The following is a 60,948-nucleotide window of genomic DNA, read 5'->3' as shown; positions in this document are numbered from 1 at the left end:
TTTGTTTGCTAGTTAGTTAGATTAATATTAGATAGTTAGATACAACAACAGCAATACTAACAATAACAACAATAGTAATGCATAATAATACCTTTGTTAGTCAAGTCAATTTGAATCTATATCTTTAATATTTGTTTTGTACATTTATGTGCTTGTTTATGTTTTAACATCAGCTCGTGCTCCGGAAGTGATCACCATCCCGGAAGTAATCCCCTCGCCCGACCACGGACAGCAAGAAGGCGATGGCGGCAGACACAACAACGGAGCTTCTTTTCTTAGATACGTTTAAGCACCAGAGTGCAGAGGTAACATTTCTGACGCCTGGACACTCTCTGGCATATTTACTTCTGAACCGCCTACATTTTATACTCACACCGGTTATTTTCGGGAGTTTTAGAAGATGATGGTCAACTTCCAAGCTAACGATGTCAACTTGGCTAACATTAGCACTTCTATCATGGGTGTTATGATACCGTTGCAATTCAATGCTTTTATTCTAATGTACACTTGTTTAAGTGTAACCCTAATTATACTAAATATATCTCGATGAATGTGATTTGCTTCCGTAATCATATACCCCCACCCAGCTGTTTCATTTTGCATCCCTGCGCAGTTTGTTTGCTAGTTAGCCAAGTGGCTAATGCTAACTCTAAAGTCTCATTCTGGACGTGTTTACCTCTGAGCGGGCATTAAAAGTGACTCTTACGATTTGCTCTGTACGTGGTGGATGTCGTGTTTAGTTAAACATTGTAATAGCCAAATGTTTAAATTAATTATAATGTTCAATGCACTTCAGTTAACCAACGTGGATGTGGTGCGGTTTCCTTGCGGGGTGCTAGTCACAGAGGTGCGGGTCATTCCTCCAGGGATCAAAGCACACAGCAACTTACCTGACAGCAGAGCATTCGGGTAAGAGCCCTATAACACTTTCAAACACTCATCCATGCAATAATTAGCTGTTTTTTAAGTTCCACCAAAGATGATGCAACCCAACAAAACATCCCTTCATTAAATCCGATGACATGAATGATATAACATCATGTTAACTTTTGGTGCTGTTGAATTATATTATAGTTTGGCCATCCAACTGATATTAACAATGGTAAAGAAATATCAGGTCGGTCAAGGCTTACCCAGCAAACTGGCAACTGAATGTAGTTGCAGGTTGGGATGCACCAGTCCATAATGCTGTTGAAGGCTACATAATATGGGAAATGACTGGCATTGAGAGAGTTTTCTTTCTGCGCAAAATATTGCAATATGAAGAAGTAAAGAAGAAATCACCAGGTGACTTGAAAAGCTCTATTTTGACTTTATATATTATTTTGTTTTATTCCCATAATAAGCAGCTTCTAATGCAGGTGCCAGTTAAATATTTGTTTTATAAGGTAATGTAAACATTGAGGGCTGTCATAAACCTCTGTTTCTCATTTGATTTTAACTTAATTACTTTTTTGGCTTCTGCCAGAGAAAAAACAAGGACTTTATTCATCTCAGCTTGAATCATGTATAACTTGTGGATTTGAACACATAAGGAATGGAGGACTCTCTACTTCAAGATGAGACCGTACCTTTACAGTTGATGGATGTCTTGACTTGCCCAAATGTGGCCAGCAACACACACAACGCCATGTTTTAATCCTAGCAACTTGTCTCAATGCCTGTACTTTATCGCAGCACATATGATAACATGGTCAAGACTGCCTTGCTTGACATCGTTCTTACTTGGATGTGACTCTTGCACATGTGGACTTTGCAATGTCGAGGCTGAAATAATATATTGTGCAGCCATATTCCAGATGTCATTAGGAGACTGTGTAATTATCATTATGTAATGAGTCACAATAATGCGGGTGTCTCTGTCAGTGTCTTCATAAGATTCTGTATTTCCAATAATGTTTAGATATATTCATTCATGCATTTACAGTGGGCTGCCATATCAGTCTTTAGCACCACTGCTTTCACTGGCCTAAGGTTACCGTAGTTAGACTGGTGCATCGCTAGTTGCGGGAAATCCTTAACCTTATTCTTAATGATGATATATCCCCTCTGGAAACACTCCTTTGATACAGATACCTGAGATGTGTATGTGTGCCTGGAGGAAAGTATTTTGACACCTGAGCTCCATTGTTGTGGGGGTCCTGATTCCCACTGAGCCTGTTTGGTGTGATGAATTTAACTGAATGAATGGTCGCAGTCCTCAACAATGCACAAACCTGAGCAGAACAGGCTTCTATATTGTGTAGAGGTGGGCGATTTGGATAGAGGTCCTTTTGTATTGCCATACTTTTATCATGAACATTTTCTGAAAAATCAGTCGAGAAACTGATCTTCGATAACATCTCCTTTGGCAAAATCAGCCACTTAAATACGTGACACATCAAAGTGATCCCAGTTTCTGTTCATTGGTTTGAAACATTGCCTATAATGTCCTAATACACCCAGATATAATATTATGTACCTCTATAAGCTTCTTGATATAATGTAGTTCAGTACAACAACACTGTTAACTGTGACCTCAGTAATAAATATGCAATTTGATGAACACATTTCCAACTATGTCACTAAAAACTGAACATTATAAACTTGATAAAAATATGATTATTGTTAAATTGTTGTATTATGGATCCAAGACGATCGAGCCCTGACTGTTTCATTAATGCGTGTGTGTTTTTGTTTCCAGGGAGACGTCTCCTCATGCCTTCCAGTTGGAGCTGTTCTTCAATAATGTCACCAAACCTAACAGCCCCTCGTTCCACAGACTGGGCAGGTCGGAATGATTTTCACTCTCCCTCTCCTTGTTTTTTTTCAGCTCTTACCCATCTCTTTGATTCCTGGCAAAATCTTTAAAGTGCTTAAGCTACAGGTGTCTGTCTCACCTGTTGAACCAGTCTTGGTAGCCTCTCAGCCCTGTTCTCAGAGGCCAGAGAGGTGTGTGTGCGCACCCACCCATATTCAGCACTCTTTGTTCTCATGTTGGCTAACTGGTCTCTCCAGAAACTCAACCCCACTAACACAGTAGTTGAAAGAGGCTCAAAAACGTAGAGGTCCCAGTGATATAGATGAGCAGAGGAATGTTTGAGTCAAATGTTTTTTTTTTTAGTCTAACCGCATAATAACAGAGGTATGTACAGTAGCACTAGAGCGTAAACTTCTATTTAGAGGTGTGCATTGTGTGAGAGTGGCTGAAAGCTTTAAATACGACACACCCCAGTTATTATCTCTGCAAGGAAACTTGGGAGTAGATTTTTTTGGAACCTGTCGGATTGCTTTTGAAATGTCTTCCAATTTTTAAAAACAAATTTGACTGAAATGTTTTTAGACAAATTACTCTTGGCATAAGAAACTTTAATGGAATAAAAGCAGAGGATTTTGTTTTATTATTAAGGCTTGTAATGTAATTTAAAGATATATAATGTCCTGACAGAAACTTGTTATAAACCTGAAATACTGATATAGTAGATTTAAATGATGTATATAAGCAAATGTGCAAGTATGATAATAGTCAACTTTAATCACGGCAAACTACGTTGTAAACTACGTCGAAAACTACCTATTGTTGCAATTCTAATTGTGACCCCTTAAACCGTTGTCCTGTTTACTTGAAACCACTTGCATACATCAGTGGATTGTGTGAATACTTCAACCAAAGACTTAATCTCCCTTGTTCTATCTGAAAGTTATGTACAGGTCTGAGGAGTTGAGAATTGATATTCACAAGTAAAGTCAAAATCAGTGCATAAAACTATTCTGCGTAGCATAGCAAGTAAGATTTTTCGGCACATTACAAGGTGTCTGCAGGTCCTGGAAAAAGTCTTAGGAGGTGTTTAAAAGTCTTATTCAAATATCTGAGATATAAAATGTTTTTGAATTGATCACGGACTGTCTGAGGACATGAAAAGACATAAAGTGAGGTGATGCCCTTTATAAGACAATGACAGGAAATGAGGGGAGAAGGAGTGAGAGATGGAGCATGAACAGTGAGACATACTGTAATTACACAGTATAGTTTTTCTGGTTGGAAAGAGCTTTAAATAGGACTTAACAGTTTGCTGCCAAACTTGCAGTCAAATTCTATTTTCTATTTTCTTTATCTAAAGATAAACAGACAAACAAAGTTTTAAGATTGTTTCAGCCTTGGTGTATAGTTGCACTGGTGGTTTAATCTGCCTTGTTTGCTGTCTTCCCTCAGTCTGGAATATGATGAGAACAAGTCCATCGTGTTCAGACCCAGTGGAAAGGTAAAAGTTCCCCAACAACAGGATAATTTAAATTTTATCTTTAATGGCACTTTGTGAACAACTAAATGTGTTGGTATGTGCAGGTGAACACAGACGGTCTGGTGTTGCGTGGCTGGTACACCAGTCTGACTGTAGCAGTGTATGGAACAGCAGAGCGCTCACATGGACATGACCAAGGCTCACCCCCTCCACCTCCACCTCCACCCCCTCAACAACCCAGTGGACCCAAGAGGATCATTAAAGGTGGGCGAGATGAAACTAACCGATGATCTCGCCAAAACAGGAACATCTGATGGCCAGGTCTCTTATTGTCTTTGAATTGCTTGCTAAACCTCCAATCTATTAATGATTTTTCAGAGTGGGAAAAAGATGACCAGTACAATGGCAGCCCACCCAGACCAGCACCCAGAGGGCCTCGTACTCCACCTGGGCCTCCACCCCCAGATGATGATGATGAAGAGCAGGTCCAAGTGACAGGTCAGAACTTTAAACATGTTTTTGTTTATATTATATCAGCCATTCTTAGATTCTGAGTTAACAACAATGACAGAAATGGTGCTGTAGTTTAAACATCTTCCCATCTACCTCTCATGATCGAATATTGCATCAGTAGTTCTTCTTATATCATGTCCATAGGACCCATTGTTTCTGTGCTTTCTATTTATTGTCTACGTAAGATGGTGGCGATTCATTGTCTATTCAATGCAATGCAGAATCATGACTTTTTAAAAACTTTTTTGACGCTTAAAAATGTCTACAGAAACACATTTCCTTATTATTTTGCTGATATAAACGCACCTCCTCAGATCTTGGCTGATTAGCTTGGATTGCTGTTACATCATGATGCATCTTATAATCGAGAAATTTCCACACCTATAATACTGAACCATGAATTTCGTTCACTGTTGCCCATCGAGTGTCCAACTTTGGTTAGTTTATAACCACCATATTTTAAAAAATGAAGTCTAAGTGGTTGCTCAGTGTTTCAGTTAATGTCAGTACAATGAGGAAATGAACGTAGACCATGGAGTTGAAAGTTAGCTTCCTGCAACATATATTATCATTGCTACTGTAATGAAAGCGTGTTTTTGTACAGTTAAAGGGCAAATTATGTTCACTATGATGGGTAAGATATGCTAAGCAAGTCTCTACATGCTGATTGACACAGTGTACAGAAATGAATAACCACCGCCTGCCTGCTGGGTGGCAATTATATTTAAAAGGTCAACTTATAATTGTGTCAGAAACAGGCTATAATGATCCGTAAGCTGTTTTGTGTAAGCAGGCCAACTAATTGCTTAGATGAATGTGTAGTTTGCATGTTTATATGTGCGTTGTGGGTTTGTTGGCTGTACTGTGTGCCCTCTTGTCTACAGTGGGCGTGGTCAAAGATGAACCCTGCCAGGGCCGTGACGACTACCTGGAGGCTGTATCACCTGAAAGGTCACTGCCTGCTGATGAGCCATACTCAGATGCTGAACAAGAGGAAGAAGGCGACGAGGAGGAAGAAGAGGAGCAGGAGGAGGAAGAAGATGCGCGGACTGAGGGCAGTGCTCCGGAAGAAGAAGAGGAAGAAGAGGAGGAGGATGAGGGTGAGGACGAGGAAGAGGAGATGGAGGAAGGTAGGGGAGTTATTTTGTGAGAGTAGGATAGTCTATGATCCCAAATGGATGCCCGACCCTGAACCTTTTTGGTACCACAAACTCATCAGACCTCCCAGGGTGCCACGGGGTCCATTTGGGACTGAGTGACAGTTTGAGAGAGTGTGTGTGTGCTCTGGCATGCTGCCTCCACCTTCAATTGCTGGATGCTCCAAACTCTTAGCTAGCCCATCCCCCAGGCTGCTCTGAAGGCTTAGGATCGACATTCATAAGCTGTCATGTTGAGGTCGACCTCACACATCCCTACAGCCATGGCTGACACTTGTACTGCCATCATATCTTGCATGTCAAACTAACCCTGCGTGTCTGGAGTGATACAACCGTGTGTAAAAAAGCGTGTCTGTATATGCATTTGTGAATGAGCAAGGGTAGAAGTTGCTGGCCTCCTCATTTCCATTCATCTTTACACATCTTTTTTTTTACAAAGGATATTAAGACTCTTGTTCATGATTTATTGTCTTTTGTCAAATTTCCCCTCTTTGTCTTCAGGTGATGATGGCTATGAGCAGATTTCCAGCGATGAAGACGATCTGGATAATGGTAGCTTTAAGTTGCCCACCTTTGACATGGACTACACTCCTGAGGACCTGGCATCTGTCCCGCCTGTCCAGTATGACCCGTATGAGCGAGAACTCAGACCCCTGCTCTACTTCACCCCTCCATATAAGACCCGTTTTGATACCCAATTTGAGAAGGCCAGGGTGGAGGAACCTAGGGACCCTGGTGGAACAGAAGCGGGTTCAGAGGAGGCTGAAGCTGTGACACAGCTGAAAGATCTGCTAACAAGTATTGGAGATGAGAGAGATGCCCGCTGGGTCACTGCTCTAGAAGAGGCACCTGGACTTCTAGCCAAAGGGTTGGCTTATTTAATTAAACAAGGAGAGCGAGAGATGGAGGGCCCTGTTGGAGTTTTAACTAAATGGGTACTCCAAGCTCTGAGTATGGAGGTTGCACTCACACAACCCATTGCTCTTAACCTCAGACAATTGAAAGCTGGTGCCAAGCTAGCATCATGCCTAGCAGAGTGCCCACAGGGCCTCACAGCAATGCTGCGTGCAGGGGCTCTGAATGTTCTACTGGAGCTGCTGAACGCAAACCACGTCTCTTCCACACTGAAGCTGAGTATCCTGAGAGCTCTGGGTGCTTTAATCAGTACTCCTGCTGGTGTGGAGGCTTTCTTACACGCAGGAGAGACGGAGAAGAGTGGTTATCAGGTTAGCAACACAAAATCACTTTCTACTATGTTTCTTTACCATTTATCCCAGGTTAGGAATTCCTTTACCCTTTTCCCTTCCTTTCCAGCTAGACAATAAGAATAAAATAAAACTTTTAAACTAAAAATAGGATTAGAAATAAACTAATAAACTACCATTTGTCATGTAATTGACCCAGGATCTAATCTGCTTCAAACACTCACCACCTCCACTTCACATTTAAAGAAAACATTCAGAAAGCACTTACTAGTTGAATGACCTGATATGTTTTTGCCTCATCCATCTGACCCTAAGTTTTATGTCCTTCATAGCGTTTGGTGCAACTGTTCCTCCGTGAAGAAACGGTGAGGGTCATAACAGCTGGCAATGCCATATTTCAGAAGAGCCACATGTATGAGGTACTGGTGGACCTGCAGCGTGCAGCAGCAGCGTTGATTGAACCACAGCAGGTAGAGAAACACACCCGTTCATACAATAATACCCACTTCAAAGTGTATGTATATTTTTAATAATAACCATGGCTGACTGTAATTCTCAGGAGGACATGGAGGATGCCGACAGCCCCATGGAAGAAGAACCATCACTAAGCTCCTCCCCTGTGAGCGAGGCAGAACTTGATAGGCTGGCAGGGGTTTTGGAAGAGTTACATCACCTGCTGGAGACGGCCCCTAACTGCATGGTACAGCCACCAGGGAAAGCGTTCCCCACTTCTGCTAGAATAACAGGGCCACAGGAGCGGGACGATCCATACCCAGCACTGTACAGGTACACATTTCAAACATATATGCAGAAGCGCTGACATAAAGTTGAATGTTACTATGACCTGATTTGTTATAATTCACTTTGTCCTCTATCAGGTATATGCATGCATGCCATTTCCTGGAGAGCATGGCAGCGGTGCTGTCAGCAGCTGCGGCGGCTGGCCACCTAGGTGTCACACAAGCTGTCAGAGAGCTCCTACGCTTCCTGTCGCTCACCCAGTCCGGTCTACTCTTCCTTCTCGCCCAGCCCTCTCCTACTAACCTGCTGCTGCGTCTCCTGGCTTCGATGGCAGAAGCCGAGGGTGAGGACACCACCTTCACAGGGGGAGAGAGCGGTCTCACAGGGCCAGGGTTTGGAGAAGAAGGCTTCGGTGTATGGCTGATGCAGGCGCTGCATGCTCTGCAGGGGGTTTCAGAGCTCATGAGCCATGTGGCCGCAGGGGGAGATGGAGGAGCTGGGCTTGAGGAAGGTGACAATGCGGAGGTACTCGGCATGCTCCATGCACTCTACCTGATGACTTTCACACAGACTGGACGCAGTGCTGTGGCTCATGTTTTCAGCATGGAGAACAACCTGTCGTGTCTGGTCACACTGCTTCAGCACCACAGCAAGGACGGACAGGGGTACAGCTCTCTCCTCCTTCTTTCTCTATGATTTTATTTTAGGTACCTGTGCAGTTATTTCTGAATATTTTTTTATGTCACTGTCTGGTCTTTCTTGTAGTGAGGCTAAAGCTCGCAAAGCAGTGACCTATAACTACGCCTGTATGCTGGTTTTGCTGGTAACGCAGACCTCTAATGAATTGCGGATGATGGAACAATATGCAACCCCGCTCCTCGCCATAGCCAAGGCCGATGACACCAATGCAAAACTTCAGGGTAAAATATTGCCACTGTCACATTCAAGTATCTTGTCATTAGGGATGAGTGTGTACACCATCGTCTGTATCTGCCTGAAAATGGTATGGGTTGCTCAGAAGAACCATTTACAGAACAGCCTCAGCATTGAGCTTCAGATCTTTTTAAGAGCATTCTAAAGACTTGAATGAATTCATGTATCAGTAAAAACTTAAGGAATGCAGTCCAAAATATACTGAAGTATCAGATCAAGACAACCAATCTATTCAGTTAGGGTTTGTTTCGAGGCCATGTGTGTCTTCAGGGTCAGACTTGAAGACATGTTTGTTGTCTTAATCCGTGTTCTTAAGTAAACTCTGGACTGCGTTCCTACACTTTTTCCTGATACTAGCACTGAGAGCCCTGGACATGCTTTCAGCTCCACGTGAAACAGCTGAAGTGTGTTTAACTCTTTCCTTCATCCTTGAATGACTTAACTTCAGTTAGCTACCTGATGAGGATTTTCCTATGTCACAGATAGAGATGGTGACACATTTTACTCAGATGATACACGTTTACTCATACCGCAGAGTATTCGCTCAACCCTACTTGTCCTCAGTGATCATTTTTATTGTTTATGTATGTTATTTTCCTTATTAAAATGTGGGTCTTCCTTTGTACTTCAGAGCTGAACAAATGGCTGGAGCCTTTGGAAAAACTCCGCTTTGAGATTGGAAGCATTCCCACCCTAATAGACTACATCAAACAGGTACATTTCTCTCACTGCTAACAGTTCACTATGTTCTCAGTTTCATCTTCAGTGCTAATAATGCCCAAGTCCTATTAATGCCTTGAGTGATAAATCTCTTCAGTTGGAAGCGTTTGGGTGGCAGCCAAAGAGTTGTCTATAACATTTAATTTAGGGTGTCCATCAGCGACTCTCTCTTCTGACTGTACAGTGACTCACAGGGGCTGGTCTCTTAGAGTACAGTATACTACAGTTTATTAATTGAGAGTTATATTGCATACATTAATGTTATTATCAGAGGGAAATGGTAGTATGCTATCAAATATTATAACCAGGCCAGCTGACAAGGATGCAAACTTTAACAATAAAACTACTTAACTACAAGTTTTCATTTTATTCTATACCTTAGAGCCACCGGATATAGAGTATGTCCTCTTGGAATGCAAAGCGTCACCTACAAGTCTGAACTGCTCAACCGTCTACCTGCTCTGTCATTTGAGTTAAAACCATATGCAGATAAGAGAGCTATATGTCATTTTAAATGTGTGTCTTTTCTTGACTTCAGAATGTGGAAAATGTGTTGACGGCTGAGGGAACAGGCCTGGTCACTGCTCTCAGGGTCCTTAATCACATTGCCTGCCCCCCACCCGCTGTAGAAGGTAAAGACATTTAACATGATTTTTGTAACAGGTCAGCTGGTAAAAAGTTGTATTTTAGTTTTAAGTTTAGATTTCTTGAATATTAAAGGTGCTCTGTGGAGTTGTCCTGTAAGGAAACAAAAGCTATGTTTACATTTAGTTACCACAGAAACCATACACACACTCAGACCGGAGGTCCACTCAGCAGGTTTGTCCACATGGAAATACGCAATAGGCTTTTATTGTATGTATCCTTGAGGCCTAACAAACCAGTTTCATCGATTTCCATTCTCATTAAACCTTTTATTAAGATAATTTTTTATGTTATATCTTTTCCGGTTAATTTCTATGGATTGCATAAGTAACAATATGTCATTGTACAGTATTTTTTACAATGTCGTTCTCCTTCTTCAGGTCAGCAGAGGGATCTTAAGTGGAGTCTTGCAGGAGTTCAGCTCTTCTCTGGCGAGGGTCTGGATACGTGTGTACGTGTCCTACAGAAACTGTGCAGCGTGTTGCTGCAGCCTTGGCGTGTGCATGGACACATGGGCCCCACACCGCAGCGCTGCATGATCCTCAGTATATGTATCAACACGCTGCGACTGCTGCGCACCATGCTGATGGAGCTGCTGCGTGGGGGAGCTTTCCAATTCAGGGACACTCGCGTCGCCAGCGTGTTGGTGTCGCTCCACATGATCGTGTGCTCCATCCCAGCATCTGGACGTCTAGACGGAGAGGAGACCAGAGTGCAGGCGCTCATTGTTGATGTACTGCTCACCTTCACGCAGGGTGTTAATGAATCGGTGTGTGAAGGATGAACTGTGGAGGCATGTTTGTTTAGCCAAGAAATTTTGTGCAAAAAGTAAAAATAGTAGTTAACGTGTGTGTGTTTGGTACAGGTGACTCACACAGAAGAGACTCTGGCCAGTAACACATGGTCTCTGATGCTGAAGGAGGTTTTGGGCTCACTGCTGAAAGCTCCTGAAGGTCTGTTCTCCGGTCTCACGTTGCTCTCTGAGCTCCTGCCTCTTCCACTGCCAATGCAGAGCACTCAGGTAACTCGCTCTATCCTACTAGTCACACATGTCTCGTGCACCTCATTTCGCCTCCTGAGGATTCTTGTCTTGGCACTGGCATTAAAAGATCTTTGGCTTTGTAGGTGATATCAGTCCAAGATGTGGCTGTGGCCTTAAACACCAGGAAGCTGTGGAGCATGCACATACGGGCACAGTGGAAAGTGTTTGCGGAGGCATTTAGGTGTGTGTGTGCCACCAGCTGCCCTCCTCTTTTGGCCATGCTGAGGAGAATGTGCGTTCAGCTGGCCGACTTGTCTTCACCCACCGCAACGCTCATCATGAAGACGCTGCTGGAGCTGCTGTTGGAGGAGCTACAGCCGTGAGTGAAGGAAACACACTCATAGTTTGTGTTTATGCTGTGAACCGTATTCTAAGTGTATGAATTGTGACTGCAGGGCGGAAGGAAAAACCGTGTGCTGGGGCCAGGTCCTGCGGCTGCTTTCGTTGACGGATGCTCTGGTGTCACAGAAAGCATGTAAGAGCGCAACGCTGCATCTGCTGTCCGGGGCGGTGTCTGGAGATGAACAGCTGGCTGAACTGTTCCCCACGCTGCTGTCTCTGTTAGTTCCTCCAAATGATCACTCCCTACAGCAACAGCAATGCAGCGAACTAGTGGGGACAGTATTACAGTCACTGTGTGACCAGGTAAGCAGTATAGTGCAAATAAAGGCAAACATGTGAACCATTCCTGAAAAAGGATTAAAAAATATCCATCTCCATCTTCATCAGGACATATCTCTGGTGGTATCTCCACCTGGTGACAGCTGCGTGTCAGAGGTTGAGCAGCTGGCCAATTCACTTCCGGGACGAGACATGCTATCATCTGTGTGCAGCACCTTGTTGGATGTTTTGGGGAACTCAGAGAGCAGCGTCCCACTCCTTCTTACCTGTATCAGGACTTTGACATTCCTCACTGAGCACGACTATGGTCTCTACCACCTCAAAGTGTAAGTGGCAATGCTCTCTCGCTACTGTCTCCTTTAATAATCTCTTCTTTCTCTTATTTTACTTCACTGAAATTCACTTTGCACCCTTAAGCCATTCAAGACGTATACACAAGGGTTAAACATAAAGTTACACATAAGATGCTATGCATAGTTGTACAAAGCACATCAAACAGTCATGACAGTTATCATATCACATTATATCCTCAGGGTTCAGATCTCAGTTAGCAGCACACTGATTTTGGTTTTCGTTAGGACAGATAGATGCATGAAAGAATTGTTCAACCTCTGTTTCAGTGCTCTGAAGAAACATGGTGCAGGTCCGTGCTCACTGTTGAAGAGATTGGTGTTTCCCTTCAACAAGGACTCAGCAGATCTGCTCTCAGCTCTGCTCGACTTCCTCAGACAGATTGCCAACACAGAAGCAATGGTCAGTATCTGGTTGTTTAGCTCCTGCATGTTTCTTATGGAAGCACATGTGAACTACAACTGTACATGCTCTCAAAGTAACTGTAAAATTACTGTAAAGGGCTGCAACTAGCTATTCATTTCATTTTTACAAAAAGTGACACTAATCATTAAAACTGCTTTAAATGAATTCCTAGACGTGCGAGAGCTGAATTTAAATCTATTAATTTTGCTGTTGGAGACTTTATTTCTTGCACAGTTGCATATAGTATGTGATGGTCAGATTAATTTGTTGAATCTGTTTGTGTCTAATCCAGTGCGTTGACGAGGGCCAGGGCTCGGGCGAGGAGCCTGCCTTCACTGCTCCACGGTTGCTGTCGGGCTCTGAGATGAAAGCTCTGCTGCAGTGGGAAGCGTCAGACTCTCATCCACTCCCGACTTTGGAGAAACAGATAACGGTACAAATTGTGTACACTTGCAACAATTTTGCAGTAAAGATTGATGTTTCCTTGGTGTTGAGCTAACTGTAAGGCTGTGTGTTGGTCTGTAGAAACTGTGTAAGGAAGATGATTCACTGGACACCATGTTGGAGAATGTGATTGTGCTGAGGCAGTTGCTGGAGACGGCCATAGACACTCCTCCTGTAGCTGAGACTGAGCCCACTCTGCCAGCACCCGAGACACTCGGAGCCCAGTTTAATAACAGGTACAAAATGACATACTAATACTAATTCAGTCATCAATCACAGGGAGGCAGATATCATCACAGTCAAAGAAATATATGACTTTTAAAATGATTTAGTACATTTATTTTATTTTAACATGACATAATGTATTTGCACCACTAAAGCCAGATGATGTACTGAAATGAGCCTCGTGTGTCAATTTTGTGGAAAACCCTGGATTTAATTAGTATAATTTCCCTCTCTTTTGTTTTCCTTCTGCAGGACGGTGTTCATTCTGTCTGAAGCTCTGGATGAGCAGCTGAAGACTCTGTGGTTCTCTCCCTTCCAAACTGATGACATAGAGGCCGACCTGGATATGGTGAGTGTGTGCGTTTGTTTAAAGAAACTGTGGCAAGAAATTTAAGCAAGATTGGATCTATCATTGTTATTCGACTGTAGATATTCACAAAAGTTTTCATATCATATATCATATGCACGATATTAATATATCTGTGATACACTCTAATCTAGTTATTATTTGCTAAGTTATCTTATTTACTTGTAAATTTATTGAGATTATATAGAACTTATATAGACTTATAACTTATATAGAACTATAAAAACTGTGTATGTGATAACATCGGGGCCTGATAGAATAACAATAAAATCAGATAAATGTGGTAAGTTAATCAAGTAGATTTTAGAGATGGTACCATAAAAGACATTATTGTGAAATGTGATAAAGACACAGGATAGGCAGATCTTAGTTAATTTCCATTATCAGCATAATCGTGAATATCCATGTGTAGTTTTTACTAAGTTCAAACAATAATTACTGCATAATTACTAAAGTGCTTCAGTGACAACTAGAAGAGAAACACATTTCTCTCCAAACTTGGCTGCAATCTAAACTTCCTGAGTCACATGGGACTATGAAATGTAATAAACAATTCAGTATGTATTAAATACACACCCATGAATTGCTTTAACATTGTTATTAAACTAAATTACACTTGATCACACACAGTTATTGAGCCGTTTGTCTGTCTGTATGTGGTTGGACATTATGTCGATCATTTTGTGTGTGTGGCAGGTGAAGGTGGATCTGGTGGGTCTTGCTCAGGAGTGTTGTCCAGAACTGGATCTGAAGGCAGAGCTGGAGCGCTCCTTCCTGTCAGAGCCGTCCTCTCCAGGTCACACGAAGGCTACAAAAGGCTTCCGACTTGGCAAACACAAACATGAGACATTCATCACATCAAGGTACAGGTCCGATACTGTTTTACATTTTAAAATCATTGCTATCTTCATTTAACATCTTATTTTATTCTACTGACCGAGCATCATCTTGTGTTTGCCTCTTCAGCGGTAAATCTGACTACGTGGAGCCTGCTAAGAGAGCCCACATTATGGCTGCTCCTCGCGGCCGTGGAGGTCGAGGAGGGTTTGGACAGAATCTCTGCCGACCCCACGATATCTTCCGCCAGCGCAAACAGAACACCTCCCGTCCTCCAAGTATGCACGTGGATGACTTTGTGGCAGCAGAGTTTAAAGACATTGCAACCCCTCTTGGACTTTTGCCACCTAAACGGCCCCCAAAGAGCTCCCCCAAACCCCCCACCAGAGGACTGTTCACTGGCAACCGAGGCAGAGCCACCTTTCACAGCCAGACTCGCTTTTTCACTCCACCACAGCCTAAAGGTGTTCTTCTATCTGGTATGTACACACACACACACACACAATTATATTGGAAAGATGATGTGTGTTCATTATTATTTTCATTGTTGGTTAATCCGTTGATTATTTCCTCAATTAATGGATTAGTTGTTTGATCTATAAAATGCCATAGAGCTGGAGAGAAACCAGAAAATACACTGTTAAGAAGCTACAATCAGAGAATTGCAGCTGTAGATGTGTGCTTACATCTTCCAAGTTATTGTGGATAAAGAACTCATAGCCTCCGCAAATGTTGATACATTGCAACCAAGCTTACACTTGTGTGTTTTAAGCAAACACCAGAACCACTTGTCAGCCAGTAGAGGGAGATAAATCCTCTTATTGGTTCTGTAGGTAACTACACTCGCAGAGAAGGAGGCCGTGGTTCCTCATGGAGCGGACAGGTTCCAGCTGTCACCCACAGAGGAACCTACAGCGAACCCCGTGGAGGCCAGAGCAACTTCACGCGTGGACCGCTGCCCTCCAGACAACCCCCAGCAAGTACGGACTGAACACCCACATACTCTTTTGCGATCCATCCGTCGTGTATTGTCAAGCAAAAAGACTGAACTTAAACAAATTTGTCTTCTCTTTCTGCTAGGTGCGTACCGGCTGGCTCCAAGGGACCGAGCCCCGAGGGGACGAGGAGGCGCTGGGCTGTCGTGGCTTAGTGGGGGAGGAGGCGGCGGCAGCGCTGGAGGGGGTGGTGGAGGAGGAGGAGGAGGGAGAGGATCTCAGGGGAGCAAGTTCAGTGGTGGGGGAGGGAGTGGAGGGGGGAGAGGCAGACATGTTCGCTCCTTCACCAGGTAAACCCACCTGGGCATTGACTGAAGCCTTTCATGGCAACATATGGACCAATCAGGATATTAAATATACTGTCTCCATGGAAACATGGTGGGATGATGTTGTCACAATGACGTACAGACTCTGTGTTGATGTTTTATGTTTTGTTATCATGAGTTGTATTCAGAGAATAAAGTTCCGAGTAACCAATCTTACAGGTTTTTGTTTTTTAACAGACACCAGCTGAAATAATAAACTGATGTAGACGACGATTACCAACAAGTGTCATGTTTTTAAAAAGTTAAACCAAGGATTTAGTGTAAAAATCCTGAACTACACACAACCTTTTCTACCCTCAGCACCAGAACATCCAGGTAATCATACTAATGTCAAAAACTAGATTGTAAGCGACACATGCAGTTTGAGGCTGTTGCGATATCACATTATTACTACATAATTAACGTGCACAGATTAATTCACAATAATGATATTGCGATATCTGTAGAAACTTTTGGGAAAAAATGCTAGCAATCAAATCTATCTTTAACTCTGTTTACTGTGTCTTTTGTCTCTTTTTCACCAAATATATGACCCTCAAAAATAAGTTTAGGGAGGTGGAGAGAGTCTGAAACTGTAACTAACAAAAAACCCCCAATTCAACTGATTCAACAACATACTTATTGGTGAAAAGGCAATCAGACGAATGCATTAACAAAACCTGCACAAGGACTAACATTTTCACTGGATTATTAAATCTCATTTTTGCAAAATCCCTAATGCTGTTCTGTAGTCTTCATTGAGATGATCACAACCAAAACGCATCAGGTGTTCACCACAAATTGTACTATACAGTATAGCTTGAAAGATATAGCCAGAGTTGCTCTGCATGCCTTGCTTTCATACCTTAGACCCGACCGTGGCCAAGTTCCCCTTGGAGGGCCAAAACTGAAACTTAAGTGTCGGTAACTGTTCAAGAGCAAACACCTGTTGTATTGTTAAATCGCAAAGAAGGATCCCAAGTTCTCTTATTTCGCTGCCTTTTCGGTGAACCTTCGCCCACTGTGCTCAGATGCACTTTGGCCACCCCTGCTTTAGACTGACGCCTATGGAAGATTACTAATTCTGAGTCAACAAACACTTTTGAACGTTTAAGGTCAGTTAAAAATGAAAAGTTGTGAATTAGGTTTTGCAAGACACCTATTAAGCAAATGATGAATGAACTAGCAATAATTTGGTCCTAAGAAACAAGAAAAATACTTGAGGTAACTGTTTTTATTTCAAACCTGATGGACACAAAATAATTGATATTACAGAATGATCAGTTTGCATAAGTGATCAGGGTGAATCTACAAAGTGAATACATTTCTACGCAGTATCTCATTAGCCTATGATCAAGACACCACTTCAGTTTGTAGAATTACACAAACAAGCCTGGCTTTCAAACAACATACATAGACTATTATTTTTTCTTCTTTTTTCAGTTATTTTTCAAAAATCCAAAAAATCTATGACTGAAATGCGAGAAACTACAGAACCTACTGTGCAGACATTACATTTTCAGAGGTAAATCTTGTTTGAAACAGCCAAATATATATATATAAAAAGTCATCTTTTCTGGTTTGGCCAATCCTCCCACCAGTCCCATCTTCTCAGATGACCGTCACCTCCCGGCTCTTCCTCTTGATGCAGTCCAGAGTCAGGCTCCTGGTTCCTCCCTTGCGCGATCCCTCTCCCAGCTGAGGTGATGGAGGTGGACCCGACACGTTTAAGCCCTTAGCTGAATGTAGTGATAGACTGGAGGCATGTAAAGATGTCTCTCTCTGCTGGTGTCTCGTCAGCTCGGCGTGCAGTTCCCATCCAGACGTCTGTTGGTCCTCCTGATGCTGCTCCCTGGCTGCCTGTTCGAGGGGATGCTGACTCCTGGTTGGCTGCAGGTCTCTGAGGAGCTCCAGCAGTTCCCTATTCTCCAGCTCTGCTTCTGCCAGCTCCTGTCTCCTCAGACGCTCTGCTCCTAACAGGGCCCGCATGTCGCACATCACCCGTGACAGCTGACCCTGGATGAAGAGGATACAAGACAACATGCATCAACGTGCTTTCACAGCACAAACTTATCCTACTAGTTGATAAGTAACCTGTTCAGTGTTTAAGTTGTATCATTTTAATCTTGTGAAGTTCTAAATTAAACTAAACTCAAGTGAAATTAACTTGTCCTCAAGTGGGAACTCAAGTAATGTGCCATCATCTTAAATCTTCACTTCAAGCCTGTTGGGTTAAATACATGAGAAGGATTGAGATGTCACCTTGAGCTCCTCCACCTCGTTCTTCAGCTGCGACTCTTTCTGCACCATGTGTCTCCTCTGTGAGTCCAGCCTTGACTCCATCTCTCGTCTCACCTCCTCCACCTTGCACAGCATCTCCGCCCTGTTGTGAATATTTAATGAGACAAATATGAAATTGGAAAAAAACAACAACTTTGCTCTGTGTTCAGGACTTAGGGGAGAGGGTAAGGACAGATACATACCTGAGCATCTCCACTTCGGTGCGCAGCTCTGCCACACAGTTATGATGCGATTGGTCAATGGAGAGAAGGGTGTGGCCGCAGCCGTTCGGACACTCCCTGCTGCGGAAGTTACATTCCGACAGGTGAGCCTCCAAGCCCCGCCTCTCTACCTGCACAGGACAACCTGAGTGGACAGAGATGGCCCGGCCTCATATGAAGCAACCATGTACCTTGTTCACATGTCTTAAGTTGTAAGACTCCAGACAGGAGTGGAAATGTAGTTAAATATTTCCCAAGTAGGTCTGTATCTACTTACTTTACGACTGAAAGGTGTGATATTGTATATACTATCTCCATGGAAACGTGATGGGATGATGCTGTCACAATCACACACAGGCTCTGTGTTGATATTTCATGTTTTTTAATCATCCGTTGTATTGAGAGCGTAAAGCTGGTAACCAAGCTTGTGCTTTTGAGCTTTAACATCAGACAAAAAGACTCAAAATGCTATAGGACAGCATTAAAGGGGCACCAAATAGTCCCCCAAATATAAACAAAGTGAATGGCATTGTCCTTTAAGGTCAATGGGTTTATTGAGTTTGTTCAGTCATCAAAGAGAGTTTGTTTGTTTAGTTTCTTTAGGCATAAAATAAATCAGATAATGAAGATCTTTCTCTTCTGATATGTATTCCCCAAAACTACAGTCATCTTTAGAAAGTGTGGTTTGTGTGAGATGAATGACATGTATCTTATTCTCTGTTTTATGCCTTGGGTATGTGATTTATTCATGTTTCATGTTATGACAGCATCTGGGATAGTTTAAACTATTTTATACATATGTCTGATTATATTTATTCTTTGGTCAGAGATTTTAAGCTGATGGAGGAAAGCAAGACACCAAACAGGGATAATTATAAAAACAAAAAGCTTCATACAGATCATAGTAGACTGGAAGACCACTACTGCTAGTTACAAAAAGAAATAGTGAAAATTTAGCCTTGATAAAAGAAAATATGCCCATGGTAAGGCATAATGATGAAGTCAAATTATGAGATAAAGTTCTCTATTATATGATGAAAAGTCACAAGTTTGACATAAAAAAGGATAAATTATGAGGTAATCGTTGATATGAGATAAATGCTCATCATTTTGAAATGTATCCCATAAATAAGAGTTTTGATCTCATAGTAATGATGTTAAATCTCATGATTTCAACTTTGTTTTCATCATTTTGACATCCAATCTCATGTGTGTCACTTTAAAATCTAATAATCATAGCTTACCATGGGATTTTCTTTTCATTAAGGTTAGTTTTCCTCCAAACTTGTTTCTGTAGCTGGTGGAAGAGGGCTTCCAGACAGCAACAGATATATTTGTGTAAAACTGTATGCTGCTGTTTTAAAGCCACACTGCATGCACACACTGTGTAACTGTACCTACCACAGTGGTAACATATGTACTCTCCACCTGCCAATGACAGGTCACAGACGCGTTGTGAGCACAAGAGCACATGCTTGTATGTACATATACACTTTAAACTCGCTCATGAAAGAGTGATGGAAAGTTGACCCTGAATGCACTCTGTGTGAGGTCTGCGGGGGCTTTCAGGTCCCATAGGTGCGCTAGTTTGGGATGTAGCCATGGCAACAAAAGAGCCATCTGCTGCTCCCACACACACAGGTGTCACGTTACCTTCATGTGCCACACATCCACATGGACAACCATTTAACAAACACAACGCATAATCATTGTAAAAGACCAGTGATAGAAAGCACCAAAGAACCATGAAGGTCATACTCAAGTAAAAGTAAAGATATCGTGTTAAAATATTACTTTGGTAAAAGTGAAAGACGCCCATACAAACTCTACTAGAGTAAGAGTCTCACACTGTCTGAAATATAAATGTACTTAAATATCAAAAGTGCAAGTAAAAGTAAAATTGTATATACTTACATTTTTACATGCATGTGTATTCTGTATATGATAGTTTGACAAACTATCTGATCAGATATTCAGCATTTTTCTAAATATCAGGTTAAGCGTTTAAAAAATTATCAAATTATCAACAGGATAGATTAATTTGAAATACTTTGACTCTGACTCATCATACAATCTGTAAAGTAACTTGTACCTAAAGCTATTAAATCAATGTAGGTGAGTAAAAAGTACAATATTTGCTTTGAAGTTGAACAATAAAGTAAAAGAAAATGGAATTACTCAGGGGAAGTACATAAAATTTGTACTTAATCACAGTACTGGAGTAAATGCACTGAATATCCTTCCATCACTGCAAAGAACATTAACTAAAGTACTGTACTTGTACTTGTACTGAGGTAAATCCAATTTATGCCACTTCTATTTAGAGGGAAATACTGTTTCTTTTACTAGACTACATTTATTTATTAAGTGCTATAGTTAATAGTTACTTTGATTTTTCCATACAAAATACATGATTTATTATTTCAGATTAAAGGCCCCACAGACCTGACAGTTCTCATCCTCATGATCGAGTTATGAGAAGCTCTGCTGGGATTTACATGAAGTCATCATTATAACAGCAGATAAGTTGTAAACTGACTCAAGACAAAAGTAAAAAAGTGAAAAAATAAAAAAAGTAACCCCTTTGGTTGGAGGCTTCTTACCTGTGTTAGAGCAGGATACGAAGGCGAACTCACACTCATCCTCATGTGTGTGCAGGCTCTCCAGCGAGCAGACCGCCTCACAACCCTGCCCAGCATTCACACAACGGATCTGCAAACGGGTCAGGTCATTACGCATGTACCTGTCAACAAACACAAACAGAGTATCAGGCAAATAAGAACCAGAGAGCATGTACATGTGTGACCCCAATGTATAGTAGAAAGAAACAGTGATAGAATGTAACTAAGTACATGTACTCAACTCTGCTACAATTTGGAGCTATATATTGTACCTCTACTCCACTACATGTAGGCCTATGTGATACTTTCATTACCAGTTACTTTGCAGATTGCATGCTGCATCAGAGCCAAGTAGCTAATTTTAAAATGTATCTATTTTATTGGATAAAAAGAAAAAAACATTGTTTCCAGTCATCAGAATAATGCTGAATATCTGATCTGATAATCAGCCAGACTGTTAATCGATCAACCTGTCCTAGACAGTTTTTGTTCACGTATCATTCATAGCCTGATTTATGTAACATTTTATTTCCTGAAAACATGGTTATGATTTATCGATTGATTAAAAAGAGACATCCAACATTCCCCCCTGTGAAAACCTTTGAGTCAAATGTGTCAACAAAATGAAACAAGAAATTATCCAATGTTCATATTACTCTTCTGGAAATGTGTGCCAATAAGTGTATATATTTGATTAGAAAGTGCCTAATTTGCATATTTAAACACAACATTTCAGAAAATAACTGCCTGGATGTAAGTCATCACTGTTAAATTCTTACTCTATTAGCCTGTTGCATCTCCCTATAAGAATGAATTATAACAACGGAGACCTAATAGAGGGGACACATGCTCAGAGATGTACACAGACCTGTACAGTGGTTTGAGGCTGCTGACGTCCAGTGGAAGCCTGTCCTCGGGACAGGAGTGGTGATGGAGCAGCCAGCTGCTGATGCAGGCGCTGCAGAAGGCATGTTCACAGGGCGCCTGGAGGGGGCGCTCCAACACGTCTCGACACACACAGCACAGAAGACCCTCATTCACATAGCCCACAAACCTCTCCAGATCATAACCCATCCTGCAACTACACGGACAGGTCAAACAAAAGCTGGGAAATAAAACTCTTCAGTCTTGCTACAGCTCATTTATGTCTTGTTTTACAGATAATCAACTTTAACAATAATGTTCCTACCTGACAAATGAACAACTTCATCCAACTCGTTCCACTTCTTCCCTCCTTCTGTTGATTTCCACCCCTCTTGTCAGATAAGACCTTCCCTCTTATCCCCCCACAGCTACGGTCTCTCCTTCTTCATCCTCTCTCTCTTGACTTGTTGCTCCATCGAGGTGAGGGTCTCCTTTCCCTTAAAGCCCTCCCCTACCTTTGGGAGTGCGTCTCCATGGAGAGGTATCCCTTACAATGAGGGTTCAGGACACAGGCAGGCAGCTGTCAGACGAGATCAGATCAGAACAGATCAGACAGATAGATGGACAGAATTACAGGAGAAGACAGACACACTGAACAACAGAAGAACTCTGCAGCAGTGTGTTTTGCTCATTTCCTCACCGATGAAGCTGAGTTCAGAGATTACTGCTGTCCCTCAACTGTTTCTGTCTCTCTTAATGACCATCCCTATCCTAGGTTTCTCTCTCTCCCTCTCTCTCTGGATGTAGGATTAACTTGGATTACACTCTCTCCCTCCCTGATTGGATTACAGGCTACATGACATCAGATGACACATACCACAGAAATCAAAGAGCAACACAAACCTCTGGACTCATCCCAGGCTTTTATATTCCTTTAACTTCCATTTCAGCTCGTCGGCTGTGAAAGAAAATATTAGCTCAGTAACAAAAAGTTACTGTAAGTAATAAAAAGTCAATGGATGTACTCATCATTCACCATAATGACTTCTGTCAGTCTTATATCAATAAAAAATGTAATCAATTGTTTATAAGAAAAGATACATTTACACCGAGGCTGCATTGCCAGTCATAGTGTACCCAATATAAACTATTTTAACTGTCTGATATATGACATGCTTATTATAGACATTTGAAATACTGTTCCAGTACTTGTAGGCTACAATTACTGAAATTGAGAAAATAGGCAATAACCGTCAAATTAAATGTGTCAAATTATTGTTGTTGGGGACCAAAAACATTCACAAAACACAAAATAAAAATTCAGATATGTCACTGAATAAACAATCAAGTGAAACTCTAAAATACACTTAAACTAATCTCCAGTGGTGTACTATCAGAAGTACCAGCATATAAGAGAAACATTAAATCAATTAAATCGCTTTACTACAGCACAAACTCCGCACCAACACCCATTAAAGGGGTGGTTAGGAAGTTAGATGAGCTCGATTTCCTATACCGGCATTGACATGTGTTTGAAGTACAAGTGGGATGGAGCCGGTGAACTACTGAGGTGATAGAAACCAAACGCACCCCGGTCAATTGGAAGACGCCCACTTTCGGAGCTCAACCAATCACGTTCTTCAAAACATTCAGCGGGAGAAACGGAACAGTACAGAGAGTTACGGGAAGAAAAGACAAGACATTTTGCGGAGTTAGTGACAATTTGTGATCTTAAATCGTGTCAACCAACTAATGTAAGTTCGTCCGGGTATGTATGACGACATTACGGAGGGTTTCACCTAGGCAGCGTTGTTAGTGACGTTTGGTGGCTTGTGGTTCAGCTAGCTTGCTAACATGTCACAGTGCTGCTACAGGTTAACGCTAACTAACTTCACGTAGCTGAGCTTGTGTTGATCATGTCTCACTAACCTTGTGTAGCAGGTCACAGACTTTTGAGAGATTAAACATCATGAAAGTGAGGAAAGTTGCGTTTGAGTTGTATTTGTCAAGATGCAAGGAAGATGATATGTGTCGTATAGGCTGTTAGAGTGATGAATTGTGTATCGGAGTTGTAATTACATAGTTTTTCATTAGATAACACCACACTATTTCCATATTCACTTGTGTCTGAGAGAGAGGGTCAGCAGTGGTGGTTGTTTTTGTCACAGCCAAGGACACTAACACTGAGCTACAAAATTAGTAATAAAGTTATGTGGGGATGAACAGCCCACAGATTTGCTTTGAGGTGTTTTTACTGTACTGATTAATTTGTAAATATAAATAATGAAACAAAAATACAATTTGTTAAAGGCTTTTAAAGACTCATGGGCTGGTCCTGAGCCACTGACATGACACGTGAAATTATGCCTGCATAGCTGTCAGTATTATTGTGTTAATGTTTATTGCATTCTGTTTCTAGGAGATAGATTATTGCGGGTTGGCAATAGAAGAATGCGGCGATCAGGAGCTCCCAGCCAGCTCCTGGGTAATGCAGTGAAAAAGCCACGGTTTATGCCTCCTGGAGCATGTACTGCGGCTGAATCCAAGCCCCTCACTCCCAAATTTGGTTTGGTCAATGCACTGCAAAAGGTACATTTTTTTTTACAGCACTTCATCTGCAGTTTTATCTCTGATGCATTGATTTGATTCTGATCATCCAGCCTTGTTTCAATCTTCCTCATCTCATTCTCTCTTCCTTTTATCCTGCAGGTTCAGCGAAGTCTAGCAGCACCAGTTCAGAGTAAAACGGATGATGAGGTCCAGCCCAAAGCAGCCCAGGCTGCTCCAGGCTTGTCGAGGGTTCTGGCTCGTGTTCTTAATGCAACGGACAGTAAGGAAAATGAGGCTGAGACAGAACATCCTTGCACTGACTTGGTGGATAATACAAAAGACAACACACCAGCAGGTAAGACACAAAGATCGTGTGTATCTAGTATGGGCAAGAATGGAGGAAAAGGGCTGGTTACAAAAAGAGTATCTTTCTTTAAGTCTTAAGTTCTGACTCACCTGCCATAAAAGCTTGATTCAGTACAATCATATGAGGGAGAGGACTGCTCTATATTTCCTGTCAACTCAGTTGTCCTGTCAAAGCACGGCAGTGCAAGTGTCTACTGTAAAATTAATTAACAGTATGTTTGCTGCTACAGGTGCTTAATTAGATTAAAGCAATCAAAAATGGTATTTACATATATGCATTTATTTATATTCGTATAATTGACTATTTTCCAATTGTTTTTAGATTATATACAATATGTAAACTTCAGTTGCCTAAGAAATACCTAAATAAAAAACACAACACAAGGTTATTAAATCATTTTATTGTAACTATCTCTTATCCTTGTTAGTTACCTACATGGGTCCCCTCCCTCTTTTGCTGTGCAATTCAACCTACAGTGATAATTTAAAAGAAGTATCCATCTTGGATCAGGGACCTCAGTGCAGTCCTTGGTTAGCTTAGTTTAATGCACCTTGTAATACCTTTTTTTATTGACACAAAAGGATAACATACCAAAACTGTTGAGAAGACAAAGTGATCACATACAAATCAAATATAAATGAAACAAAAAAATATTAGGAACACAGAGTAGAGGGATCAAAAGACAATTTCATAAAACAAAACAAATCATATTTTACATGAAGAAAATTTCTATAATCATTCTTCAAATTTTTATACTCTTTGTTAAGTATGAGTGATTTAAGAAAACTCAGCAGTGATAATGATTTGACACACAAATTAAAAACTGTAAGAACAGGCTATCTGGATCAAGTCACTGCTCTCCATGGTGACACACAGATTCAGAGATGTGAGAATTGGCTTCATAATTAGTCTTCTATTGAATCCCCACAATCACAGTTTACTTGAATGAATGTATGAATTTGTTTTGGTTGAATACATCTCAAGAAACATTTAAGGTGATTTATTTTACACACATTTTCTCACATTAAATAACTGAAAAAAAAAAAAAAAAAAAAGGTTATCCTATATACTTAAGTGAAGGACAATAATATTTGATCTTAAACACCTGTATAGATGTAAACCCACTCTGAACAGCTTGAAAATCTTTCCTTTTCTTAAATGAAGCCGGACTTCTTGGTTGTTGACTTGGTTGCCTTTTTTAGAGGCAGGAGTTAGTCTGCTTTAACTCAACACGCCCAGTTCTCTCCACGTGTTATTTTTATTCTCACTGACACTGAGATTCATTGTTAAAAATAACCTCCACCACCGTCACAACGACACGGGCTCAATGTTTGCTTCCACTAGATTTGAATACACGATCATTGTGATTGTGAAGCAGTTAAATGTCGCTTATTTTCTTTTCAAACTATTTCTACACAAACACCGGTGTGATGCTGTCAGCAGTGATGCGGAGCGACATCGCTTTCTCATGTCGCAGCGGCTCATTGTCTCTTTGTGGCTAATAATACCACACACACACACGCCGGAGAAGGATGTTGAACCGGGCGGGCTGATGCTGAGTGACAGCAGGTCCAGCATTATGCAAATTGGCGGGGTAGTGCAGCGGCAGCGGCGGGCAGATTAGGACTCAGGATCAGTGAGCCACCGCTCCTCCTCCTGCAGGAGCAACTAGTGCCTCTGTTGTCCTCCCATGAGAAACACGCGGCTTGCACACTCTCTGGCTGCGGACACGTGTTTAAATCTCATGAATCAGTCCTCTCCTCGCGCAGCTGAGATTTATTCCACGCGCTGAACGTAAAACGGTACACAATGGATATAACCGCTCTGCTCCTGCGGGCATGCGCAGCGCGCTCAGACCCCTCCCCCACTCAGTTAGTTAAGCCAGCGCTATTTCAAAGCGTCACTCACGTTCAGAGAAATTCACCCCTGATCTTAGTAACCTCTAACACATTGTTGTTATGAGTGTTTCCTCCTTTGTGCAGGGCACAGACCTTCTGCTGATGCCGTCCTCTTGTTATAAAGCAGAGACAGTGGCTGTGCTCTGTGCTGTGCTTGGTTTGAGGTTTACAGAGACCGAGCTGTAAGTAGGTCGGGCTGGGCTTAAGCGGCTTAGCTACGTCAGCCTAAGCTGGGAGGAATTCATCCAAAGCCCTCCGCGGTAGGCGGGGGCCTAAACGAGGCTGGCCTAGTTAAGCCTGATTCTTATTGTGTGCAGCACAGCCTGTTTTTTGTTGTGCAGCATAGCTGAGAGGGAACCAAGGAGTAGGGTATGAATCCATGCACATGTTAGACATAGCTTATGTTTGATTTAAAGAAGAGGAGCAGGAAAGTGCGAAATTAGTGGGAGTTAGACCAGTGTTAGCCTCATCACCGTGGACCAAAAGAAGCCAGCAGCAGGGACAAAATAAAGACAGGTGGGAAGAGCGAGGAGCCATAGTGTCAAATGAATAGGCCTGACTTGGTCTGCGTGAGACCGCTATGCTCTAAGATGTCGTCCAGCTCCGTGTTACTGTCCAGTATGGTGGGTAAGGCTCGCTCCTCCAACTTCACACTCTCTGAGAAGCTGGACCTGTTGAAGCTGGTCCGCCCTCACATCCGCATCCTGGAGGAGCACACCAACAAGCATGCAGTCATCGTGGACAAGAACAAGTGCTGGGACACTGTGGCCGAACAGTACAATGCCTTGGGAGGGGACAGGCCCCATCGCACAGCTCAGGGCCTCAGGACCCTCTACAAGAGGCTGAAGGAGTCGGCCAAGCAGGAAGTGATGCAGCGGAGACACGCCCAGCCAGAGTACAGAGCCAGCATCTCAGAGCCAACCAAGAGAATTATGGAGATGATCCCTCACCTGTTTCACCACGTGCCCATCCATGAGAAGGACCAAGCACTGCACAGGTAGAGTGTGACATACACTACCAGCACAGACATACACATGATGGGATAACACAACAGTCTGGTGAGAGTTTAGCAAGTTCAGACAACACCATTAGTTTGTGGCTGTGATACTGATTCAACTGGTAGAGGAGGAGGGGGAGGGAGGGAGGGGCTGAACTCCCATATCCACAACCCAATCAGATTACACACTCTGTCTACATCATCATGCTCAACAGGAAAATACAGCATGTCCTGTAACTATTTTCTGTTTGTTTATGTACAATCACAAACTCTCAGTAGGCTTTAATCTGTCAGTTTCGTTTCAGCTGAATAAGTTTTAAACAAACTAAGATGAGCACTCATCACAAATTACACCCCAATGAAATGTTTTGCTGTTAGAGCCAAGGAAAGTTGGGATAGTGAGGCTGAGGAGAAATCTATCAACAGAGTACTGAGTACATTACTTCTTAAGACATTGCAAATTACTCAAATCAAGACAAATAATTCATTTTAAATATACATTTTTATTAGATAAATTGTGTGATCAGTGTCTGTCTCTTAAAATGAATGATGTACTTATTCAGTTCACAAGTTTAAAAATGTCATTGAAGCGCTGTTTGAGGCTCAGGTATTATCTACAGTTTTTATTGTGCATTATCATCAACAGAGGTCTTCACACACCTCACATAAACGAGATGTACACGGTCAATAAATGCTCCTGTCTCACTTCTTTTTGTCCCTCGTTCCATTTTTAGATTAATATACAGCAAGCACAACTCTCTGATCGAACATCCTGGCAGCAGCTCCTCTCTGGCTGGACTCCAGGATTACTCAGCAGCTGTTCCAAGTATCCCCCATGAGGTGGTCCAGCTGGACCCTGAAGAGGATGTAAAACCACCGCCAGACCTCCCCATCCTCTCCACACACACAGGGTCAGAGCTGGACGGAAGCCAGGAGCAGGAGGGGGAGCAGGAGGGGGAGCAGGACTTGGGGAGCGTCCATGATTACGAAGCATCCCTTTCTCCCACCCCTTCCTCTGTTAACATTCCCCTCTCCACCTCGCCGCTACCTTTACGCCACGACCTCTACCCAAACGACATCTACCCTCACCACGAGCCCGACAGGTATCGCCCTTTGCACCTGGCCAAAGAGGAGCATGAGCTGGTGCTGGCCAATCACAGGAAAGTTGCCATGTACCTAGAGGAGAAGCGGGAGGGGCTGAAGAGGAAACAGGATCTGGAGGAGGAACTTCTGCGAGCCAAGATTAAAGTGGAGAAACTAAGAGCTGCTCGACTGAGACATGGACTGCCAATTCCTCTATAACAAGCATGAACACGCACATCTGTGTCAGAAAGGGAGAGGATCTGAGGACTTACCAGTTTCATGTTTGAGAACTTGAACCTCTTTTGGAAACATAGTGCCTCGTAAGACACTAAAAGCCTGTTTGTGTACTGCAGGATCGTGTTGCCATCAGTGTCTGTCTATGCTCGTCACTGTTAAAAATCTATCATCTGTCTCACACTTATTGACAGAAGCTGCAACAAAGCTTATAAATGCTGACATTACAAACACTGTGAAAGGCCAAAATAGGTGAAATAAATGTGAACGTCCAGGTTATGGAAGGGAATGGTAGCAATGAATGTAATGAATGTGTACAATGATTGTGCATTTCCTGTCTACATCTGCCTCCAATATGGAAATTCCAGCATAGCGTTTATGATCTTTACTATCCAGCACTGTTACCTACTCCAACGATATACTGGGGTCTACCCAGATCATATCAGAGGGATTGTTAGCGCTCTCTTCATTTTTATTTAGAACATTTCTACTTGATTGATAAAAGTCAGATGTTTAAACTAAAGACGCATTTCCGTGTAGCACTTTAGGTAACCAAATTGGGGGTGCGTTTTTCAAAATTTGGACAACAATGTTCCACTTTTTTTTTTTTTTTTTTTATGCAGAGAAATGTTCCGATACCCAGGATTGAAGCACAAGTTAAACTGTCAACGGCCTTAACAAGCAATGCTAATGATGACGAATCGTGTTCTGTGAGTTGCTGAATTTAGATGGAAGTTAGTCAAACATGTTCAAGTCAGACGTTGTCGCCGTTTGTTGAATCAATGGCCAGTGGGAAGGAAGTGATCAAAAGAAGGGAGATGTGGCGCTGGCTTTGTGACGTTATTGTTATTTAATGTGTTGTATGTGACTACATCATTGATTGTATTGTAATGTTGGTAAACGCGTGTTGTCAGTTTCTTTTTGCAGTTTGTCCATGTGTTCACTTATTTCTATAAAAAACTGAGGTTGATATTCTGCTGGTCTTGTGTTTATTACACAGTCAAACAGACATTTACTGTCATGACTCAGCCTCACTGAAAACGTTAATTTCTCTGAATTACGTTTTCCTTATTTAATATCAAAGGAACATCATGACTTAAGTTTCTCACACTTTAAATTCTAACTAGGCACAAGTTTTTAAGCATGTGTGTTTATGAAGGGGACTGTCATGCTCTGTATGAAGGTCTAGTATGATGTTTAGACTTGGTGCAACAGTGACCTCCACTGGTTGCTTCTGTCTAAGCTTTCTGTTTGTTTTTCACCTGTTGCCTGTCCTTGTGTTTCAGGAGTGAATGGTTATCCTCACTTGACTCCTGGGTCTCCTCTAACCCCTCAGCCTTCAGTGGGGTCAGCATGCATCTCTGGATCTGCAGGTTCGGACTCTGGCTGCACTCAGGACGGAGCACGTTACTTTAGTGTGGTGTGGTGTAAGGCCAGTAAGAAGAAGCACAAGCGCTGGGAGGGCGATGCGGTCCTGGTTACAAGAGGACGCACAGCCACACTGAAGGATATGGAGGGCAAGGATATTGGCAAGGGTTAGTTGTTTTTCATTACTGTTATTCTTAAGTCAGGTAGGAGAAGAACTACAGCTGCCTTGGATCACCAAAAAAATCTATAACTTAAGTAGCTTCGAATTGTAATTTAATAATAATTAATAATAATTAATAATAGTTAATAATAATAATTTAAGGAAACATCAAGTATCAACACTGTCCTCTGATCTGAAGTGTGCTCTGTTGTACATGTAACCACACATATCAGTAATGTTTGGGTGATGGGACTACACCTGAAGTACTCAATTTTGTTTGAACTGAAGGAATTGGTCAAATTTACTGGGTTATTTTTGTCATAATAATGTGGTATTTTTCTAATCCAGAATAATTTGATTTATATAAATTTAGTATTTCGGGGTTTAAAACATTTGTTTTTAACCTGCTTTTACAGATACATTACAGCTCCAAACGATGCAGATTTAATCTTTCACTGACTGATAATCAATCAGACTTAATTTGTTTAGCGCTTTTCATACACATCCTAAAGAGCTTCCCTTAATGCCACAGGATGCCTGATCAAAGTAAATGTAGCAAACATGTTTGAACACATCAAGCAGACACAGTTCAAAATTAGTGTTCATTTGGAGTCATGTTTCTGTTCACCTGCAGATTCCAAGTATAATATTCCCTCTTACGCCATGCTTATTAGCTAGATGCTAAGCCTGTCTGTCCACTGCTCTGAAAATAGCTGCTGTCTACAGCTAAATGCGACTCTGTTGGTGTGATCCAAAATCTTAAAGTTGAAACAATACAAAACTATGCGCTAAAACACTTTAAAATGCCTACATGTTTGTGTGCAGGAAGTGGCTACAAGGTGTCCGTGTTGGCCTCCCTGTCCGATGGAGAGACACTGATGATTGGAGGGAAGGAGGTGGAGGTGATGGGGATTATTTCTGCTGAGGACTTTGCCAGGGGGCGTTGTTTTCTAGATGTCCAGGTAGAGAAAGAGGAGCTGCAAACAAAGTCCGTTCCACCTCCCTCTCGTCGCTTGGCATCCAAACCTTTCTGCCCTCCAACGATGTTTGGAAAAGCAAATCAACTAGGATGCAAAGCAGAGGAGGAACAAACCTGCAGACCTCGCCATGACCCACTGGCTCCAGGTATGTAGATGAAATCAGAAACTAATGATTCCTTGTTTGTTTGTCAACCTATTTGGTGTGTTTTTTTATATGTTCTTCAGGTGAATAATACACCAGTTCTTACTAAAAATAATATTTTTTTATTTCTGCAGGCGCATTGGTGATGCCTCGTCCCTCTCCTAACCACCAGTGGTCTAATAACAAGTCCGGGCTTCCTGTGGTTGATGTTGTCGTTGACCCTCACCTGACCACTCAACTGCGACCCCACCAGAGAGACGGCCTACTCTTTCTCTACGAGTGTGTCATGGGCCTGAGGTACTACGGCTGTTCTTGTAACATGTTTAAAGAAATCTGTCTGAACCTCACAGCAGTTACTATTATTGGGATTCTGAATGGACCTTTTTTTTTTGTGTTTAACCGCATGTACTTCAGAGCTGTGGGACGCTATGGAGCTATCCTGGCTGACGAGATGGGTCTGGGGAAGACCCTCCAGAGCGTGGCGCTGTCCTGGACGTTGCTCAAACAAGGACCCTATGGTGGGAAACCAGTTGCGAAGCGCGTCCTGGTGGTCACACCTGGCAGCCTTGTGCAGAACTGGGGTGCAGAGTTCAACAAGTGGCTCGGCCGTGAACGGATCAATGTTTTCACTGTAGATCAGGTGAAGAGAGAAGAGGGAATTCTTGCTTTTGCTGCTCAAGCTGCCTGATGACAGCACAAGTAGAACCATTTCTATTAAATCAGATGTTTCAGTTTAAATTCATTGTTCAGCAAGGCAATTTTATACATGTGGTATTTCATTTCTAGCAAGCTCATTGCACTTAGCCTTGAGGAGAATTTAGCAACAAGTATTATATGAATATAATGAACAATGATAGTAAATACTATAAAATGAATGCAAAATTGAATAACTCCCACAACTTGAATAGATATTTACAACAATGGCCTCCTGAGAAAGATACTTCACTATGGTGCCACTTGCAGGGTCTAAAAGTTGCTGGAAGTCCTTGAACACTTTTTTAAAAATGAAAATCCTAAGGTGTTGTTTTCAAAATTGTAGAAATTGTATTTGCATTACTTTCATGATAAATTGCTTGTGTGAGTAATTTTTTTTTATATTGCTCGATGCCAAGCCTATTGACGGACAAGTGACACATCATGAAACATTATTCTTTGTTATTCTTAAATTTGTCACCCTCCCGTAGAAAAATATCAATGAAGTGGTCATTTTTATTTTAAAGTAACAACAGACTTAATGTGATGAACGGAAATGATTATTTTGAGTTTTTATGTTTATAAATATGTCAATATTTACCAAAGCTGTAAGGTGCTGGAGAAGCTTGAAAAAGCACTTTTGAAATGTTTGTCAAGTGTGGGAGCCCTGTGCTTTTTAACCTGACACTGTTTGAGGATCTTGCTATTGAGTTGGAGAAATAATCTTGAATTAGACTCTTAACTTTAACTTTAATTCAAACTAAAAACACATTTTTAAACCTGCCCTTTCCTTAACTGTTGTGTTTAGTCCCTCTGTGCTTTTATTGCATTTCCTCTTTCTTGTTCCACTTGTTAATTTCAATAATGTCTTGTTCCACTCTGTTCTATAACATTTCCCTGTCTTAATTCCTTTTTGTCAGTATATTTTCATTTACCTTAATCTAGCTTGTAGTAAATTGTTGATACACATTCTTTGTTGACCACAGGACCACAGGGTAGAGCAGTTTGTGTTGTCCCCTCTGCACAGTGTTCTTGTGATCAGCTATGAAATGCTGCTGCGCAGTCTGGAGCAGGTATGTTGACCTTCTGTCTCGCTGTCTACTCTGCATGTTACAAATAAATCAGGTTATATCATCATTTCGTTTTTATTTATAGTGTTTATTTCTTGTGTTCTCAGATACAGAAAGTGGATTTTGGTCTTGTCATTTGTGACGAGGGCCACAGATTAAAGAACAGCAGCATCAAAACATCCTCAGCCCTCAGCAGCCTGAGCTGTCAACGCAGAGTCATACTAACAGGTGCACAGTTGATGGGAAATCTGTGAACGACAACTACAACTTCTTTTAAAGGTGTTATGATACATTGTTTCTGTGTTTTGAAGGCACCCCAGTACAGAACGACCTGCAGGAGTTCTACGCTATTATTGAGTTTGTCAACCCGGGTATCCTTGGGTCGTCAACGGGGTACAGGAAAGTGTATGAGGAGCCTATTCTGCACTCCAGACAGCCCTCCTGCAAAGAGGTGATGCTATCAATTGCTTTTTCCCTTGTATTTAGTCACTTAAAATATATAGACAACTGAATCTAACATTAAACCTGATCTCATATCTGCCGACAGGAGGAGAGGGTTTTGGGAGAAGAGCGAGCAGCAGAGCTCTCTCGTCTGACAGGCATGTTCATCCTGAGACGGACACAGGAGATCATCAACCGCTACCTGCCTCCTCGTCTCGACTGGACACTGTTCTGTGAGCCGTCGCCTCTGCAGCTTGATCTGTACAAGCAACTCCTCTGCCACAGAGTCTTCAGAGCCTGCCTTCAGAGCTCAACGCAAACTCACACACACCTGGCCTGCATCACTGCACTGAAGAAGCTCTGTAACCATCCCGGCCTGCTCCACTCAACTGTGAAGGTGAAGTTCTTCATAAGGCAGTATAGATATGTTGAAAGTAATCAGCCTGTTTTGCATATTTGGAGATTTGGCTCACTATGTTATTTTTTTTTTCAGGAAAGAAAAGACAATGGTTCAGACGAGAGCTCTTTATACGAGGGCCTGGTGGAGCTCTTCCCAGAATCCTACTCCTCAGGTGGATTCAACACTGCTGACTCTGGAAAACTCTTGGTTCTGTCGGACCTGCTGACCACCATCAGACAACTCAGTCCCTCAGACAGGTGTTTATGTTTATGGGTGCAAGTTTCAGGTGTTTTATTTGCAATTGTATTAGGGCTGCAACCAACAATTGTTTTCATTATTGAGTTATTTTTATAAAAAAATATAAAGAATTATAATTGCTTCGGTTGTCTGACAAACAGTCCAGAACCTAAAGACTCTTCATTTACTGTAATAAACGACAAAGAATAGTCACAAATCCTTAAATATAAGAGGCTGAAACTAGCAATTATTTAAAATCTTTTCCTGAAAAATCACAAATCATTTTATCGATTTTAAAAATGTATTTTCAGTCAACTGATCGTGCATACTGACACAATACGTGTTTCTCTGCAGGGTGGTCGTAGTGTCAAACTATACTAAGACACTCGACATGCTCCAGGACTTATGTGCACACATGGGCTACACCTTCAGCCGGCTCGACGGACACACCCCCACCAACCAGAGACAACGGCTGGTTGACAATTTCAACAGTCCCTATTCTCAAAACTTCCTGTTCCTGCTGAGCTCCAAAGCAGGTGGGGTGGGGCTTAACCTGGTGGGTGCTTCCCATCTGGTGCTTTATGATATTGATTGGAACCCTGCCAATGACATTCAGGTAAGACGGACACACTCAACATTGACATCACCTTGCCTACACAGACACATTCGGGGTGCTTTGACACTTTACCAGACTGGTTCTATTTAATGGAACTCAGGTGTGTTTGCACATGGGATCTGCTTTGATTGAGATGGTGTGAAAGCTGTCAATCGAACTCTGGTGTTAAATTGACAGAAACAACTATGGATTGTTCTTATCGCTGGACCAAATTAACGTCACTAGATGTGTCAAGGCACCATCAAACTATACCACATATCCACTAGATGGTGCTGTGTACACGTGTGTTCCTCTCTCCAGCAATTTTTGCCTCCACTGTGTTCAGGCCATGGCTCGAGTATGGAGAGATGGACAGAAGAAGACTGTGCACATCTATCGTCTCCTCACTGCCGGTCAGTATACACAAAAACAAACAAAGAATCAAAATGTTCATCATATAGTATAATGAAAAAGACAGTTTTATGTCTGGCTGTTCCTTCTTCGCAGGCACTATCGAGGAGCGTATTTTCCAGAGACAGGTGTCCAAGCAGGGGCTTTCTGGGACGGTGGTTGACTTGGGCAAAGGGGCAGATCACACCAGCTTCTCCACCAGTGAACTGCGAGATCTTTTCAGCCTGACAGACACACCCTCTCTGACACACGACCTGCTGAACTGCAGCTGCAGCATGGACGGCTCAGTCCAGGGTAGCCACATAGACACACACACCAACAGCAATATTTGACTTCACTGCGACTCATTAACTCACTGTTTTCTTCACTCTCAGCTGTTGTGGAGGAGGAGGAGCAGGTTTCTGATAGGCCGTGCCAGCTTGGTCGCCAAGGTGACCGCGGGGGGGCAGCACAGAAACATCTGAGCATGTCCGAGCTGATGCAGTGGAGACATTTCTCTGGTGACACACACACCTTCTTGGACCCCTACCTTGATCACGCACGAAACCACATCACCTTCGCCTTCCAGACCACCATCTCTCACACGGCTCATTAAGCACGCATGAGATTACACTGTTGATATGGATGTCTCACACAGACAAACACATATATTTCTTGTACGTGTTTGTCTTCAGGCCTTTTGGCCTTTGTCTGCATCCTGGCTACAACATATGACTGAAACACACAGAGGTTCCAACAGTTTTGGGTGATTGTTTGTGAGATTCTGCTTTTGTCTTTGAATGTTTCTTTATTCATTCAAAGACATTTTCAGTAGAACTTTATTAAATAAATGAAATTTAAAAAGTATGTGTAATAAACAAAGTTTAAAGGAGTTGCGCATTGTTTATTGACTGAAGATATCTTCGTGGGGAGAGAAAAGCATTTTTGATGCATGTATGAATCTAGCAGGTCGAAAGAGTGCCAGCTATGTTTTGAACCCACAAACTGTAAACAAGCGTGCAAGATAGGTACTTCTATGTCCATCTGGAGTAATAATTACTGTGTCAGTCAGACACAGAGCCTGGGTGGTGTGGAGAGACTTTGTATACAAAAAAGAAAAGGATTTAGTTTCTGGGTGTCTGCACAGTAACTTAACCACCTGAGGCTCAATATACTGATAGAAGAATAACGCAAGTCATTAGCTTGAGGTTTTGTGCTGTGTGTTATGTGGCGACCTTGTGAAATCGGCAGAGACTTTTGGTGTCTGTCATTCTTCAGTCAGTTATTTTAGATAACACTGGCCTTTTTATGCACTTCAACAAAAAGCTGCTGCGTGGGGGTTACGTAGCTGTTTGTTTCTGTGTGTGCACGCCCTTTATTGGCATCGCATGTGGTTAGTGCTCCAGTCTGTCAGCTTGACTGAGCTCCAGCACAATGCATCTTTACATAAACATTGTAATTATTATTTATTGGATGATCAGCACTCTGCGTGATTGTTAAGCAATTCTGTTGTATAATAAATGGGTCTCTGGGATGTCAAGCTGTCCCTTTATCCTTATGACAGTTGTAGCTCTCCGACCTATCAGCCTGTGTGGCGTGTTGGAGACAGCGTGGCCATTATGCAGGCACCTGCTTTTTCTTGGTCGCCAGAGTGTGAATTCAAACTTATGCCAGAATTCAGGTTTTCAGCTTCAAATGAACCTTACATATGACGCATATGATATTACATATGTTTATTATGAAATCAAGTGTAGGCTCTCTGGAGTCGTGTCTGTTTTGGTTAATCAAACTGGACTGCTAGTCTGCTGCTGAGGTAGCTGCTCTGTGAGACTGTACCGTGGGCATGGTGTTGCTTTGAAGTAAATGCTTACATCAGCATTCTAACATGTAAGCATTTACTTCAAAGCAACACCATGCCCACGGTACATCTAAAAAGTAGCAAGGACCTGACAGTTAAATGATAAAGTTAGTTGTAGCCATACAACATGGCCAACTTTATCATTTAACTGTCAGGTCTAATGCCCCCAAATACTGATACATTTCCCAAAGCTACTGTGCTACTTTTTAGAATTTTCTCTTTTTGCCTGACCAACAATCCACAACCCAAATATATTCAGTTAACCGTCCAAAACAATAAGACATCCATAATAATTCATCATCACTTAGTGGCATTAATGATTCAACAAAGCAGTTAGTGAAACAATAATCGATTAATCTATTGGGCACATTGCCTACTTTGTTAACCATCTTAGTTAAGCAAATGTAAGCATGTAATACTATGCCAGTTAGCACTACACCACATACATCTGAGGCTGAGGTGTCATTTTTCAACTATTTAGTCATAAATTGATGTATTGGGAAAATAAATAAAACCATCTTGACGGGGGGAATGAATGTGTCATAGCAAGCAGTGCAGTCCATCTCACAAAATCAAACCTCGGCCTCATGGTGGCACTAGAGCAGTTTTTCACAAAATTTACCTCAGAAAATATTAGCCAAGTACCACCATTATGACTGAGTTCAAGTTGTATGTCCTTACCATTACGCAGCATTTACTGCTAACATTAGCAGCTGCTGTGGACACTTCAGCTGCACAGCTTAAGTAACCATTAGCACTTGGGTTCAATTCACTGTCGTCAACTTCAACAGGGCTGCTATTCCCCTCCTGCTACGTCCTTCTCTTCCAAATAATTCCTGTTTGGAGCCACATTTACCTTTGCTCATGACCTGGTCATCTTGCTTTTTTTGCCATCACACTTTAGCTTGTAATTAATCATGGATGACGTATGTGCATGTAACATGCATGAATGATACCAAGTACCCCAGCAGGCTTAAACAAAAAGATAACAGGAATGATAAAACTGTTTTAAAATCACATTACAGTGAGTAATTAACTCAAAATCTTTTTAATTTTACAGATAGTAGATGTAGCTGATGTACCACTGGTGGTGCCATGGTTTGTCCTCTTGTGACCAGATGAAATCTCAGGGATTCATCCACAATAATTTGGATGCATCCTTTGGGGTACCATGAATGTCTGTACTTCATGGCAATCCATCCTTGTGATGTTGAGATATTGCATTGAATAAATGAAAACTTTGACCTGCTGATGGCACTGGAAGAAGAACTGAAGGACACCAAAGTCAGTAGGATTCATCCTCTGGAGACCATAAATGCCTGCACAAAATGAATATAAATTCATCCAATAGTTGTTGAGATATTTCAGTCTGTACCAAAGTGGTGGACAGACCAACACACAGACATTGCTGTCATTAGAGCCACGATACTAACATGAGTAAAATGGACTAGCTTGACTACAATATAATGTTTATATATGTAAGTCCAGACAAGGACACAGGCTCGTCTCAGCCTCCAAAAAAACCTGTGGTGGCATAGCAACTGTCACCCGAGCAACTTAGTCCAGCCCTGGCCTGGCCTTGGCATCGAAAGATACTGTTTGTGTTTTTTCAAAGCAATCACATGTTGTGTCGCAGTGCTTCAGTATTGGTATTGGACACGTGTCTGACGAGTGTCAGACGTCAAAGCGAGACATTGATCCGAATCACTTCTCTAATGGTCTCAGAGGCCATGTGCTGGTGGGTGCATGAGGTAGAATTTGTTTGTCTGCCTGTGTAAAGCTCTTACTAGCCGCTGCTGGCCGTGCTGCCAATCCCTCTTTTAAGCTGTGCCTTCCAGCTTCCAGCTCAAAGACCTGGCAGTTGATCGAATGAATGACTTTCCACTGCTGGAGGGGGAGAAAGAGATACAGCTGTTTTGATGGAGAGACTGAATCACAGATTGGAAGTTTATTCTCTATGATCCCAGCATCTCTATGTAAGATCTGAATGTACTGTAGAGGCTTGTAGCCTCTGGTATTAACCCTCACTAAGGTCACAGTTCTCACATTTCATTCATCATCAGTCCTGGATTCATAGATTTGTAAGCTGCACGTGGTTTTAGAGGAGATATTAAGACACTTGTGCATCAGTACTGGCAGTAGCTGCTCTGTACTTCACAGGCCTGGGGAAGATTTGTTGTTTATGTACTTTAATGCTACAAGATGTCTCCAAACTTGTGATTCAGTAGATGAATTTAGCAGCTTTTGATATTATCATGCCTTGAGCAGGACAGGTGTGATACAGTTTGATACAGTGTCATTATTATTATTGCACTGAGACAAGACACATATCTATTTTCACCAGTTGATAAGCAGGTAATTTGTGAGTACAGTCTGTGGCCTGAAATGTGTAATAACTGCAGAATAATGCTGCGTATAGTAAATAAACATAAAGCTACAACCAGCAAACACATCAAGATACACTTCAAAAATAAAATGCAATGCAACTATCGCACATACCATTCTGTACAGAGAAGCCATACATGTTGTGCTACTAGTTTGGAAATCTACTGTATCAGCGACCTTGTCTCTGCAGTTGGGTGTTAGTAGTAATATCCTTGATGCTGTGATTGCGCATTTATCTCCTTGACCCACATCTGAATCAGAGGACATGAAAAGAAATCTGAAAGCCTGTCACTATAGCTGAAACCTAGTCACCAAAACGTAGAGACCTCCTTCTTCTTGTCAACCGACAGCAGCCTTCGTTATTCGTCTGTCAGAGACTCACTCGGACTAAAACACAAGTCACAACGGGGCATCTTCCCTTATGCTGATTCTTAATGACGTTTCAGCTGTGGGATGGACTTTGTCTTGTAAATTGCTGACAGATGATTTATATTTTCATCATCACTGCAATGTCTGCATGCACTGCAAAAAAAACTACCTGAAATCATCGATGTTAGATCAGATCGGCCCCGTTTGGTCACGATATTGTTGGCCCTGTCAATCATTTGGGGGAAAAATGCGTTAACCTGCTATCTGAAGTATGTTCTTTCATTTTCTGGAGGCATTTCTTCGTCAGAAGTAGACGTCGATATGTTGGGTTTTAGTGTGTTTTTTCTTTGCATCTCCCATGGACGTCTATGCAGCTGTCAACACAGTCTTGCAACAAACAAAGATTCAGAGACGTAATGACCCTTCCTTCTTTTTTAGGTTCCTTGTGCGTGACCTGTAAGTAGAGGCAAGAAAACTGTCTTGGCGTATGATTCAGGCAAGCAAATCTCATAGAATAAATGGGCACCATCTGGATGTTCACTATCAATTTCAATTTAAAAATCTATTATTGAATCCTTGTGGCTTAATATTAAAGATTTGCTGTCCTCTGCAATTTCAGCAGTGGGGTCTCTCTTTATTGACTGACCTATGAGAATTGTATTATATATGAGTGGTTTAGATTTAGTCATGACTTGGGGGGGCTGGTGTGTCTGCTGCCCCACGAGTCCGTGAGTCCTTGAGTCCTTGAGTCCGTGGCAGTCATGATTGTTGTGAACTTTTGAAGCTGCCGAATCAAGCTCACCTCAATCTCAGATATCATCAAAGTAAAGAGCTGTTGTAGGTTTATGATTATCTTTTATGTAGGCTAGTCTGTCCATATCTCAACCTGTTGAGACGAGAGTATGTTTTACAATCTGTGGAGGAGATCTAGAAAGAACGAGGTCACCTCACACTCAGCTACAGCCACCAACACATACAACAAGCCCGAGCACACACACCTCCCCTCCAAGTCCATCCATCCATCCATCCATCCATCCATCCCCTCCTCCTGACTCTGGTCCCGCTCCAGCACTTAACAAGGATTTAATGTCGCCCAATCATCTGTCAGGCAGATCAGATCAGGGCTGTAATACACAGCAGCAGGTCCAGCGGATGAGGCCTCAAACCGATGCAGAAGTCCTGAAAAAAAAAACAACAGACGAAAAAGCTGCATAATCCCACAATCGCTGTAATGACTGAGTCGCTCTTTCTTTCTCTCACACACAAAGTGCTTTGGCAAATGAAAATCTGATGTTTACGAACTGAGAGAGTACATGAGGTGACGCCGGGGTTCTCTCTGGACATTTGTTTATGTTGTTAGATGGATCCTTCACAAAATGGCAACTGGTAGTTTCCAACCCATTACACCCAGACAATATGCTGCTGCTGCTGCTGGCAGTAGACCTCACACTTATCCTCATCCTACAGCTTTTATTGAGGTAGGAGTCCGTGCTTTGATATTTTCTGACAGTGAAAGGACACTGCAGAAGATCATATGGATGTCAGGCCAGCTAGATATCACTGTCAATTGCAGGTAATAAATCAGCCCTGTAATGTGCCCAGGGTGTGTCCTTTTGTTTGATATAAAACTCAGTTATCAGATTTGAGCCACACCTTGTATGAAGAAGTTACCCAATGTCTATATGACACTCCTTCATTGACTTTAATGCAAGTGAGACAATAACATATCTGTGTTTGTCTTGGAGAAGCTCCAGGGAGTTCATCTGCACCGAGTCACTTTATTTTGCCATTATGCCAAAAAGCATGGGCTGGTTGAAAGCGTTAGCATGATTAATCCAGGCAAGGGATAATTTTGTGGCCTGCCTATTATTGCTTCTTTTTAATAACTTAACATTAATTGAATTTTTACATTTTTACCAAAGGTAAAACATCACAGAAAAACCCAGCAACACAATCCCTGAACAACACCAGATAGAATAAATATCAATAAACTAAATGAGGTAAGATGAGACCTCAAAATAACAGTACTGACATGACATGTTAGGTCAAATTTTTAGATGTTCACTCGTAGTCCTATTAATGCTTCTATTTCTGCAATATTTTGCTGCTTTATGAGATCAGAATTGGAGAAAATAGCCTTCGTGAATAATTCATGTTCTCTTCATTGGCTCAAGTTGTAATCTAGCATGTCTGTTAATCATTTGTCAGGCTGGAGAGGCAGCAGCAGACGTTTGGATCAATTATTATCTTTTGCACCTGCACGCAACTTTATCAACAATATTGAATAATTCATATACAAACTAAATCAGCCTCTCATTTAGCCTCTGACGGAGATTTGTACAGATCTGAGCAGATGTGAACCTCTTATCGCATATTGACATTGCAATAGATTCTCTTCTTATGCTGTCAATTTAAATGCAGTTTATTTTACCAATTCAGAGTTTTGTCTACAAAATATGGGAAAAATTGTGAAAAATGCACAAACCCTAAAGACAATCTGGTTATGATCATATAAGACAGAGAGATGCAGCACATCTTTGTATTCAAATGTTTTACTTGGTTTTTAAACTTGTACATATAGTACATTATGCATTATACCAACATCTACCTCCTGCACTGCCCATCACACTGGAAGACTGGCCGATAAACCAGGAGTACTTCTTACTTATGCCAGACACACTTCAGGGCTGTTGACAAGGGACAAGGGATGTTTTTTAACCTAAACCTAACCAAGTATGTTTTTGTACCTAAACCTAACCTAGTATGTTTTTGTGCCCGAACTTGATTGGAAATTAATAAATAAATTAAGCAAAAACAAAACTCATTACATACCAAAATAAGATAAATAAAATAAATACTGCAAGGATTATACAAAGTCGTGATTATCAGTTACAGGCATTAAGCCATATTGCTTACAGTGTACACTATTATAATAGTCCAGGAATGGTTGTCATACATTTTGTAATTTATTACCAAGCCCTGAGGGGTTTTTTTTAAAGTCAACTTCTAAGACTGTTATTGATTCTCTCAAAAGTGACAAAAGTCATCCAACTCTTACCCTGATAAGTAAATTCACACATTCCAGTTTACAGCCGTGTGTCTCTTTGAATTGTGACTATAAGAGCAAATCTGTTAATCTCCAGAAAACCTCTTACAGCTGTATATATTCTGCAAAGAAGTATTGTTTCGTCCAGTTATTTGATTTCATTCAATTCCCATATTATTGTCGTGGGCAACAATTTCAGTACCATGTTCGTGTGAATGTAATCCGGGCAGTGACTCAAAAAGTGAGTCAGATCAGTAAATACCCAACACATCACTGTCAACATCCATGCTCCACTTGTGTGAGCAGCCTCCTCCTCCTCCTCCTCCTCATATAAACCAGAGGGAAACCCCATCAGAGCTCCAGAGACAGTCATCTGGAGATTACAGAGACAGAAGGCAGCAGAGACATCATCTCCCAGCTGTAAATGCTCCAGGATTTAACAACTAGATCATCCTGCAATGTCCGAGTTAAACCTCGTCTGTTTTATCAGTAAAGTCCATCTTTGTCGCTTTTTTTAAATTTTTGATACTTTTCGGACATAGTTTCTGCTCACTTAGGTTTTAGGTGAATTTCTCTGAAATAAAAAGGACATTTATGTCTTGAGTGAGGGGGAAGAAATCGACTGGTGTTATCGTCTTTGCTGGGATTGTGTTCCCAGTGAAAACCTTGTGAACAGTTCATCCATCTCATCCTCATTCCGTCGCCATGCTGTCCAGTGTGCGCAGACACAGCCTCCGCTTGCAGACGGAGCTGCACCGGTGGAGTATCTGCGACCCGGGCAGCCACCTGCTGACGGACAGCTTCCTCACCCGGGTCCCCGCCTGTATCTCCCGCTCCAAGTCCTGCACCAGCTCCGCCGGGGAGTCGGATGGGAGCCGCGGGAGTTGGTCGTCCTCAGACTCGGTCATCTCCTCCGACTCCAGCGGGGACCTGCCGGAACCGGGCAGTCCGTACCGGGTAGTGCTGTTAGGGGCCAGCGGGGTCGGGAAGACGGCTTTCACGAGCATCTTCGCCGGGGCGGCGGACAGCATGGACAGTGACTACAGCGAGCTGTGTGGAGGTGAGGAAGACGTGATGACTACACTGAAACTTATTTCTATGTTACTTTTTAGATGGATACTAACAGAAGCAAACCAAATCCAGAGAAAAAACTAAATCTATTATCTTATAATAGCATGGGGAGAAGGGTTTGACCTGCAGTGGTGAACACAGGATGTTTTAGGGTCAGGGGCGAAAAGAACTAAAGGGGCACCACATGTATGCGGAGGGGCACCAGCACACAGGAAGTCGTGATTAATTATATTCATAGTGAAGAAGAGGGCACTCATCATGTTTTATGTACCATTTGGATTTCTATTTAGCGCAAGTCATATGTGCCACATCAGATACATGCTTTTTTTATGTGATGCATCAGAGCAGGCAGACAGAAAAGATCAAATGCAGCACAACAACAAAACGCCTATTAAGTCTATGATGTTACTAACGTCTTCTTGTGTTCGTTGATTTCAGATGAAGTGTGTGAAAAGGACATCGAAGTGGACGGAGAGCCCGCAACTCTAACTTTGTTTGACACATGGGACACAGAGGTGAGGTGAAAAACAGACACGTCGACTTGGCTTACATCGTACTGTGAATCCTGTATCTCATTGTGTATGTTTGTATGTTTTGCAGACTGACAGCGATTGGGCCCAGGAGCGCCACATGCAGACAGGTGATGCCTACCTGTTGCTGTACTCCGTCACTGACCGAGCCTCGTTCCTGCGGGCCTCGGAGCTCAGAATAACCCTACGCCGGCTCCGCCCTGCCCAGCACACACCAATCATCCTGGTGGGGAACAAATGTGACCTGGTGCGACGCAGAGAGGTGTCAGTCAGCGGTGAGGACACACAATCCCTGTTTAATTCTCTGTAATGAACGATGAGTTATTTCTGTATGCTCACTGATGTTTGACTCTCCGCTTCAGAGGGGCGCGCCTGTGCTGCTGTGTTCGACTGCAAGTTTATCGAAACCTCGGCCGCCATGCAGCACAACGTCTGGGAGGCTTTTAACGGCATAGTGCGGCAGCTGCGTCTACGCCGAGACTCCAAGGAGGCCAACAAGCGTCGAAGGCACACAAGCTGTAACATGCGCCGCGAGAGCCTTCCTAAGAAGGCCAGACGCTTCCTCGACAAGGTGGTGGCAAAGAACAATCCCAGTGTGGCATTCTGGCTCAAATCAAAGTCCTGTCATGATCTCTCTGTGCTGTAGGAGCCCGACAGAGACTCCTGTTTTAACTCTACACAAAACCTTTGAGCAGGTTACAGCCGGGAGAGCGGACTGTGTGGACATGGGCCTGCTTCTAAAAGGCTGAAAGTCGGATGGTTCACCACCATTCATCAGCGTGTTCACATCCACCCTCGGTGCACGCGATAGGTGTTTGGAACATTTCTGCACTGTCATCCATATACTTGTCTGAAGTAGACTGAGTGGACTGAGCTCAGTGTGTCAGCCTGTGTAATGGACTGGAAATGAAGTGACGTTTCCAGTCACAGACTCTTTGTGACTTGAATGTTGGAGGTTAGAACTCAACTGACAGACGGATGCAAGGTTTTCCGTGTTTTGAACAAATGACGTTAACACTAGCCCTTTGTTTCCTTTCTTCTCTCATCTCTTTTGCTCTTATTCCTGCCAAATGTTTTTTGTCTGTCGAGCCCAAAGTGCTGACATCACCAGTAGTAAGCTATTGATGATTATGGTTGTTTTTTTTGTATGATGAGTTTATTTATAACTTGTTGTATTTTGCACTTACTGTAAATAAATACCAGATTGACAACGTAATGTATTTTGCTACTTTTGTGCAGTTTCAGTGTTGCTTATTGAAATAAAGTGACATCATCCAGTTCGAAACTGTTCATTTCGTCTGTCGTCTCAACCTCGCTAACGACATCTGGTGACTCAGCTTTCACACAATAGAGACACTCTTTGCACAAAGAGCAACACAACTGTGGTGATAAAAGATGAGTCAGTTGGTGACATTAAAGCTGAACTTTTAGAAACAAAATTAGTCGTGAGTGTGTGTGTGTGTGTGTGTGTGTGTGTACGACACAGCTGATTGGACAAGGTGATCTGACTGCTCACAACATCAGCCTTAGACATCAGCCTGCTCAGATCCCAAACTCTGTTTTGTCAGAAAAAGCGGTAAAATGTGTTTCCAAGGTAACATTCAAAGTAGCCCCTGCAGATGGTGTCGGTGCCTGTTGGACAGAAAATCTGTCAGGCTGCCTGCATACATGGATCGGTGCTTTACGTAACAGTCACTTCCATCTGAATTAATGGCTCCAATCCTGAAGTCACAGGTTCTGGTTATATAGCAGTGACTCACTCGCTGCATGTTTTTCTCACACACAAAAACCTCATCTCCAAGCAGCTTCCTACAGCTCGGAGTGGCAGCGTGTGCCTCAGGACGGAAGGATGGAAGATGACCTCAGCTTCATGTGTGGTTGTGTCGTTGAGATAAAGAATATAAGTCGATGACAAAACAGTCCTTTAAAGCATTTCATTCATACACTTTATAGAGGTGGTAAAGTTTAGAAAGAACTAAATCCATGAGTTGAATCAGTTATATGATACATGCCTTGACCTGCTGAATTACCCTGTTGACCCACAGCCTTGCATTCTTATGAAGCAACGGGCTGTCAGTGTAATCTGTTAGTCTCATTGTGTACACACAGCTCCTTATCAGGCGCTGCTGCTAATGGAAAATCTGACAGGAAACATAGCCGAGGTGCGTAGGTCAAAGTCTGAGGGGAAATAAGAGATTTAAATGGCTGAATAGCAGATTTCTAAAGACATTTCCCACATAATTAGCCACTGTTTTTTTTTTTTTATCTTTGTTGTTCACAACTCACACAAATGCACTTACAAAGAACAAATCTTGATTAGAGCTGTGAGAGTCCTTCAACTGGTTAGTTTTTTGGAACTATATACGTGCAATCAGGACTCCAAATGTAAGAGTTTGAGGATTTATGTAAAATTAGCTGCATTAATAATGGATTTGTCTTGCATAATACTAAATGCATTGGGGTTCTGTTCTTCCTGTCTCCTTTCTCTCTCTTGTCAGCTGCCTCCCCCATTGGCTGCCTGGACATGAGGGCAGGGTGATTAGACAATCATTAGATCCAATAAAACTTAGATGGTTAACACTTTGGTTAACGTTTGACAGGACACCATGGGCACTGTTCGGATCACTCTGAGTCCGAGGTCTGAGGAGTGAGGAGTGTCTCGCTCGATCTCTCCGGCAAGGTAAGTGTCCTCGATCTCCTGATGCCCAGTTTTTGAAATGTTGAGTACTTTGAGCAGATTTTGGAGTTGCGAATGGGACACAAAGTGGAACCCGTCCGTTGGTTTCAACAGGATATTCTTGATGTTTGGGATGTTTTTTTCCGCTTTTTGTTGCAAATGTGCTGTGATCTTCACTTGACTTTGGCAGGGCCTTGGAGTTAGGTGTGGGCATTTCTGACAACCAGCCTCTTCTTCTTAGCAGCTTCCTGGGTTGTTGCTCACACCTGACATGGGGGGGGGGGGGGGGGGGGGGGGGGGGGCATTTCCTGTGTGGGGCACTAGATTCGGTATCGAAGTAGCCGATATTTTGACTGAGAAAGGTCATCTAGTCATTGTGCTAAAAGGAGAAACAGAGGGCCTGCAACACCTAAATCACTGTCAAATAGCTTTGCCACTTTGCCCATCAATCATACAGTAACTTATTACATTTATCAAACCTTCTCCTCACCGGAAGTCAGTTCAATCGTAAATGGGTGTCTGTGAAGTGGTTATTCCAGCAACGGCTTGTTAGTTAAAATATGGCAGTCAGCAGAGGCATTGGTCAACTTGGAGGCAGACATACTAATAACTGGTACACGAGGAATTCAGGCGAATTTAAGATTGTGCTTTGCAAAGAAGGAGTGAAGCACGGCGGTGGCTTTAAAGGCGTGCTGTGCTAGATAAAGGTCATTTGCCACGACTCAAAGTCACCTTCACTTTTCTCCGGCAGCTGACTTCAACCTTCTCTCTCACCAAGACCAGAAATCTCAAACGTGATCATTTATCCTCTATTTGATCATTTAATTCATGTTATATTATGTTATGATGTTGTATCTTTCTTTCTTTTATTTTTCATTATCCAAATCAGTGCCATAGTAATGTGCTGCTGTCCTCTGAATGGAAGAATGAGTTTTCTACCATTTTCAAGGCACCAAAGATACTGTTGTCAGAGTGAAACACATAAAATTGTCACATGACCTTACATATTTACGTATTTTTTGGATGTCAGCTGGAAAATACACGTTTTAGTTTTACTTTCAGAGTTTTCTGAATAGCGCATACATACAAACAATCAAGACTCTTCAGTTGTTCTAGACCGTGGTGGACTCAGGATGTTTAAGGGGCAGGGGCGGCAATATGAGAAAGGTCACCAGCTGGATTCGACGGGGCACCAGTGTGCAGAAAGGGCACGAGAAGGGCACCCTCAGGGGCATTTCACCATTTTTTATCTACCACAGGGGCATCCTTTTGCTTTTCCTTTTTCCTTTTGTGTTTTTTCCAACATGGGGAAACCAGCACCCCTAAGCAGACCAGACTTGCTCAACTGGTGGCTTGTGGGTCGAATGAGGCCCTTTAATAACCTCCTTCTGACCCTGTAATCTTTTAGTTAGAAGGCACCATTCATGAGTTGTGTCTGTTGTGAAGTACAGGCTTTTGTTTCACTAAAATGTTTGAATTCAGGCTGTACAAGCAGAGGGAATTCACCAGAATCCAACCAATAACCTTCAGAGGTGCATTTTAATTCCAGTACATTTGTATATATTTATTTATATTTATATATTTGTATAATGTCTACGTTTAATAAGAAGCAGAGAATTTTTTTTTTTTTTATCTATCAATTCTAATAAAATAATGAGACAGGTGTGTTCTGAACTCTGAGATTACTGTAGAGTCACTAAGGTCCCACACTTCGACCTTTCGGGTACTTGCGTCATATTGACACTCCAAAAGGCTGGCTTTAAGAAATCGGCATGGCGTTGAATGAGAGCTTTGACTTTCATTTTCTCCTTTACGCTGGGGTGGATAGTTCAGCTGGTTGTGTAGGTGGAGCTGCTCCGGTAAGTTTCCATTCCAGTAACATCTCAGAGTGTGAGGCAGGGAGAGATAGCATGTATGTGTGTGGAGACTCAAGGACAGAGGACAGTTTTTCTTTGTGAGGCTCCTTATGAATCAATAACTTGTTGCACTGAGTTGAGAGACCAATGTACCGAGGCACGCTGGGTTTAATTGTTTCTCGAGTGACTGAGTGATAATTAGCCACGTGGATTTTCATTATTTCTACACGCATGGTAATTTAACAGCAGAGCACAGTGAATACATTTCAATGTGTAATTTTAATCCTCCTCTTCATGTCACCTCTCAACATCCTGCCTCACCATGTCCTCCTCCTCTTCCTCGTCTCGACCAGACTATGATCATGACACCCCTGGTGCATCTGTTGTTGCTCCCTCTCCTGCTCAGCATTGTGAGTATATAACACAGCCCGCTGCTCGACAGTCCATTAATACATATTCATAGTAAATACTCAAGTACATGAACCTGTCAAACAGTCACTGTGGATGAACGTGTAGATTTATTCATGTGCATTTAATGAGCAGTTTTGCAACACATGAAGTGAATGCATGCAGAATTTTTGTGATATTTGATGCCTCCTGTACAAAGTAAATGTCGACTACTGTCAGCAAGGTTAACGAAACGTGTGCAGGAAAACCTTTGGTGACTTATTTAAAACACTGAAAGGAAGTGTAAGGTGTTACTAAACTGAGCATTAGTCATATTTTCGCAGACTTTGATCTCCTGTCTTGCAGTGGGATGTAAGATCACCATTGTCGTGTCATTTTGGCTCAATAAATAACCGGGCTGTAAAAAATGGCCCTCAATGCCTGACTACATTCAGCTACAGTACAGAGCAGCGGCAAAATGGGCACATGTGGGCATGAGTGTGAGAAGTTCACTTCGACCTCAGCCTGTAGTATATTCAGTGACCCTTGACCTCTGTGTCTGTGCTCTGATAGGCTGCTGGGAAGGATCTGGAAGAGAAGAAGGGCCCGTTTGAGAACACGGTGCTGGATGTGTCAGAGGGAACACCAGTGCCCTATGCCATGTATCAGGTAATACACACAGACAAGCAATGTATACAAAGTAGTGACAACCATGTGCATTTGATCCAGCTACAACAGTAAAATGCTTCATTCACAAAGATGCATTAATATCAACAGTCTCATCATGTAAAATATCAGAATTCTTCAGTCACCAGTGTCGTATAAAAGACCCAAAAATCCTACTTAAGTAAAAGTAATGATATCGTGTTCAAATCAAAAAGTAAAAAAGTATCTGACATTAGATGAACAAGAGTATCAAGAGTATTTTTCTAGCAAAAATAAATGTAAGTATCAAAAGTCAAAGAAAATTATACACATATTACATGTATGTATATACTGTAAAACACGTGCTAAAGCGCCCTCTTGGGAGCCAAAACACGCACTAAAGTGCCCTTCTTTTCGCCCCTGCCCTTCAAAAAGTCTGCGCACGCCACTGCTGTTCACTCTACCAGGTGAGCTGCCAGGTCACCCCAAAAACACCATATAGTTAAATTATGCATCTCCACTGTCCTCCTCCAACACTAGACTATTACACATACATTACAAACTAATGTGGAGTATCAGGCTCTCTTCTTAAAGTTAAACATGTAAGTTACCAAGAAACCATTTTAAAGCCCCCGATGTGATCAGGTTCAAACATGTAGGATAAAGTAATTCTAATAGAAATAGATTTAAACATTAAACTCAACAAGGAACAATGTTACAACTCTCTTGTGGATAACCTGTCAGTGTCTGCTAGTATGGATTGGAGGTTCCAGGTGTTTGTTTGTCTCCACTAAGGATAAAAAAAAAAGCAAGAAAAACAGGCCCTAATGGGATTTGAACCCATGACCCCTGGTTTACAAGACCAGTGCTCTAACCACTGAGCTATAGAGCCCTTTATTAGCATGAAAATCATCGCATAAAAAAAACCACAACACCTTGGACAGTCATAGGTGTGGAGGCCAGACCAGATGAACCAGTTACAGGAGTGTCCTGAGCGTCACAGCAGAACAGCGTTGCAGCATTCTCTTAAAGCACCTGAAGTAGACGGGAACTTAAAATGTAGAAAACAACAAACAAAAATGAAATTCAAAAAATGAAATTTGTCCATACAGCTTGTCATGCGTATTCAATAATGTTGAGTCCCAAACAGCTACAAATCATTAGTTATTGTTTTCATTTTGCTCTCTTCATCCCCATCTCCAATCCACAGTTTCAGGTGACCAGTGCAGGTGTTAATAATTTCAGGCTGAGTGGAGAAGGTAAAGAAGACATCAGTATTTCAAATGACGGGTGGCTGTACCTGCAGAGGCCTCTGGACTGGTCTCGAGATAACCATTACATCATCATGGTGAGGTGGTCCTCTCTCCTCTTACTAACACACAAAAAGCTATAGTTGTACATTGTATATCAATAAAACAAAATGTATGTATCGATACTTGTGTGTGTGTGTGTGTGTGTGTGTGTGTGTGTGTGTGTGTGTGTGTGTGTGTGTGTGTGTGACAATATCCAGGTGGAGGCACTGGCAGATGATGAAGTTGTGGAAGGCCCAGTTTATGTCACCATAAATGTGTTGGACGTCAACAACAAAGCTCCGTACTTCAACCAAAGTGTCTATACAGCTCTGGTTAGAGAACACAATCCGGCAGGTGTGTGTTGCATGCATAAGGAGTATTACAGTTTTTCTAATTGTTCACCGTGCAACAGCTAAGTCTCTGTCATTAGACTTCCCTGTTCTTGATACCCCTGTGCTTACATCTCACTGTGCGAAGAACTGAACCTAACTTTTTGGCTGTTGGTCCAGGTGTCCCATTTACCCGTGTGTTTGCGTTGGATAAGGACGACCCAGAGACCCCCAACGCTCAGCTGAGCTACAGCCTGGTCAGCCAGATCCCCAACAGACTCCACACCCCCCTGTTCCAGATCAACCCTGAAACTGGAGAGATCTCCACCACGGAAGACGGTATTAAACATATGCCTGCTCACACACTAATGAGTGCACAGACATGAACCCAGACACTGGCACACAGAACTAGGTGCACTGCCCGTGGGAAAGTCTATAATCTGTCCATCTCTGCCTGTAATCTGGCAGTATAGTGCCACTGCAAATCCAGATTACACAGCTCATCCTATGTGCTCAAGATTAACGCTGACTGGAGGCAGATTGCCTAAATGTGTCGCGTGATGTTGATCACAGATTATTCTTGAGCGTGTGTGTGAGTGAGCAAATAAAGAAGTTCACAGAGAAAGTATGAGAGAAAGTTTTCGTCACGTTTCTCAGACGGCCTTGAGACAGCAGAGATGTTCTTCTTCCAACAATCTGTCGGAAAACATGGTTGTAATGTGAAGAGCTTTACTGAAAAATATTTGATGTGTGTTCTTTAACAGGGAGCCAGATGCTGAAGGCCAGAGAAGGTATCCTGTACAGCAAAGGAGCTGATCGGAGCATTGAGGCTTTGAAATCAAAGTTTGACGACTACTGTCCACAGCCAAAGCTCCCCTACGAACAAAACCCCTTCTTCACCTGTGTGCAGAGAGCAGGTCTGTATACAGATGTGTCCAGTGTGAAGCTGTAGCAATAACTTGTCATATCATATCATAAGTCAAAGTTAAGCAAGAAAATACAATTATTCTGTCTTCACAAATGTGAATATAATATATTTTATCTGAGGGAGGGGGGAAGGGACAGGAGCCAATCTACTGCTTTTCAGTTTTTAAAGGTGCTATTTGTAAGAAAAGTTGATTTTTTTTGGTCTCAATCCTAAACATTGCCCGCCATCCCAAAGCGTCAATGTTTGACGAGATTCAGACACAAAAATCATCTTTTCTTACAAATAGCACCTTTAATAATGCAGAAAAAAACTAAACAATGTTTCATCACTACTTTGTCAGAAAAACACAAGGCAAACATAAAATGTCAAATGTCAATGTTAATCCAAAACAGGGGTACAATTGTCATTACGTAACTGGTTGAAAATTATTAGAAATGTATTAGAAAATGGATCCAAGTGCCACACCCCATGCACTGGACACACTTAAAGTTCCAAAGATAAAGTGCCAGAAATACAAGCACTGCAACCACCAAGTATAATAAATGAGAGAAAACCAAATTCAATCTTCAGCTCTTCATTCAGACGGAAAAGGCTGAACTGCATAGCCGTGGGTTCATAATGTCCTCACCTCTCAGAAAAGTCTAATACTTTTCTACTCCAAAGACCTTGAATGATGCTGCAGAGCCTCGGTCAGCCTGTGTTTAATGCTGAACAACCGACACGTTTTTTGTGTCTGCTTTTTGTCTTCTATGTAAATCTTTAAAGCTTTCAGTTTGTTCGATATAAACCAGACCACAGCGACATTTCAGCATGTAGAGAACATGTGTATTGCTGCAGTTTGTCAAGGAGTGTGTACTTTTTACAAGAATGTTAAAGCGTTAAGCATTTGGTGTCTAACGAGTTAAAAAAAACAACTGTGCATAGTGGCCAGAGTGATGAACAGCCAGAAGACAGTGTTCGGTTTGGTTTCTGCTGTCACAATGACCGTGATATTCAAAGTCTTCTATTATATGGTAAGGCGACTGTCATTGGACAGCTGCTTGGGTGAAAGAAGACATCATCTTGGGCTCTGGGAGTCTGTGATGGGTATTATTTTTCTTCTATTTTCCAAATTCTAAACTGAATATTCAATGCCAAACCAAAAAAGAAAAATAATTAGCAGATTAAATGATGCGCATGCTGCAGAAAAGAAAACATATGAACTAAGAATTCCACAAGAAAAGCTTGAAGAAGAAGAAGAAGAAGAAAAAACCACCATCATAAAATTATAAAATTTTCTGAAGAGTGTAGCACTGATCTGCAGTGTGAGCGGTGGGACACAACTGCCACGTGTCCTTTCGAAGATCTAAGAAAGTGATGAGTGATTCCAGTCGAGGGATTTGTGGGGCGTGAAAGTCGACAGCTGGCGCCGATGTAGAGAAACACAGACCGTAACGACTGTCAGTGATTAGTGCCGGTTGTGTGATTTATTGGGTGTCAAGCTGATGAGTTCAGCGAGGGGAGAGTGGTTAAGCCATCACTAATTTCTATGATAGGATCAGGACGAGAAAAAACCTCGAACATCTCGTCCTTGTGACTCTGCTTCTCAAAATCCTTCAGTCTTTCTGAAATGTTTCTTGTCATGTTCAACCCACTGAACTTTTGTTTTTGTTGTTTCCTCTGTGGTTTCAGAAATGAGGCGGAGTAATGTGGACCCCCTGGTGGATCCAGACTTCACCCTGATTGTGCGCGTGCAGGATCTTGGAGGAGCGTCAGAGACCGCGCTGAGTGGAAACACCGAGGTGCATATTGTCGTGCAGCAGAACCTGTGGGTCAATCCTGGACCGATCCCTGTGGAGGAACACTTGCGGGAAACGTACCCTCTGACCATCGCAAAGGTGGGGTGGGATGCACATGCTAGTTCTGTGCAAATGTCACAAATTCAGACCCATTCAACTACAAACACACATCATACATACTATATCTACTAACTGACCATCTCACCGCCTCGTTCTGTGCCTTTTTCAATCCAGGTTCAGTCTAATGAGCCCAACGCCGTCTATGCGTTGGTGCAGAAAGAGCGAGAGCTGAAATTCCCCTTCCAGATCACAGAAGACGGGGATATACATCTGACAGAGGAGCTGGACAGAGAGGACAAGGACATGGTATATGTCACATTCTTAGCTTGCTCAATAAATCTCTCATTCTCAAGCAGAAGTAACAACTCACGTCTAAGGATTATTCTTGTAACCATGTTGGTTCTGTTTCAGTACATCCTGGTGGTGCGGGCAACAGATAACAGTGGAAACGAGGTGGATCCACCCATGGAGATTCATGTCATAGTGGATGATATAAATGACAACGCTCCAGAGTGTGAAAACGAGGAGAGTGTATTTGAGTTGCAGGAGGGTGAGCCTGTAGGTAAGTGGTGTGTGTGATCATGACATAACCCATTCATGGAGCAAATCTCACTACGTGCTGCCTCTAAGTAAACTTCTATTATCTCGCTGCAATGTCACTATTGCATCTTGTGTTTGCTTTGCATTCTGTTTTAGAGTACAAAAAGGTGGGAGAAATAGTAAAATCCTTCACATAAAGGGTAATTTCACCAATGTTACACATTCAAGTGTGTTTACAGTTCTTGGCGAGTACTATTGCATATGTAAAGTTTTTCGTGGCTCCGGAGGAACCTGCTCGTAATGTGAGAAATTGCCTCCAGTCTCACCCAGTGTCTAAGTTGCATTGTGGGTAATGTTGGCACTAGGAAAAGTATTCCACTGGTCTGGCCTTGACACTTTTAAAACACTGACGGTTTAAAGGGAAATTATCAAAATCTATACCGCAGAATCAGAGATGTCACCATTTTTATTCAGCGCGTTCTTTTTTCCTTTTCAAAACCTGGTGCCTACATCACCCACAATGCACCACTTGAGGCAATTTATTTTATTACATGCAGATACCTCTGGAACCACAAAAGGATTTATACTCCTCCCAAGACCCGTAAACACACTTAAAAGGTAAAATTGGTGGGATTGCAAAAATAGCAATACCACACTGTATTAAAGCTCAAGTAAAAGTTCAATATTCACGCTTTTTCTTGAGTACAAGTATAAAAGTATAAGCATCAAAATATATTTCAAGACATTCTGCAGAATGACCCATTTCGTTCGATAACTGTGGAGGCATGAAGATGAAACCATCACTTTAAAGCAACACTATGTAGAAATTGGCATTCTGAAACAATTTGTGAGACGTAAAGTATGTGCTGACTGTGACAAAACTCCTCACAACAATGTCATGTGTTGAAATCTTGTGTGTTGAAGTAAACGTGTGTAACGCTGTGATCCTGCCCTCTCACTCAAGTTACACAGTGCAGAGACAAGACGACAGAGACACCATTCACCTGATTACAAGACACTGACCCTTTAAAATGATTTTGAAGCTGTTAGTTTGAGGTAAAAACAAATCACATAATTTTTCTTTAATGATACAGCTGGTAAAGCTGGGGCTGATTGTAACTACTTACCTGCTGGGTAGCTACCTCGACTATGATAAATCATAACTGATTAGATGACTCCATTATGTGAGTGATTACTTAAGAAGAAACCTTTAAGAGCAACTTTAAAATGACAACATGATCAAACATGTTGACTCAGAGCAGAGAGAGAGAAGGATTGACCTCATCTACCCTGTTGTTCTGTCCGTCTAACAACCCTTACATTTTACTCCATGATATTCTATAATCTTTTTAAATTCAGTTTTATATGGGTGAATGTCATAATATCTCCACTCACAGCACACATTTGAAATTAACAACAAACTCATACATATTTAATACTTAATTAGGGAATAAATGGGAGGAAATTGACTGAAATTGAAACAAAAAGCAAACTCATTTGCAGTCCGAAGGAAATCACTGCCAGTTTTATTTTTGTTGTTTGCACCCCTGATAAATGCAAAAACATCCTACTGAATAGAATAAGATATCTTTTTTAAATTACATAACATTTGCTATTTTTATATTTTTGAGCTATCCTCCTAGAACGTGTCTCAAAATATGTGTTCTGACCGATTCTGCACCACAGTCGTCTACAGTCAGATAAACTGTACTCCTTACAAACTCAAGAGACCTCTGGAAGATATAAGAAAACTGTTACGTAGTTTGATCTTACATTCTTGCTCTTTTGGTTCCAGGCAGCGAGGTAGGAGAGCTGAAGGCCCATGACGCTGATAAAGAAGGGACATTGAACTCCCTGCTGTCTTACACCATCGAGAATCCAGACGGCTCACCTTTCTCCATCGACGCTGCTTCTGGAAGAATTCAGGCGTTGCGCTCGCTCCAGCGTAGAGACCAGCAGGTTTATAACCTCACTATCAAAGTCAAGGACCCAGGTAGCCCACATGCTGTAATATGTAACACACCTGTACGTAGATAGAAATCAGTTTTTGATCCAAGTCCACTCATGACTTTTGTCTGACAGTTTTCAGCACGAACTGTAAGGTCGTCATCAAGGTCATTGATGTCAACAATGAGCTGCCTCTGTTCGAGAAGAACGATGTAAGTATGTGGCCCAGCTGTCTGTTGTTTCTCGGGCTGGTTGGCTGCTTGTCTTCATGTTTCGCTGTGTGTCTGTGTGCAGTATGGCAGTCAAACTCTAGCAGAGGACACTCCTGTTGAACACACAGTGCTGACCATCAGAGCAACAGACGCTGATGACCCGGACAGCGGCAGCTCCCGGATCGAGTTCCACATCTCTGCTGGCGATGATGACGGTGTTTTTGCTGTGCAAACTGATGGCAACGGCGTCGGCCACCTGGTCATAGCTAAGGTACGGAATCTCCATTCTCTACATCGAAACCCAACACACGCAGATGATTTTGCTGACACATAGGAGGTGCCTTATTTTTTCTAAAAGTACGCAAATTCACCTCCCATGGTGTGTGTTTTGTATTTATTTGGTATACTTTTGTAAAGGTTTGCAACTCATTAATGATTATTTTGTAAAATATGGTAAATTTATGATTTAATATATAAAATGTTGGAAAATAGAAATAATCTTCCAAAGTCCAAGATGTCAACAGTCTAAAACCCAACATGTAAAACCAGCCTGCTTGTGTCCTAACAGCCTCTGGACTTTGAGACCGCGTCCACCTACGACCTCAAGATTGATGCCCGCAACCCAGAGCCCCTAATGACGGGTCTGGTCTACGGCAGTGAATCAACGGCCGTCTTCTCCATTTCTGTCACCGACATAGACGAGGTTCCAGAGTTCAGTTCGGACATTCTGGAAGTGACTGTGCCTGAAAACACCACCAAGGGATCAGTGCTGCTCACCGTGGAGGCGAAGGATCCAGAGGGCAAAGACATCAAGTAAACACACACAGATAGCTTCTCATCACTGCTATCAGAACTGCTTTAAGAACAGTAGCTACTGTATACCCTGGATTTGACTTTGTTAAGCGACTAGGAAAATCCCCAACTTTACTTATACGTAGCTGTTGAACTTCTTTAAGTATCAATATTAACTTCCTATGCAGTGTGACATGAGGGGAATTTAACCAAAGATTATTAAACCTAAACAGAGGTATCTACCCCACCCTTAGATGAAATTTGTGTGGGGGGTTGGTGCACCTAAATTGGCTGCAAGCTGTTTCCCAAATACAGACTTCAAAACATCCTCTTTGAAAGCTAACGGAGAGTGACTATATCTATGTTGTTCTGCAGTTAAAGAGCTGGACTCAAACAAGACGTGCTGTGTAATTGAAGACTGAACACACACACACGGTAGCTTTCACAGTTTAGGAATTGTTCCATTAGATCAGCATTGGCTTGGTTTTTTAACGTTACTGCTCCGTACTGGCTGCCAGTTTGGGGCTTCATCTATTAGAACTATCACGTGTACCGAAAATTGATTTGTTTTGACTACCATTATTTCCACTGGGTCCCGATTCAGTGTCTGGTGTAGCATGGATTATTTCTAATATCTGCTCTCTATGTGCGTGTGTCTTTATGTGTAATTACTCTTGTGTGTTGTGCAGTTTCAAGTTGGATGGTGACACTTATGGCTGGCTGGAGATCGACAAGGTATCAGGAGTGATCAAGACCAAAGGCAAACTGGACAGAGAAACCCTGGAGACTTTGACGGTCACTGTCACTGCATTTGAGACGGGTGAGATTACAGATGCACAATCACAACATGAAACTTTTTTGTGTTGTCGACTTGTTGTGGCACAGGTTTTAGATTAATTTTAGCTTACAACACTTTTTAGGTTTTGTGCTGAAAAAACCATTGGACCGTTATACAGCAAAGTAAAGTCGATCCAATTAATGTTTTTAATGCTCTCTGATTTCCTTTTGAAGCAAACCGCGAGATGCACTCGGAGCTTGACCTGACCGTGAGGCTGCTGGATGTGAACGACAACGCCCCAGAAATGATTAATAACCAGGCCTTCATCTGCATGATGAAACCCGAACCTGTCATCATCAAGGCCAAAGATGGAGACAGCGCCCCTTTCTCCCAGCCCTTCACCTTCGTCTTGGGCAGTGGAAAATCTCAGAACTGGGGCCTTGTCAGGATTGATGGTACGTTCTCTGACAAACTGTAGTGACACCAGAAGATGATGTGAAACCGACATGTTGCAAAGTTAGATCTACCATTCTCCTTGCCTCCTCTTGTCTGTCATGCAGATACAACAGCTAAACTGACCCTGAGGAAAAAGCCAACTGAAGATAAAACCTACCACCTTCCCATTACCATTAAAGACAATGCAGGCATGGGAGTTGCGCGGTTGTTTGAGGGTGAGTTGATTCTTAATAAAGGGTATGTGTGGCGGCCAATACCATTCAAAGATGGAAAACAGCACTCAATCAATGCTGACAGGATCGTCTGTGTAGCCTCTGTGCCATAGACTTCCAAACATTTATTACAATTACTATAAGCTAACAATTTCTTTCTTCAGCAGTTCCACCATGAATCTAACTTTTAGCTATCAATAAAACCCGTTAGTGCATTAATGTTAGATGATTACAGAGACAGATTTCACATCATTTCAAGGGACGAGATGAGAGATTGTTGGTTAACGACTGACAAAGGCATTGTTGATTTGTGGCTTCTCATGGGATTTGTTGACAATAAGAAATACAGAGATTAACAATCGGCCTGATCCTTAAAATCAAAATTCATGTGATTGCCTCAGGTCATGTTAAAGGTTTAATGCACACATGTGTTCTCCTTTAATCTCTTTGACAGTGAGAGTATGTAACTGCACGGAGCTGGGCTACTGCTACATGCCTCCAGGGCGCCATGGCCACATTTATGGAACAGGAGCCACCGTCGGGATCCTGGTTGGCACGCTTGCATTCTGCGGTAAGCCTGAAAAAAACTCAAGTCTGTTGACTCGTAACTCACACATGAGGCAGTATCCTTTATACAGTGCTGTCTGATGTCATTATATGTGATATTTTGTGTTGACTCCATTTTGTTCCACAATTGAAGTCTGTTTCTTCTTTCTTTTTGTCTTGTTGCAGTCATCGCGTTCATCATAGTGATCAGACGCATTGATAAAAACAAGAAGAAAGCCAAGAACGAGGAGGACGAGCGGATGATGTAGAGACTATGCACACATGCACACACATTTTTGTACTACTATACTTTAATAAAATGCACATTATGCATCATCAGCATCAACATGTCTAACCCGGGACCTTGAACCAGGTTTTAACCCTTAGTTAGACTTATTTAGGTAACACTGGCTCCCTCACAGTCTTTTTAAAAAATTTTATTATGTTTATTTTATTCCTTGTCAAATAAAATAAATGAACCTCCACTCGCACAAAAGCTTAAGTATTGACTTAACTCTCCAGGTCTGAACGTTTAAGTCTTTCAAAGGTAGATGTACAAACACACATACACACATTTACTTTAGCTTTATTTTATGTTATTAAGAAGAAAGCGTTCAGCTTGATTAATAAGTGCAGCGTTCACTTAATTAAACTATCAGGTGGCGACATGCTAATCAGGAAATTATAAAGCTTGTTAACATAATTTATTTGAATTTCACTCCCAGACTCAGGTTGTTTCATTAGCAGTTTCATCGTCTCACATAATTTGATTTCTTTTTTTGGCCGTGAGCCTGTTTTGTTATGCTCCTCTGTTTGAATGTAATATCTAATGGCAACAACCAGGAATATCTTTAATGTTAAGAGCCATCTAAAACAAAAAAACAAAAAAGATGTAACCAAGGATGTCACTGTTGTCAGAACGCTGCTTGTGTAACAA

General features: G+C 42.1%; 6 protein-coding genes and 1 non-coding gene across 11 annotated transcripts in view; 5 read left to right on the top strand and 2 right to left on the bottom strand.

Moving 5' to 3' along the window:
* The first annotated feature begins 206 nt into the window (after positions 1 to 206).
* Positions 207 to 15,963, top strand: virma (vir like m6A methyltransferase associated). Of its 3 annotated transcripts, none has more exons than XM_030394066.1 (27): positions 207 to 305; positions 797 to 909; positions 2,684 to 2,770; positions 4,193 to 4,241; positions 4,325 to 4,484; positions 4,599 to 4,718; positions 5,618 to 5,833; positions 6,392 to 7,116; positions 7,428 to 7,565; positions 7,655 to 7,881; positions 7,974 to 8,501; positions 8,602 to 8,756; positions 9,401 to 9,483; positions 10,028 to 10,121; positions 10,515 to 10,903; positions 11,000 to 11,155; positions 11,260 to 11,495; positions 11,572 to 11,821; positions 11,906 to 12,123; positions 12,418 to 12,550; positions 12,846 to 12,986; positions 13,079 to 13,233; positions 13,475 to 13,571; positions 14,286 to 14,458; positions 14,556 to 14,905; positions 15,260 to 15,406; positions 15,507 to 15,963. In XM_030394066.1, exons 1-27 carry the CDS (start codon positions 243 to 245, stop codon positions 15,713 to 15,715), a joined length of 5,412 nt encoding a protein of 1,803 aa, XP_030249926.1. In that variant the 5' UTR covers positions 207 to 242; the 3' UTR covers positions 15,716 to 15,963. The 3 variants fall into 3 exon arrangements, with proteins under 3 accessions (XP_030249926.1, XP_030249925.1, XP_030249924.1); XM_030394065.1 differs by having other exon boundaries at positions 5,618 to 5,863; positions 14,286 to 14,452; XM_030394064.1 differs by having other exon boundaries at positions 5,618 to 5,863.
* Positions 15,964 to 16,942: 979 nt separating this feature from the next.
* Positions 16,943 to 22,512, bottom strand: rnf41l (ring finger protein 41, like). 2 transcript variants are annotated; one of them, XM_030392787.1, is made up of 8 exons: positions 22,413 to 22,512; positions 22,038 to 22,292; positions 21,717 to 21,929; positions 20,831 to 20,970; positions 19,629 to 19,655; positions 18,210 to 18,372; positions 17,989 to 18,109; positions 16,943 to 17,742 (listed from the first exon to the last, which is right to left on the bottom strand). In XM_030392787.1, the coding sequence occupies exons 3-8, from the start codon at positions 21,920 to 21,922 to the stop codon at positions 17,338 to 17,340; spliced, it is 1,062 nt and encodes a 353-aa protein (XP_030248647.1). In that variant the 5' UTR covers positions 21,923 to 21,929; positions 22,038 to 22,292; positions 22,413 to 22,512; the 3' UTR covers positions 16,943 to 17,337. The 2 variants fall into 2 exon arrangements, with proteins under 2 accessions (XP_030248647.1, XP_030248648.1); XM_030392788.1 differs by lacking the exon at positions 19,629 to 19,655.
* Positions 22,513 to 23,363: 851 nt separating this feature from the next.
* Positions 23,364 to 36,209, top strand: rad54b (RAD54 homolog B). Of its 2 annotated transcripts, none has more exons than XM_030394244.1 (16): positions 23,364 to 23,466; positions 24,132 to 24,301; positions 24,422 to 24,617; positions 30,128 to 30,376; positions 31,195 to 31,494; positions 31,626 to 31,788; positions 31,906 to 32,131; positions 33,171 to 33,257; positions 33,362 to 33,482; positions 33,566 to 33,705; positions 33,802 to 34,092; positions 34,189 to 34,352; positions 34,687 to 34,948; positions 35,274 to 35,340; positions 35,435 to 35,632; positions 35,713 to 36,209. In XM_030394244.1, exons 2-16 carry the CDS (start codon positions 24,164 to 24,166, stop codon positions 35,931 to 35,933), a joined length of 2,823 nt encoding a protein of 940 aa, XP_030250104.1. In that variant the 5' UTR covers positions 23,364 to 23,466; positions 24,132 to 24,163; the 3' UTR covers positions 35,934 to 36,209. The 2 variants fall into 2 exon arrangements, with proteins under 2 accessions (XP_030250104.1, XP_030250105.1); XM_030394245.1 differs by having other exon boundaries at positions 23,366 to 23,480.
* LOC115567551 (fibrinogen silencer-binding protein) lies at positions 24,625 to 29,813 on the top strand. Its single transcript, XM_030394248.1, has 2 exons — positions 24,625 to 27,524; positions 28,259 to 29,813. The coding sequence occupies exons 1-2, from the start codon at positions 27,073 to 27,075 to the stop codon at positions 28,824 to 28,826; spliced, it is 1,020 nt and encodes a 339-aa protein (XP_030250108.1). The 5' UTR covers positions 24,625 to 27,072; the 3' UTR covers positions 28,827 to 29,813.
* A 7,083-nt stretch (positions 36,210 to 43,292) lies between the features above and the next one.
* gem (GTP binding protein overexpressed in skeletal muscle) lies at positions 43,293 to 45,856 on the top strand. The gene is made up of 4 exons (XM_030394249.1): positions 43,293 to 44,035; positions 44,485 to 44,561; positions 44,647 to 44,851; positions 44,939 to 45,856. The coding sequence occupies exons 1-4, from the start codon at positions 43,681 to 43,683 to the stop codon at positions 45,220 to 45,222; spliced, it is 921 nt and encodes a 306-aa protein (XP_030250109.1). The 5' UTR covers positions 43,293 to 43,680; the 3' UTR covers positions 45,223 to 45,856.
* A 1,338-nt stretch (positions 45,857 to 47,194) lies between these two features.
* Positions 47,195 to 60,948, top strand: part of cdh17 (cadherin 17, LI cadherin (liver-intestine)) — a 13,813-nt gene continuing 59 nt past the window's right edge. Inside the window, exons 1-19 of the mRNA XM_030394247.1 lie at positions 47,195 to 47,256; positions 49,463 to 49,519; positions 50,070 to 50,165; positions 51,352 to 51,489; positions 51,652 to 51,787; positions 51,943 to 52,101; positions 52,527 to 52,679; positions 54,362 to 54,567; positions 54,703 to 54,834; positions 54,940 to 55,090; positions 56,864 to 57,061; positions 57,151 to 57,227; positions 57,310 to 57,498; positions 57,796 to 58,040; positions 58,709 to 58,839; positions 59,031 to 59,252; positions 59,358 to 59,468; positions 59,920 to 60,036; positions 60,198 to 60,948. The exon at positions 60,198 to 60,948 is cut by the window's right edge and continues 59 nt beyond it. Coding sequence (XP_030250107.1) covers positions 49,466 to 49,519; positions 50,070 to 50,165; positions 51,352 to 51,489; positions 51,652 to 51,787; positions 51,943 to 52,101; positions 52,527 to 52,679; positions 54,362 to 54,567; positions 54,703 to 54,834; positions 54,940 to 55,090; positions 56,864 to 57,061; positions 57,151 to 57,227; positions 57,310 to 57,498; positions 57,796 to 58,040; positions 58,709 to 58,839; positions 59,031 to 59,252; positions 59,358 to 59,468; positions 59,920 to 60,036; positions 60,198 to 60,280 — 2,598 coding nt within the window. The 5' untranslated portion in view covers positions 47,195 to 47,256; positions 49,463 to 49,465 and the 3' untranslated portion in view covers positions 60,281 to 60,948. The remainder of the gene's footprint in view (positions 47,257 to 49,462; positions 49,520 to 50,069; positions 50,166 to 51,351; positions 51,490 to 51,651; positions 51,788 to 51,942; positions 52,102 to 52,526; positions 52,680 to 54,361; positions 54,568 to 54,702; positions 54,835 to 54,939; positions 55,091 to 56,863; positions 57,062 to 57,150; positions 57,228 to 57,309; positions 57,499 to 57,795; positions 58,041 to 58,708; positions 58,840 to 59,030; positions 59,253 to 59,357; positions 59,469 to 59,919; positions 60,037 to 60,197) is intronic.
* On the bottom strand, positions 50,961 to 51,033 carry trnat-ugu (transfer RNA threonine (anticodon UGU)). The gene has a single exon. It is a non-coding gene; the product is annotated as a tRNA-Thr (tRNA).

Source organism: Sparus aurata, chromosome 17 (assembly GCF_900880675.1).
Source record: "Sparus aurata chromosome 17, fSpaAur1.1, whole genome shotgun sequence".
Classification (NCBI taxonomy): domain Eukaryota; kingdom Metazoa; phylum Chordata; class Actinopteri; order Spariformes; family Sparidae; genus Sparus; species Sparus aurata.
The sequence above is the reverse complement of the archived record's forward strand: the minus strand, read 5'-3'. Positions and strand labels throughout refer to the sequence as shown.

Coding starts and splice junctions, on each gene's coding strand:
- rnf41l (XM_030392787.1), bottom strand. CDS start 21,922: ATGGGTTATGATCTGGAGAGGTTTGTGGGCTATGTGAATGAGGGTCTT. Junction 19,656..20,830: donor CGTATCCTGCTCTAACACAG/GTAAGAAGCCTC, acceptor TGTCATTGGCAG/GTGGAGAGTACATATGTTAC. Junction 17,743..17,988: donor ACGAGGTGGAGGAGCTCAAG/GTGACATCTCAA, acceptor CTCTTCATCCAG/GGTCAGCTGTCACGGGTGAT.
- LOC115567551 (XM_030394248.1), top strand. CDS start 27,073: ATGAATAGGCCTGACTTGGTCTGCGTGAGACCGCTATGCTCTAAGATG. Junction 27,525..28,258: donor AAGGACCAAGCACTGCACAG/GTAGAGTGTGAC, acceptor TTCCATTTTTAG/ATTAATATACAGCAAGCACA.
- gem (XM_030394249.1), top strand. CDS start 43,681: ATGCTGTCCAGTGTGCGCAGACACAGCCTCCGCTTGCAGACGGAGCTG. Junction 44,036..44,484: donor CTACAGCGAGCTGTGTGGAG/GTGAGGAAGACG, acceptor CGTTGATTTCAG/ATGAAGTGTGTGAAAAGGAC. Junction 44,562..44,646: donor TTGACACATGGGACACAGAG/GTGAGGTGAAAA, acceptor TATGTTTTGCAG/ACTGACAGCGATTGGGCCCA.
- rad54b (XM_030394244.1), top strand. CDS start 24,164: ATGCGGCGATCAGGAGCTCCCAGCCAGCTCCTGGGTAATGCAGTGAAA. Junction 31,789..31,905: donor GAGTGTGTCATGGGCCTGAG/GTACTACGGCTG, acceptor CATGTACTTCAG/AGCTGTGGGACGCTATGGAG. Junction 34,353..34,686: donor CAACTCAGTCCCTCAGACAG/GTGTTTATGTTT, acceptor GTTTCTCTGCAG/GGTGGTCGTAGTGTCAAACT.
- virma (XM_030394064.1), top strand. CDS start 243: ATGGCGGCAGACACAACAACGGAGCTTCTTTTCTTAGATACGTTTAAG. Junction 10,122..10,514: donor CCCCCCACCCGCTGTAGAAG/GTAAAGACATTT, acceptor CTCCTTCTTCAG/GTCAGCAGAGGGATCTTAAG. Junction 12,124..12,417: donor GGTCTCTACCACCTCAAAGT/GTAAGTGGCAAT, acceptor CCTCTGTTTCAG/TGCTCTGAAGAAACATGGTG.